The sequence below is a fragment of the Miscanthus floridulus genome, chromosome 17 (assembly GCF_019320115.1).
Source record: "Miscanthus floridulus cultivar M001 chromosome 17, ASM1932011v1, whole genome shotgun sequence".
In the NCBI taxonomy this organism is placed as follows: domain Eukaryota; kingdom Viridiplantae; phylum Streptophyta; class Magnoliopsida; order Poales; family Poaceae; genus Miscanthus; species Miscanthus floridulus.
The window spans coordinates 110,883,670-110,953,196 of record NC_089596.1 but is presented as its reverse complement, the minus strand read 5'-3'; the positions used below and the strand labels follow the sequence as shown (position 1 = coordinate 110,953,196).

At 45.0% G+C, this 69,527-nt stretch overlaps 6 protein-coding genes across 10 annotated transcripts; 4 read left to right on the top strand and 2 right to left on the bottom strand.

Annotated features, from left to right (window-relative positions):
• The first annotated feature begins 9,664 nt into the window (after positions 1-9,664).
• Positions 9,665-12,281, top strand: LOC136517537 (protein DETOXIFICATION 16-like). Of its 2 annotated transcripts, XM_066511128.1 has the most exons (8): positions 9,665-9,971; positions 10,068-10,612; positions 10,708-10,794; positions 10,931-10,987; positions 11,091-11,329; positions 11,475-11,593; positions 11,691-11,777; positions 11,896-12,281. In XM_066511128.1, the coding sequence occupies exons 1-8, from the start codon at positions 9,723-9,725 to the stop codon at positions 11,944-11,946; spliced, it is 1,434 nt and encodes a 477-aa protein (XP_066367225.1). In that variant the 5' UTR covers positions 9,665-9,722; the 3' UTR covers positions 11,947-12,281. The 2 variants fall into 2 exon arrangements, with proteins under 2 accessions (XP_066367225.1, XP_066367226.1); XM_066511129.1 differs by lacking the exon at positions 11,896-12,281 and having other exon boundaries at positions 11,475-11,525; positions 11,635-11,757.
• Positions 12,282-12,566: 285 nt separating this feature from the next.
• LOC136517622 (protein DETOXIFICATION 16-like) lies at positions 12,567-14,785 on the bottom strand. 2 transcript variants are annotated; one of them, XM_066511245.1, is made up of 7 exons: positions 14,007-14,785; positions 13,817-13,903; positions 13,685-13,741; positions 13,345-13,583; positions 13,112-13,230; positions 12,907-12,993; positions 12,569-12,788 (listed from the first exon to the last, which is right to left on the bottom strand). In XM_066511245.1, the coding sequence occupies exons 1-7, from the start codon at positions 14,783-14,785 to the stop codon at positions 12,738-12,740; spliced, it is 1,419 nt and encodes a 472-aa protein (XP_066367342.1). In that variant the 3' UTR covers positions 12,569-12,737. The 2 variants fall into 2 exon arrangements, with proteins under 2 accessions (XP_066367343.1, XP_066367342.1); XM_066511246.1 differs by lacking the exon at positions 13,685-13,741 and having other exon boundaries at positions 12,567-12,788.
• A 4,091-nt stretch (positions 14,786-18,876) lies between these two features.
• LOC136517881 (protein DETOXIFICATION 16-like) lies at positions 18,877-21,642 on the top strand. The gene is made up of 7 exons (XM_066511536.1): positions 18,877-19,713; positions 19,847-19,933; positions 20,025-20,081; positions 20,218-20,456; positions 21,112-21,230; positions 21,372-21,458; positions 21,552-21,642. The coding sequence occupies exons 1-7, from the start codon at positions 18,884-18,886 to the stop codon at positions 21,600-21,602; spliced, it is 1,470 nt and encodes a 489-aa protein (XP_066367633.1). The 5' UTR covers positions 18,877-18,883; the 3' UTR covers positions 21,603-21,642.
• Positions 21,643-28,756: 7,114 nt separating this feature from the next.
• On the top strand, positions 28,757-31,460 carry LOC136517369 (protein DETOXIFICATION 16-like). 2 transcript variants are annotated; one of them, XM_066510921.1, is made up of 8 exons: positions 28,757-29,050; positions 29,147-29,691; positions 29,787-29,873; positions 30,010-30,066; positions 30,170-30,408; positions 30,554-30,672; positions 30,770-30,856; positions 30,975-31,460. In XM_066510921.1, the coding sequence occupies exons 1-8, from the start codon at positions 28,802-28,804 to the stop codon at positions 31,023-31,025; spliced, it is 1,434 nt and encodes a 477-aa protein (XP_066367018.1). In that variant the 5' UTR covers positions 28,757-28,801; the 3' UTR covers positions 31,026-31,460. The 2 variants fall into 2 exon arrangements, with proteins under 2 accessions (XP_066367018.1, XP_066367019.1); XM_066510922.1 differs by lacking the exon at positions 30,975-31,460 and having other exon boundaries at positions 30,554-30,604; positions 30,714-30,836.
• Positions 31,461-31,569: 109 nt separating this feature from the next.
• Positions 31,570-33,912, bottom strand: LOC136517372 (protein DETOXIFICATION 16-like). 2 transcript variants are annotated; one of them, XM_066510923.1, is made up of 7 exons: positions 33,088-33,912; positions 32,895-32,981; positions 32,763-32,819; positions 32,423-32,661; positions 32,190-32,308; positions 31,985-32,071; positions 31,570-31,866 (listed from the first exon to the last, which is right to left on the bottom strand). In XM_066510923.1, exons 1-7 carry the CDS (start codon positions 33,864-33,866, stop codon positions 31,816-31,818), a joined length of 1,419 nt encoding a protein of 472 aa, XP_066367020.1. In that variant the 5' UTR covers positions 33,867-33,912; the 3' UTR covers positions 31,570-31,815. The 2 variants fall into 2 exon arrangements, with proteins under 2 accessions (XP_066367020.1, XP_066367021.1); XM_066510924.1 differs by lacking the exon at positions 32,763-32,819.
• Positions 33,913-38,939: 5,027 nt separating this feature from the next.
• LOC136517870 (protein DETOXIFICATION 16-like) lies at positions 38,940-41,783 on the top strand. The gene is made up of 7 exons (XM_066511527.1): positions 38,940-39,786; positions 39,920-40,006; positions 40,098-40,154; positions 40,289-40,527; positions 41,182-41,300; positions 41,442-41,528; positions 41,622-41,783. The coding sequence occupies exons 1-7, from the start codon at positions 38,957-38,959 to the stop codon at positions 41,670-41,672; spliced, it is 1,470 nt and encodes a 489-aa protein (XP_066367624.1). The 5' UTR covers positions 38,940-38,956; the 3' UTR covers positions 41,673-41,783.
• The last annotated feature ends 27,744 nt before the right edge of the window (positions 41,784-69,527 follow it).

Sequence of the window (69,527 nt, the reverse complement as noted above, 5' to 3'; positions counted from 1 at the left end):
TATAACTGGTTTGAGGCATGAACTGAACCCCAGTTTGACTCATAGCAGGGGCTTTCTGCTGCATCGGCAGTAAGCTCGCCGATGGACTTGAATTGAATGTTTGAACCATAGGCATCTGGAAACCTCCTGGAGTTGGTTGCACAGAAGTAGTTGCGGCATATTGAGGCACTTGAGCCATCGGCGAAACGGCCGATGGTATAGGCGCTCTTCCTACTGCATCAAACACTTGAGGTAATCTAGGATTGAAAGCAGATGACTCTGGAGGCATGCCATATCCCCACCAATTAGTAGGAATCTGGCTATTCTGAGACACAGGGCCTGACATAGCTGATGCCGATAGATCTGTATTAAGCTGAACTCGCCCTCCTGGTAGTACCTGATCTGATTGTATCGGTGTAGATTGAATATTAGGTGAGCCTGCCAATACTGGAGGGGAAGTAACTTCTGTACCCACAACGGCCGAAGGAGCCGATGGAGTTTTGACAGATGCCGGCTCTGGTTGATGATAGGCAGGCCCAACGTAATGTGGTGCCGCTTGTCCTTCTTTGAGAGTTCGAACCACAGCATTATGAACAGTATTGGACAGCACATTGGAATGATTAATCAAAGCATGATTTACTGCAGAATTAACCATCTCTTGAAGTTTACCAGGATTGGAGTCAAAGGTAACCTGCCGAGGCAACGGCAAATCTTGCTTCTGGATGACTTGTCCACTCTTGTTCAAGCTAAACGATCTCAGACAAAGCTGCTTGTATTCTTCTACAGCCTTTTCCATAGCCTGCCTCTGTTCTTCCTTGAGATCTTCTTCTGATACTGCGATAATGTTCCCTGAATCGATCTCGGGATTGAACATATTGATTGATTGGTCTCACCAGGCGTGCCAAAAGATGTGTTGATGCAAAAAGTGGATCTGCAAACACAAAGGGCTAATACCCGAATCGATATCCAAAGCGTGCCAGTCGATTTGACCTGCTAATCGACAAGGATGAAGATACGAACACTTTGGTCCTGACAACAGCGATACGCCCGGAAGTCACGGCCAAGAGGTGCTCACGCGGAACTCGAGAATCGCCGAAGATCGCACTGAAACGATGCAGCTCGCCGAATCAATGAGAACTCGTAAAAAAGGAAAAATATGCAAATTGACGAAGTCGCCGAAAAGTAAGTAGATGCAAATAGGAGTAAAAATTGGTTTTGATATTGATTGATATCTCTATTACATTGCCCCTTACTCCATATTTATACCCTGATCTAAAGAGACACAACCAAACACAACTAGGACACCAATCCCATATCTAAAGAAACACGTGACTCTTACATGAATCATACCCTAACAAATATAGAAAAGGAAATCAACTCCTATCTATTTCCCTGTCCGCCTCAATCACGATGGAAATCTCACCATCCTCCTTCCCATCGGCATACTCCCTATTTCATCGGCAGTAGTCTTCAAGTCTTCCTTCATCGGCATACTCCCTGTTTCATCGGCAGTAGTCTTCAAGCCTTCCTTCATCGGCATACTCCATGTTTCATCGGCAGTAGTTCTCAAGCCTCTCTTTATCGGCATCGACAATAACACCTCCAACCTCATCGGCAACGCCCGAGTCCAAATCAACCTTTCCATCGACCATCACCAGCTATCGGCAACCATCTTTACAAACTGGCTTTCATCGGCCATCAAAGTATTCAATAACTTTCCCCTTGCCGATTAGTCCACTCCGATTATTTTGACACGTGCAAAAAATGGTGTCAACAGGGTCACATGTTTCTTAGTTGATTGTAGTTCACATGTGCTTTATTTGAGTAATAGTTTTCGTATAACCTGTAGTTCACATGTGCTTTATTCAATAATGGCTTCCGTATAAGTTGTAGTTTAGGCGCCTAATTTGCATGCTCCTTCTTTGTTTTGTTGACATTTGGTACAAGGTTAACGCAATAAATGCCTTTGTAATCTACATGTTGACATCCAGAATATCTCCCTGAAGCAGGGGAGCGTGTTCAGGGATATGGTGATACAGATACAGATTTAGAAGAGCTAGTACCCCTTGCAATTGAGGTGCTTGTTCTATCTTGTCATGTTGGGATGGGAGAGGGGTTGGTTTAGGTAGCAGTGTAATTCAATTCTTTGCTATGTGGATAGCAATACATTTTTTACATGCTTGTCGCTTAAGTTTGTCTCTCCAATTTTAGGTTGTCGGTTGAACAAGCCATAGAGAAGTCCCTGTCAGCTGGGCAAAAGGAGCACCGATATGGATCCTGTGTGATGGCAATCCAAGAGAGTGAAGTCAACTAGTCCAACAGAGTTGCAGCATCTTGTACTTCCAACTAGGTCCAAAAGTCAGCATGCACAAGGCGAACAAAGCCCTGTGAAGGACTGGTCATGTGAAGATGACCTTAGCCATGCCAAAGAGGAGACTCCACCTCCCCACCAACAGAATGACCAAACTTGCGAAGGTTGGTACTACCTTAGACATGTCTATAAATCAAGTCACACTATTTGATATCCATGTTACTTTTCTAACAATCTGAATGTATGAAAACTATGTAATACTATTGTAGAGAAGAGTGAGGAAGTCGATGCAAGCAACTAAGGGGGTTGGGCTTCACAAAACCACCCAATCAATGGGAACAAGGATGCCCATCTCGGTTGTTAAGGGCAACAGAAGGTCACATGATCCATTGCAAGCTACCAAGTTTTTCTCAGAGGCAGGTGTAGTAGTCAGGTCTCAAGTACCAATTTTCCCGCACTAGAAACATTACAAGCAATGGATCGAACATCTCATTGGATTTGTGGCCAAGCTATCTATAAGTATGTATATCCTCTGTTGACATTCAACTCTGCCTTGAGCAACTTAGTAATGGATTTAATTTGCATTCACACTTCTGCAGTTGAGGCTGGCCATTGATGACAATGATGAAGCAACAAAAGAAGCTTGCACGAGTATATTCTAGTCTATTGTACAGTAGACACGATATAGGTTCAAGCGATCTTACTTCAATGGTGTCCCTACTAATGAAATCAGAAAGACCGATCATGTGTCTTGCATGAATGACGCACAGTGGTGTGCACTTGTCCACATGTGGTTAAGCTCCAAGAACAATGTGTGTGTGTGAACTCATTTATTTGTTGTCTAGTTTTTATGTGGTCTACTTGTGCTGTAGTCTAACACAATTGTGGTTATAGGCAGTCTCAGAGCAGAACAAACGAAACCGTGCAAAAGTGAAGTGCCACTAGGTTATAGGATCTCACTCCTATATTGCCCACCTGTAAGCATATGTAAGTGATGGTTGTGTTACTCTTTTTATATCAAATACACAATGCCTTAGCATCAAAAAACAATATGCAATGCCTTTTATATCAATAGAAAGGCATATCAATTTTAACAGAAGGACAAAAACAGGAAGGACGTAGGACACGATCAAGAAGTGCTCGTTGAAGAACATGATCGACCTTACAAAGATGTTGATGCAGTGGGAATCTTCAACAACTTCCATACCAGTAGCAACATGGGACCAAGCGATGCTGCAAGAGAAGCAGTGGTAAGTATATTCATTTGCTTTCCTTGAAATCTGCTGAAGCCATTGGCATAAAAGAAGAAAAAGTAGGAGAAGCCTAAAGTGGCACCATTATTTTAAAGTTGTAATATTACAACAGTTAATATGTTACATATGCATTATGCTTATGAATCTCTGTCGACAGTAGGCTGAGGAAGAGCTATGCATTACTTGTAATGAAATAATCTTTTTGTTCTACAATTTAAGTCATCTTCCTAATGTTTACTCCTTAGTTTTCACATGAAGCTATGGAAACTATACGAGCAAAACCAGTTGCTGATGTTGTTTCCAAGGTCCTCTCCTAGGCCAGGTGCAACACCTTTTCTTTGAATGTTGGTATCAGGACAAGCTGCTCTAGACTTCGAGAATGGCTTGCTGCTCATCAGGAAAGTTCAGCTGTCCTCACCGAACAAGTGGATCAACTGAAGAGGAAGACAGAAAACACTGATAGGGAGTTTGAGTTTAAGAAACAGCAATAGGAGGAGTACAATAAGCTCCGTGAGCATATCATGCTTTTAAGCGCTGGTAACTCTCAGTCTTATTGATACAGTAAACATGTGGTTTGTTTGCTGTTTTGATGTGAAATTTTGGCGGCTTGATATGTGAACTCTGTCAGTGGTTTGCTGCTGAGATAAACTGCTGTTATTTGATTCAGGTTTAATATAATTATGCATGTAGTCATTTTGTGCAGCAGTGTAGATCTGAAATCATTTTTTCTGATGTAATGATTGGTGTACACGTGGTAGATCTGGCACACACATGTTGTTAAATAAAAATATGACACGTGGATGAACTAGTGAATGATATGTAATAGCCACGACACGGCACGTGGGCCAATACAAACAAAATACGGGGTACAAATCTGTCCTACCACGTGGTTGAATCAGAAAAAAGACACGTGGGTAACTCAAGGCGCGACACGTGGCCCAATAAAATACTGACACTCAAACGTACAGCATCAAGACACATGGTCGAGTAAAAGAAAGACATGCGGGGTATTGTGGTCACGCCACGTGGATCAATAAAAATACGACACATGGTCCAATGAAGAAGTGACACATGACCCAATCACAACACAACATGTGTGCCAATAGAAAACTGACATGTGGAACAATAGGGTCCAGACACATGGTCTAGTAAAAACCTAAAACGTGTAAAAACCAGAGATAGCCATGTTGTGCAATAAGAAGGTGACACGTACCCGAACCATCTCCAATGCAACCAGCTATAGCATATACACGTAGAAAGCATCTCCAATGGAAGCACCCGCCAGCGTGGCTGCCCCTGCCACGCATGTCGAAGCAGTTCTATGACTGTCAGTTTTTGTTATAGATCTATCCACTTCTATGATGGTTTTCTAGAATCGTCATAAAATTGCAAAAATGACACGACTTCTATGACGAACCGTTTTTCATCATAAATTCGTCATAAAACTAAAATTATGATGAATTTGGCTCCTCCAATAATGAAAGTTGTTCATCATAGAAGTGGATATTCCTAGTAGTGCACGCTGCGAATCGCGCAAAAACCATCCGACTCCACCATAGGCATGGATCAGCTTAGTGCGCTGCCAGATGACATCCTCGCCAAGATCCTCTTTTCCGTCAGCACCACTGACTCCATCCGGAACTATGCTCCGTGTGGAAGCTCCCCCTGATCTGCACTTCCCCTTCTTCCATGAGCCGGCCGACGAGTTCAGCGACGCCCTCGGCAACCATCGGGTGCCTCTCCACCACCTCAAAGTCGAGGGCCACAGCCATGGCCAAGGTGGCCTACCCAACTCCCTTGCTACCTAGCTCCCCATCGCTATGCATCATGTCTCTAGCCCCAACTCCAAGTCCCCTTACCAATCGTAGCCCCCATCGATTCCCCTCCGTAGGTGACTCCCATGGTGGGGGTGCTCTCGCCGCCGCTAGAGCCACAGACCGCTAGTGAAATCGACAAAGCACACTAGCCTACATAGCTCAGGCTGAAGGAAAGAGATAGTGGTTATTTGAGCATTTAGCTAACAATTAGCTATTCTATTATCTATACATGTTTAGATTCAAAAAAAGATAATAATTAGCATATAGAACTACTATTTACAGGAGCTTAGAATACCAGTCTGTATCAAACACGTAATTATTCAGGACTGTAGTGACTTGTAACTGATGTGGCTCTAGCAACATACCAAAGCTAGCCCCTACCCAGCAAATCCAGGCCATGGGTCCAATCTGTCGTGGAGTCACGCCGAATTCAAACCTAGGAGGTGAAAACAAAAACAATGAGTCACGACCTCACTCTATACTTGGCCATATGGCTCGAGGCCCGTTGGCCCGTCCCAGGCACGGCACGGCCCGATGGTTGGTGGGCCCAAGCTGGCCCGGCCTGACCCTTGGGCCATGTCTGGGCCTCACTTTCGGCACGCCGTGCTGGCCCGACCCGATACAACGGTCGGCATGAGGGGCCCGGCCATGGCCCGTTTGGCAACCGGCCAATATAAATCGCCCGATTCACCCCTCTCCTAGTCTCGGTCTCCCCCCGGCTCTCTCCATCGGTCCATCCCAAACCCTAATCCTCATTTCACTCCGTCGGCCGCCGCCTCGCTCGCTCGCCTAGCGCCAGAGCAGAGAAAGGGAGCGCCGCTACCGCTAGCCTCCAACCATCATCGGGCGCCGGTGAGCTTCTCTCGGCTCGTTTGAGGTTGCTTCCTTGCCGGATCTACGACTGCGGCCATCGAAGGTGCATCAATGACTCCTCTTGCTTGTCTGCTCCGCGCATCCTTCCTGCTTCCTCCGTCTTCGTCTTCATCTCCGGTCATCGCTCACCGGATCCGGTCCCGTTTTGGCCATCTATAGCCTCTTCTCTCCCCTCTGACCGTCTCTTCCCTGTCTCGCTCCCTCCACTGTCCTTCTCTTCGTCAGATCTGTCCCCTAAAACCTAGTCTCTCCATCCTCTTCTCGTAGATCTGTGGATCTCGGTCTTCAATGGCAACTTTGGTGCTCCGGTTGAGCAGGTAAGCCACACTCCTAACCCTAACCCTAACTTTGTGTAGCATGTTCTAACTTCTATCATTTTGCAGGATGCAGGCTTCTTGCTAAGCTGCGGTAGCCGCCGTTGAGGGACCGGAGTGCCTATGATGGCCGATGGCGATGATCCCACCTCCACCAATTGTGAGTTGAGGATGATGGGGCTTCGAGGTGATGATGAAGACGACTTGGAGGATGGGCACGTAGAGCTATTCGGCACTGCAGCCACTCTGATCGAGGTTGGCATAGACGAGCTGCCGCAGTCTGAGCACGGCATTGCTCTTGGAGCTGCTCCTAAGCACGGTGCTGCTTCTGGCGCTGCACCGTCTGCCTCTAGCGCCAGCAATAAACGCACCAGGTCTGAGGTATGGGAGGATTTTGAGGAGTTGTTTGAGCTCCGCAATGGATCTCAAGTTAGAGTCAATGCTAAGTGCAATTACTGCAAAAAAAAACTTTGACTGCTCGTTCTAGTACTGGTACTAGTCATTTGATTAGGCATATCAAATCATGGAAACCGAGAAAGCTTGGCAGTAATGACATGTCTCAGTCCCTACTTAGGTTTAATCCTGATGGTTCTGTCCATCACTGGGAATACAGCCCTGAGGTTGCTAGAACACAGTTATGCAGGTTGATTGCTAGAGAGGATCTTCCAGTTTGTTTTGGTGAATCTACTGCTTTTGAGGAGTACATTAAACTTGCTCATAACCCTAGGTTTGTTCCTGTCTCTTGGCAAACCACCACCAGAGACTTTGTTAAGTACTTTAATGAACGTCGTAGCAAACTCCTTGAATCTTTGAAGTCTCTTAGTTCTGTTGCTTTGACATCTGATATATGGTCTGGTAATGCTAAAGAAGACTACTTAAGTATTGTTGCTCACTATGTTAACTCTGACTGGCAATTAGAGAAGAGGATTTTGGGTCTAAGGTTGATTGATGTGTCACACAATCATGAGAACATTGTTGAACGTGTGCTTACTTGTATTGATGAATATGGCTTAACTGATAAGGTTTTCTCCATTACATTAGACAATGCTTCTGCAAACACTAAAGCAATGGAGATTCTTGCTCCTACATTGTCTGGTTATGTTGGTGAACTATTTTTGCATCAGCGTTGTGCTTGTCATATCATTAACTTAATTGTTAAAGCTAGGCTAGAAGTCTTCAAGGCCATGCTGCATGCTTTTAGAACTGCAATTTCATTCATGAATTCCTCTAATCTGCGCATTGCATCATACAAAAATTTCTGCACTGCTAAAGGTGTTCGCCCTCATAAGTTTGGCTTAGACATGGACGTTAGATGGAATGCAACATATCTGATGCTAAAGCATCTGATAGGACACAGGGCCCCTTTTTCAATGTGGATCACTACAAACCATCCTTTGGTTGATGGCCAGCCATTGTTAAAAGAGAATGACTGGAAAGCTGCTGAAAACTTCTCCTATTCCTTGAACAGTTTTATGATTCTACTATTGTGATGTCTAGTGTTTATTATCCAACATCTCCACTAATTATGCATCATGTTCTTGAGATTGTTGGACATTTAAATACTACTTATGAAAGAGACAGGGACCTGAGAAATGTTGTTGCCCCCATGAAAGAGAAGTTTGAGGACTACTGGTCTACAATTCCAATGCTTTATTCCTTTGCTTTTATCTTGGATCCTAGAGCCAAGATAAGAGGATTCACTAATGTTCTCCAAATTATGTCTAACCTAGTTGATGAGAACTATTCTGAATATTTAACCACTGTTAGGGCTAACCTATCTGATACTTTTGCTAAGTATGACAGTAAGTTTGGTGCTGTGAGATTGCAAAGGGCCACAGTTCCAGGCCCTGCTTCAGGGAAAAGAAAGACTGCTTGGGGGAAAATTTTTTGTGGCACTCCAGGTGGTGGACTTGGTGCGCCTAGCTGGTGGACTTGGTATTGGTGCTAGTCTAGCTGCTGCTGGACTTGGTGCTGGTGCTAGTCTACCTCCTAGACTTGGTACGGGTGCCAGTCTAGCTAGTGCTGGACTTGGTGCTGGTGCTAGTCTACCTCCTAGACTTGGTGGTGGTGCATCTTCATCCACTAGGAGGCCATCAGCATGTGCTTTGCTGCAGGCAGCACACTCTGGTGCTAACCTGAATGCTTCTGAGTTGGCTACATACTTTGACAGTGACACTGTCAACCAATATGACGATGACTTCAATATCCTCAACTGGTGGCATGAGCACAAACTGTCATATCCTGTTCTTTCCATCTTAGTCAGAGATGTTTTGACTGTGTCTGTTTCTACTATATTTTCAGAATCTGCATTTAGTCTAACTGGCAGGATCATCGAGGAACGACGACGGCGTCTAACTTCAGACATGGTGGAGATGTTGTCGTTGGTGAAGGACTGGGAGCAAGCAGATACAAAGACTCAACATACCATGGAGAATGTGAAGCTAGTGGAGGCATTTGAGAACTTGTATCTTGAGGATGAGAATGTGTAATGCTGTGGCCTATGGGCTTATACGCTTTTCCTTTCCTTTCTGGATGACTGTAAGACTTAATGAACTTATAAACACTTATTAAAGCTGTGGGCTGTACTCTTTTTCTTTCTGGGGTTTTCTCACGAGGTGTGAGTTTTTACCCAGAAAGATTTTTAATGGGGCAGCCATTGCAGTAAACAGCTAATATATCAGTTATGTTTACATTCATGTTACTTGTGATCTATAAAAGATGTTTACTTGTTGAAAAATAACCGAGAATTTGTTGAAAGATGTAACTGAGAACTTATTGAAACCTGTTTTACTTGTAATCTGTGAAAAAATTCTGAGTTGAACATGTTTTTCTGAGTCTGGGGGTGTCAGGCCGTGGACTGGCACAGGCACACTGGGCCAGTCGGGCCATCGGGCCGGCACGGCACGGCACGAGAACTTTAGGGCCGTGCTTGGGCCGTCAGTGCTGCCCGTGGGCCGGCACGGCACGGCCCGATGCACTTGGCGGGCCATGCCGGCCCAATGACCTCCGGGCCGTGCCAGCACAGGCCCATGCCGGACCGGGTCGGGCAGCCCGAATGGCCATCTATACCTCACTCCTCCGGTCCTCCCCATAAAACGCGATCCTTTTTATCGGGGCGGTCGGGCGGGGCGTCTTGGCACAGCTCCTCGCGCGGCGCGGGTCGGGGGTCGAATCGATGGACCACAAGCCAGGCGCGGCCGTCCATGAGCCGTTGCTCCCGTCGCCACCACAGCCGCAGGGCAAGGCGGCGTCGGCGGAGGCGAAGCGGCTGATGCGTCTGGCGGGGCCGATCGTCGCCAGCTGCGTGCTGCAGAACGTCGTCAACATGGCGTCCGTCATGTTCGTTGGCCACCTCGGCGAGCTCCCCCTCGCCGGCGCTTCCCTAGCCACCTCCCTAGCCAATGTCACGGGCTACAGCCTTCTCGTACGCCCTCCGATCGATCCCATATATATATTTCCCTCCTCTCCCCCGTCCCCATCTACTAGTGCATCGTCCTGATCGACATGGCGGCCACCGCAGACCGGCATGGCGACCGCGCTGGACACGCTGTGCGGCCAGGCGTTTGGCGCGCGGCAGCTCCACCTCCTCGGCGTCTACAAGCAGCGCGCGATGGTAGTGCTCGGGCTCGCCTGCGTCCCCATCGCGCTCGTCTGGGCGTACGCCGGCCGGATCCTGCTCTTCCTCGGCCAGGACCTGCAGATCGCCGCGGAGGCCGGCGCGTACGCGCGGTGGCTCATCCCGTCGCTCGCCGCCTACGTGCCGCTGCAGTGCCACGTCCGCTTCCTGCAGACGCAGAGCGTCGTCCTGCCCGTCACGGCGAGCTCCGGCGCCACGGCGCTCTGCCACCTGATCGTCTGCTGGGCGCTGGTGTACAAGGCCGGCATGGGCAGCAAGGGAGCCGCGCTCAGCAACGCCGTCTCCTACGCCATCAACCTCATCATACTGGCACTGTATGTCAGGCTGTCGGCCGCGTGCAAGGAGACATGGCATGGCTTCTCATGGGAGGCGTTTAAGGACCTGTGGAGGTTCACCGAGCTTGCCTGGCCGTCTGCCATGATGATCTGGTGTGAAAAACTTGTACTTTAATTAAGTTTAATACTTTACTGATTCCAGTTATACCATTTCACAGACAGAAACATGCTATTCTTCCTTGCTGCAGCTTGGAGTGGTGGTCGTTTGAAGTTCTTGTGCTGCTATCCGGTCTTCTGCCAAATCCTCAGCTGGAAACTTCAGTCCTGTCAATTTGGTATGCACGGTGCTCTAATCATGTGTGTAGCTTGGCAAAGGACAAGCTCTGCAGTTTGCACTTCATATACTGCACACCTTTTGTTACTTGCTGTTTCTATTCTCTAATTATTTTTTTTAATTGCCCTATTTTACAGCCTAAACACTGGCGCTCTGCTCTACATGATACCATTGGGGCTTACTTATTCCATAAGGTGCCCTTCCTCACATAGCACTTCGCAATACGTTTTTTCTTTGTTTTGTCCTCGTGCATTGCTGTCGACATAATTGACAGATTGTAATGCTTCTTTTCCACAGTACACGTGTTTCCAACGAGCTTGGTGCCAGGCATCCTCAGGCCGCGAAAATGGCAACAAAGGTAGTCGTGTACATGGCTTTATCTGAAGGAGTCGTTATATCCTTGACCATGACCATGCTACGCAATATTTGGGGATATATGTACAGCAATGAGAAGGAAATTGTGACATACATCTCTAAAATGTTGCCCATCCTCGGGATATCTTTCTTCATAGATGGCCTTCATAGCTCTCTTTCAGGTCGATTTCACTGATCAACTCATTGTGAATCTAAATTCTGCACAAGCACAATGTGTAATTCTGAACTTGTGTTCTGAAACTGGAACACAAGTTCCAGAACTTGTGTTCTGAGTGCTAATATGAATTACTGCTCTTGATTTGCCAGGGGTGCTCACAGGCTGCGGAAAGCAAAAGATTGGCGCAGCCGTTAATCTCGGTGCGTTCTACTTGTTAGGCATCCCAATGGCTGTACTGCTTGCATTCATCTTCCATCTGAATGGAATGGTACTACAATAACACCTCTGCTAACTTGCACATAACTTCAGTGAAAACCTCCACGTGACATCTCGGAACTCTGAAACTACTGCTGTTCTCTCACTAGGGCCTCTGGCTTGGCATCGTCTGCGGTAGCGTCACCAAGCTGGTTTTTCTTTTGTTTGTAACGTGTTCCATAGACTGGGACAAGGAGGTAAGTAGAAGGCCAAACGCTACCAGGATGATTGTTCAGTTTTTTTTCAGTTTATTCGAGAAGAGTATGGGCTAGTCAATGTGATATGTATATCCTTTTTGGTCCTTTCATATTTCAGGCAATCAAGGCGAAGCACGGAGTGTTAAGCTCATCTCTCCCATTAGCATGAAAAATGTTAGTGTTACATGGAAATTTAAAAGCAGTTGACCAGAACTCAGCAAAGAAAGTGTGGGTCGGATCTGTCCGGAAAACTTTCTGTAGTTGGGAAAACTGACCGACATCTCAAAGTCACAAAACTATGGGAAGACAAGAAGAACCAGATCCAGTAATTTTGGATTCATCTTTCTTGGCAACAAGTGATAGGACAGAGCTCTCTCTATCTAGGGAGTGTTAAGTTTTGTAAAACTGTAATGGTTTTCAGGAAATATAATTAGCTTGATTGAGCCAAATGACAATGATGCATGATAGTTTTTCACGTTCTGACAAAAAATATGGGATAGCTAAGAATTGTCCAATTCGAGTTTTGTGTGTGTATATATTAAATGTACATCATTGATCTTATGGTGTCAGATATGACGTCAGAGTTTATGGCACTAGTAGATAGAAATATTTTTGACATGTAAAAAATCCAATTCAGAAGCTGAAAATTATTTTAATATCTTGAGAAATGCTAAGTGTTCAAAAAAAATGAGGAAAATATTGGAAAATTTGAAATGGATAAAGATATTAAATTATAATAATGATTTTGAGAGGTTACAGTGTTTAAGCAGTGGAACCCCTATGATGAATAGAGGCACAATCATATCATATCCCTGATGATAAGGACATTTAATAACAGAATCTATTTACTAGCTAACATGTTAGAGAACACATAGAACCCTAATGTCTCTCGATTGGGAAGGTAGTGTAGCAGCAGTAGATCCATTGTGGTGTTGTTATGTCCAGTTGCACATAACTCTATCAAGCTATGGGAAGAGATGAACTGAATACCGTTTCTTTTGCCTTGATTGCCTGAAAAAAAATGTTGAAAAACAAGAATAAGCATCACCTTTGACTGTCCAAATAAAATGTGACAGATCAGCAGTAAATAGTAATGTTTATATTGTGATACTTTCATAGTATATTTTACCTCTTTCTCCCAGTTTATCCGCAGTGTGATCCACAGGAGCAGCACAAGCTTGGTGAGGCTGCCACAAACGATGCCAAGCCACAAACCCTAGCAAATAAAAGGAACAACACCTTTTTCAGTCTTAGGGAGGTATATATATATTTGCTCACATGCTGATTTCGCTGCGATTTTGTCAAAATTGATTGGGAGGTTCCCAAGAATGTACCATTCCATTCAGATGGAGGACAAATGCAAGCAACACGGCCATGGGAATGCCGGCCAAGTAGTACGCACTGAGATTAACACGTGCACCAATCTTCTGCTCACCACATCCAGTCACCACTCCTGAATAATTTTACAGAATCATCAATCATGCAACACCGTTCCACTTCATTTAGTTTTATGAACTGCTTATATGAATTGAAGAGTGAATTATTCAGTTGTAAAAATGAGGCTCACCTGATAGAGAGCTATGTAGCCCATCTGTGAAAAACGATATCGCAAGAACTGGTATCATTCTAGCAATGTATGTGACAACTTCAGGTTCATTGCTGTACATGTAACCCCAGAAATTGCGTAGCAGAATCATGGTACAGCCGAGCAGCAAGCCTGTAGACAAAGCGATACACATGACCACTCGAGTTGCCAGCTTTGCTGCTTGGGGCTCACCGGCACCAAGTTCATTTGAAACACGTGTGCTGCAGAGGGGAATAAAAGGGAAATATGAATACACCAATAATATACAAGAATGAAGCACATATATATAGGAAAACATATCTCTGTTCATATAACCTCGTACCTTATGGCTGTACAAAGACCAAATGGTACCATGAACAGCAAAGCACCAGTGTTTAGACTGCAGAATTCGACAAGCTAATCAGAGACGTGAAGAAGGTAAAGAAAGTTTCTTGGAGAATTGACATTTAATTACCATATTGACAGTACTGAGGTTTCAAGCTTAGGATTGGGCAGCAGACCAGAGAGAAGCACAAGCAGTTCAAAGGACCACCACTCCAAGCTGCATGCGCAAAGGGAACAGGTCAATCAATATACATAGGCAACAAACATGGAATGGAAGACTGAATTTCTGAAGAAAACAAAGATGTAGGAGCTAGTCTCACCAGACCATCATCGCCGACGGGATGGCGAGCTCGGTGAACCGGAGAAGGTCTCTGAAAGCCTCCGTGGAGAATCCAGTCCATGTCCTCTTGCACGCGCTCGAGAACCTCACGTAGAGAGCTAGCATGGACAGGTTGAAGGAGTAGGAAATGGCACTGCTCAGCGCAGCGCCTTTGCTGCCCATGCCGGCCTTGAACACCAACGCCCAGCACACCAAGACGTGGCCCAGCGCAGCGACACCGGAGCTGACCATGACCGGCACCACGATGCTCTGCGTCTGCAGGAACCGGATGTGGCACGCGAGCGGGACGTAGGGGACGAGGCCCAGTATGAGCCACCGGGAGTAGGCGCCGGCCTCCGCGGCGATGTCGCGATCCTGGCCGATGAACACGAGGATCTGGCCGGCGTTGGCCCAGACCACGGCGATCGGGACGCAGGCGAGCGCGAGCACCAGCATGGCGCGCTGCGTGTAGACACCCAGGAGGGCGTACTGCCTGGCCCCGAAGGCCTGCCCGCACAGCGTGTCCAGCGCGCTCGCCATGCCGGCGAGCAGGCTGAAGCCGGTGACGTTGGCGAGCGAGCTGGCCAGGGAGGCGCCGGCGAGGGGCAGCTCACCGAGATGGCCTACGAACATGACGGACACGAGCTGGACCACGTTCTGCAGGATGCAGCTGGCCACCAGCGGCCCCGCCAGGCTCAGCAGCCGCTTAGCCTCGGCCGCGGCCGTGTGCTCGGGCCGCGGCACGAGCAGGGGCTCCTCTGTAGCTGCCTTGTTCTCCATGATGATCAAGTTTCACAAGCGTGTGATCCGAACTCCGAGGGGATATGAGGAGCAGAGTCAGAGAAGCAAGGATGACCGGAGGGAAGGATTTTATACATGAAGCTGAGCAGCAGATTCAAGATATTCGGAAATCGGAAGCTACCACGTAACCAATAGCCACAGCTTGGACAGTTGGACACTTGGATTCAACTACTTCCTCGGTTCCAGGAGACTGCTAATTTTAAAGTTTAAAATTGTCAAAGAGTACAACTACTTTTTGAGATACATCATTTTATGTTTAATCAAATTTATATAATAAGTATTGAAATTTTATATAATATTAGTAAATTCGTCGTGGAACATGTAAGAGTGTGTGTGTGTCTATATATATATATATATATATATATATATATATATATATATATATATATATATATATATATATATATATATATATATATATATATACACACACACACACACACACACACACGGGGTTTGGATCCCTGTTGTGTTTCATAAAAACAAAAGTTACCGCCTACGTGTGCATACAGTGGGACAAACTAATAAAGAGCAAGTTAGACCTTTATTATTAAATTATGCATGGAGGGAGTGTTTAGGGCAGTCCCAATGGTGTATTGATGATGGTTTCTATCCTCATTAAATGACTTACCACGTAAGCAAAACGCTGACATGGCAACGTAATTAATGAAGAAAGAGAACAAAAATCCTAGAAATGGTTTCCTCATGAAGAAATCAGGTCTTCTCGTGACCCAATGCACCAAGAAACCATGAAATCGTCATTGGGGAGAAACCACCAGTTTCTAGGGGGCTCGTGCCGCACTCCCATTGGAGGAAGAAGATAGAGTTGGGAGAGAGAAAGAGAAAATAATTATTACTCATAATAACCATGGGTTGAAAAACAGTACTTTTTTGGTGCGGTATCCTATGTTATAGAAACTACTATTTTTTTTATTAGGATTGCCCTTAGTTATGCAGGTGCCGTGGCTGCCAAGAAACGGTCAAAGTACAGCTTATGTAATAGGCACATGCTGATGACAGGTAATAAATAAACAAATTAAAACCCCAAACAAACACATGGCTGTTGAATAAGCTCTCACATGAAGCTCAGTGCAATATGGTACTCCATCATTTTTGGTATGTTATAAGGGTATATGCGGAACGCATACTATGTGGATAAGAGTTTGTTGGGTGCACTTTGGTCCTCTCCTTCCTTCAATATAATTTTTTTCACACATGAGAAGACACTGTATGAAGTTCTTTATCAAGAGATAGTGTCATAGTGTGTGATGTTTCTGATGCTATGTATTGGAAATGAATCCGTATTAACCTTGTGCGCACAACATATTAATGCACTACATAGAAAAAGTTTACCTTTTTTGACAATCTGCATTTTTTGTGACAACTGACAAGTGAGAACCTCAATCGTGTTAATTAATAGAGAGGTTCTGTATAAGGGAAAAAAAAACTTGAATTAAACAGGGGTAAACTGTGCCACTTGTACTCCTTGGCAGCCAGTAGCCACCGTAGGCCGGCATATAAATAGACAATACAAAAAGACTGCATCAACGGGATAATTAAACGCAAGGATACAAAACCAGTATGGCCCTGTTGGCTTTGAGGAATTTGGAGGAATCTTGATGAATTTGGATGAATCTGGAGGAATTTGTGAGAGAAAAACAATATTCCAAATGAAAAAAGAAGCAGGTTAAGCCGGATTTAAGGGCACACGAACGGGGCCTATGCTGCGACTGCGAGGCCCCTTTCCTGTCGTCTTCCCGAACCCATCGACGTCACGATCCTCCACTCAGAACCATGGATCTGGTACAATTTTTATATGGATACTAGATAGATGCGGCTACATAGCCGTTGTCCCATTAGGAATTTGGGTTCCGGGCTTACAGTCCAAGGAACAAAGATACTGTTTTAGATTCATTCGTTCAAAATTGCAGACCGGCTATTGACCAAATTAGACCTTAGGTTCATATTAGGCCTTGTTTAGATACAGGACGTAAAGTTTTAGTGTGTCACATCGAATATTACATGGGGTGTTGCATGAGGTGTTCGGATACTAATAAAAAAATAAATTACAGAATCCGTCGGTAAACCGCGAGACGAATTTATTAAGCCTAAGTAATCCGTCATTAACACATGTGTTACTGTAGCACTTTATTGTCAAATCATGGACTAATTAGGCTTAAAATATTCGTCTCGCAAAGTAGTCGCAATTTGTGCAATTAGTTATTTTTTAATCTATATTTCATACTACATATATGTATCCAAACATTCGATGGAATAGGATGTAAAGTTTTAACGGAGGATCTAAACAAGACCTTAAGTAATTCTGCGATAGGAGTACAAAATAATACTAGCTAACAAACTTGGCAGCCACGTTTTGGCCGGCATAAACAAAACACTGAATGTTGCGTTCCTGCGTCACATTCACATGCAGTGAATCCTTGCAAACGCATGATGCATTCCATCACTCCTAAATCCTAACATAAGTAGCTAGGCAATACGCACCCCGATGCATCCATCACCTTGCAAGACATCCAAAAGACTCGTGGCATGGAAGAGCCAATAAGCGTGGAGGCGGCGGAGCCAAAAGGGGTAGGTTCTTGCGGTGCCCGACGTGCGGGCTTAGCGGGTGATGCTAATTAGCCGTCGAACCACCAAGTGAGCGGTCGACACAACGGGGACTAGCGTGTTGACAAACACGTGAACCTCGGGAGAAAAATCATCGTGTCAACCTTGTTCTTCCCGTTGGTTTGTATCCCCATTACACAAGCTTACAATTACTTTTATACATATTAAGCTTGTGTAGTTGCTTTTGTAATTAGATAGCTTGTGTAGCTTGCTAATTACCTTCTTGCTTGTGTAGCATAGAAGTAGCTCCCTTGCGTGGCTAATTTGATTTTAGTAACCTTGTTAGTCACATTACTTAGTTTGTGTAACTAAGTATTTGCGCTCTCTAATTAGGCATTGGTTGCCTTGTTATTGAGCATTGCTAGTGAGCTTAGTTATCTTTGTGCTTTTGTTTACTAGCATGTGTAGGAGCTCCCTTGTTGCTTAAAGTACTAGTGGCATAGGTTTGTGTAACCTTGCTCCTAAAATTGTTTAGGAGAGCTCTAGCTAGCCCGGCATCTTTGTTGCATAATTGTTATCTTTGCAAGGTGCTAGTGAACATATATAGTGGGGTATAGTCTTGGCTAGACCGATAGTTTTAATTCCGCATTTGTATCGGTTAGCCGACACGATTAAGTTTTAGAAAAAACTATTCACCCCCCTCTAGTCGCTATCTCGACCCTTCAGTATCTTCTTTTTGCATAGTGCCAAAATTAAGAATTTAGTGGAACTAAACAAGGGCATGGATACTAGATAGATGCGGCTACATAGCCGTTGTCCCATTGGGAATTTGGGTTCTGGACTTACAGTGCAAGGAACAAAGACACTGTTTTAGATTCATTCGTTCAAAATTGCTGACTGGCTTATGACCAAATTAGACCTTGAGGTTCATACCAGGCCTTGTTTAGATACTAAGACGTAAAGTTTTAGTGTGTCACATCGAATGTTATATGAGGTGTTGCATGAGGTGTTCGGATACTAATAAAAAAACAAATTACAGAATCCGTCGGTAAACCGCGAAACGAATTTATTAAGCCTAATTAATCCGTCATTAGCACATATATTACTGTAGCACTTTATTGTCAAATCATGAATTAATTAGGCTTAAAAGATTCATCTCGTAAAGTAGTCGCAATTTGTACAATTAGTTATTTTTAATCTATATTTTATACTCCATGTATATGTCCAAACATTCGATGGGACATGGTGTAAAGTTTTAGCGGAGGATCTAAACAAGACCTTAAGTAATTCTGCGATAGGAGTACAAAATAATACAGCAGCCACGTTTTGGCCGGCATAAACAAAACAAAGAAACGAAACACTGAATGTTGCGTTCCTGCGTCACATTCACATGCAGTGAATCCTTGCAAACGCATGATGCATTCCATGGCTCCTAAATCCTAACATAAGTAGCTAGGCAATACGCACCCCGATGCATCCATCACCTTGCAAGAAATCCAAAAGACTCGTGGCATGGAAGAGCCAATAAGCGTGGAGGCGGCGGAGCCACTTCTCGTGCCACTGCCACGCGGCCCCACCGATACCGACAGTGGCTCGGCCTCGGCGGCGGCAACGGCGGCAACCGAGTCGAAGCGACTGCTGCGTCTGGCGGGGCCGCTGGTGGCTAGCTTCATCCTGCGGAACTCCGTCCAGATGGTGTCCGTCATGTTCGTGGGCCACCTCGGGGAGCTCCCCCTCGCCGGCGCCTCCCTGGCCGCGTCGCTCGCCAACGTCACCGGCTTCAGCCTTCTCGTCGGCATGGCGGGCGCCCTGGACACGCTGTGCGGGCAGGCGTTCGGGGTGAGGCAGTACGGCCTCCTGGGTGTCTACAAGCAGCGCGCCATGCTGGTGCTCGCGCTCGCCTGCGTCCCCATCGCCGTGGTCTGGGCCAACGCCGGCCAGATCCTCCTCGCCGTCGGCCAGGACCCGGACGTCGCCGCGGAGGCCGGCGCGTACGCGCGGTGGCTGATCCCGTCGCTCGCCGCGTTCGCGCCGCTCACCTGCCACACCAGGTTCCTGCAGGCGCAGAGCGTCGTCGTGCCCATCATGGCCAGCTCCGCCGTCACGGCGCTCGCCCATGTCCCGGTGTGCTACGCGCTCGTGTACAGGGTGGGCATGGGGAGCAAGGGCGCCGCGCTCAGCGCCGCCGTCTCCTACGGCGTCAACTTGACCCTGCTTGCTGTCTACGTCAGGCTGTCCAGCGCTTGCAAGGCGACGTGGACAGGGTTCTCCACCGAGGCCTTGTCTCTCTCTGGCCTCCGGGAATTCGCAAAGCTCGCTGTCCCGTCGGCGATGATGGTTTGGTAGCCAACTCTTCTTTAATTTATTTGTCATTTGTCAGAGGAAGATTAGAATGCCTATTGTTAACTACTGACGGCTGCTTGCTTAGTAGTCTGACGACTGGTGAGTGATGCGTGCCTTCATTCTTTTCTTCAGCTTGGAGTGGTGGTCGTTTGAACTGCTCGTTCTGCTCTCTGGGGTTTTGCCAAATCCTAAACTTGAGACTTCCGTCTTGTCAATTTGGTAATGACAATAATTGGACAGAGATAGTATCTGTTACTCTACTTTTCAAGATATATATTGCTTAACTGAGTGGACATTGCTGATTTCGTAGCATCAACACGGCTAGTCTGATGTACATGGTACCGCTTGGCCTTGGCACTTCTACAAGGTCTTCTGTTTGCATCCTCTCTCTCTCTAGTCTCTAATAAAACGTTCGCATTTGCTGTACTGTAGTTTATCATCTTTTCATTTGCTAACTGATTTGCTATATATACTTGTTTTCTCCTCTCTCTCTCTCTATCTAGCACACGCGTCTCCAATGAACTGGGTGCAGGGCGGCCTGGAGCAGCGAGGCTAGCAGCGCGAGTTGTGGTGTGTATGACCTTGTCTCAAGGGGTGGTGCTGGCAACCATCATGATTCTCCTGCGCAACATTTGGGGATACGCGTACAGTAGCGAGGAGGAGGTGGTTACATACATTGCGAGAATGCTTCCCATCCTTGCTCTTTCCTTCTTGGTCGATGGCCTTAACGGTTCTCTTTCAGGTAATGCTCTTGTCTGAAATCGAATTCAATGCTTGATATCTTTGGAGACGCGGTGAAAAGAAAACAAAAATTATCATTTAGGACACAATTTGGTGAAATCCTAAAAACCACACATATCAAAAATTACTACATCATTCAGTTTAAACTAGTGTTTTCCTAAACTTTAAATGGCAGTTTAGCCATTGTTCAAGCTAAATGGTAATTTAGATATAGATGTAGAAGTTACTTTAGAGCATGTTTCATAATTACATCGGGTAGACTATTTAGATATAAATTTAGGGGTTACATTATGTTATACTTTTATAATGATATATGTGGATACTTTAGATGTAGATTTTAGGGGTTATATAGGTTGTCTTAAAAATGGGTTGGCAAGTTGTAGATGCATATTTTAGTGGTTATTTTATATTATTGTTATAATAAAAAATGTCGATAATTTTTAGAAAGCAAGATAGATTTAGTGACTCTTATTGATGATTAGAGCCTATAGAATTTGTGACGAGATGTTTTTTTTTTATTTTTGTAAGATTCTATGGTTTATTCTTTTTCTAGCATGTCTTGGAAGGATTAACAAGAAGGCTTAGTAACACTAAGATCATTTAATCTGAACTTTAGAGGCATATATAATTCTATGAGTTTTTTGGTAAATTTCCAGGGGTGATCACAGGATGTGGCAAACAGAAAATTGGTGCTCGCGTTAACCTCGGCGCGTTTTACCTAGTTGGCATTCCAACAGGGGTGTTGCTTGCGTTTGTGTTCCATCTAAATGGAATGGTACAATGTCTCTAGTGCCTTTCTCCTCCGCCCTACCAATTGTTGTAACGGCCGCTCTCACTTACTCATGTGAGAGATGGTTGTCTTACTCTAAAGCCTCCCCTAGCTAGTCCCGGTCTGAACTGTTGTTTTTCTTCACAGGGTCTTTGGCTTGGCATTATGTGTGGAAGCATCAGCAAGCTAGCGTTGCTCCTGTGGATTACACTGCACACAGATTGGGGGAGTGAAGTAAGTAAAAATTCAGCCACAAGGCTTTTACTATGTATTACCGTGCAGCTTAGTTGATGTGCTCTCATGACTCATGGTCCCAAATTTAATTAGGCTATGAAGGCCAACGACAGGGTCCTCAGTTCGTCAGTGCAAACAAAGTGATGAAACCTGCTACCTTCCTCACATGAATATATGTCATTTGATCTGTTTGGCATTGCTCAACTTCATCGATTTCAGCTATACTTCGAAGTTCAAACACGCCACCATGAAGGGGTTTTTTTTTATCGGAACACGCCACCATGAAGTTAGAGAAGGAAAAAGAGGCGTTCAGCTATGACGTACGTTAACTCCAGCTCTCTAATGGGAGGTTTTAGTGAGAATAATCTATTGGGCCCTTGTGATCTTTGTATGAATATATGTTAGTATCTCTCCCCTACACGTTCAGGATTAACAGCAGGTTCATTTCGGCTGAATTGGCTTATAAGCCATAGCTGAAAGTACTGCTGGCTTGTTTGGTGTGAGAGAAAAACACTGTTCAAGCCGTGGATTATAAGCTAGATACGAGCAAATAAACCGAAACGAACAGGCTGTAAGGCTAGCTGGTCTCGGATCTCTTGAGTTATTACTTAGTCATGAAGATCCTATCCGGTAGAGTAATTCTGCAGAGCAGCCACAATGTGCTCAAAAAGTAGTCCATAGAGATTAAAGTATTCACTGTAGACTGCCTATAACATTGTGGCTTCATTCATAGAGCAATCCATAACAAAAGTCGTCCATAGGCTTATGGACCGTCCATAGGCTTATGGACCGTCCATAAGAAATAAAATATTATTTCCTCTCCATCCCTCTCCCTGCTCCCTCCGCTGTCTGCGCCTAACTGTGAATCTGCCATGCACCCCACTAGCTGTCGCACCTCCGCCTCCGCCTCCTGCTCGGCCGCCCTTCGTGCTGCAGCGGGGTGGGCAGGCTACTCACGCCAGAATGGGATCAGGGAGGAGAGGAAGGTGGCGAGCGGGCTGGACGCATCGTCGGGCCGCGCGGGGGCGCCGACACAGTGACGGGCGTCGCCATGGTCGGGGTCGGGGTCGGTAGGCAGTGGCGGGGTTGAGCCAGAGCGCCGGCTTCGAGGGGGAGGAGCCCGGCGGCAGCGCAGAAGCCGAGCAGTTGCGAGATGAGGCATGGGGAAGAAGAGATTGGCATTTTTTATGTGCTAGTGGGCCCCATATTTTGGTCCATTTAGACTACTACATTGTGACAACAACAATAACTATAGCCCACTGACGCAAAAGTTACCCATATGGACTACCCAGTCTATATACATTGCGGATTCAAAAAGTAGATGGCAACGTATTAGTTGCAAACCAATTAACCTGTGTAAACTTGGAAACTACCAATCAGAATCACTAGATGTTGATCCAATGGATGGGGTGAGAGCTGAGATTTTTTTTTTCGCTTAAGCCCCCACCCGCTGGCCCTTTTTTGCGCTTAAGCCTCCTCACCCCATCCATTGGATCAACATCTAGTGGTACTGATTAGTAGTTTTCAAGTTTGCATAGGTTAATTGGTTTGCACATGATATGTTGCCAAAGTAGATATCTATAGAAATGCGAAACATTAATTTTGGTTTCATGTCAACTTGACACTGGAGTATGACCACTAAGACAAAAAATAATTTAGTTTGTGAGACACGTCGGATATACAAGAATTTTCAAATGGTATGTTCAGAAGTGGAGCAGCCAATGGGCCTGAATCAGCCGAAGCTAGTTACTATTTGGGTTAAAATCAGCCCAAATTAGCTGGAGTTAACTTGATAGCTGGCAGGCAGAAGCTCTCAAATCAGGGCTTCTACTTTTGATTTGAGGGTTTTGCCCATATTTTTAAGGGTCTCATTTTTTTGTATCTACTCCAGCAAAAGCCCTCAAATTCATCCCCACATACTATGACATATGGGATCCACCTGACATTCCCTATATGCTCTGTCAACTGAGCTACCCATCTGCATCTCGTCTCCCGGTCGGGTGCGTCGGGAGGAAGAGGGCGCCGACCGAGCCTCATCGGAGAACTGAGGCCACACATCGCTCGAAGAAGGGGCCGCACTCGCTCGGAGTCACAGGAGAAGCCACCACCTTCGACGAAGGAGCGGAGACGGACCTGACCATGAGCGTGACCCAGAAATCTACCTCGCCGCCGACCGCGACCTCACCCAACGGCCTCTACCTTGCCGCCTACCGCAACCTCGCCATGATCTGGCTGCTACCTCGCCACCGAGAGGAGAGAGCCGCGCCACCGGGGAGTTCCTCTACGCGTTCGAGCACCACTACAAGGCGGCAGACAGCTCCATGCGCTCCTGATTTAGGCCCGCACGCACAGGGGCCTCAAGAAGGTTGTAGAGCGGAGCTCGTCGAGTGAAAGGTTCTAAATGGCTAGAGGGGGTGAATAGCCTATAATTTTTTTACAACAAAACTAAGACAAATGGTTAGACAATTAAATGGTGAAGCTAATGTTGCGTTAGCACTATAAGGGTTACAAGCCACCTACCAACAATTCTAGTTATCTATGATTACTGAGCACCCAATGACTATGTATCTACTTGCTACTCTAGTTGAGCTAACTAGAAGCTAATTACAACTAGTTAAACTAAGTTACTCAACTAGTTAAGCTACACTAGCTACCTCTACACAAAGATATCTCTAGGAATGTAAATACAAGAGAGGTAGAGGGGATATATCGCCATGGCAAGACACAATCAATCAATATATCAGTGAAAACTTTAGAGACAAGATGACACAATGATTTTTCCTCTGAAGTTGACTTGCTTACCGGCAAGCTACGTCCCCGTTGTAGTGATCCACCCACTTGGAGGTTCACGCGCTAATAGGCATCACATGCCTAACCCGCAACTAGGTGCCGCACAACCAACACAAGATGGGGATCCACAAGCTACGAGCAATCCACTAGAGTTGACTTTTGTGATCTCCCACTGGAAGGCACAAGAACCCCTCACAATCACCATGATCGGAGCAGGGGGCAAGCACCACCCTCTGTTCAATGATCCTCGCTGCACCAAGCCGTCTAGGTGGCGGCAACCACCAAGAGTAACAAGCAAATCCCGTAGCGAAACACAATCATCAAGTGCCTTTAGATGCAATCACTTCAAGCAATGCACTTGGATGCTCTCCAATCTTACCAAATGATGAATCAAGCAAGCAAGATGAGTTAGAGAGGATTGGCTAGGCTCACTAGGGTGTATTCTCAATAGAAATGGTCAAGAGAGTGAACCATGGTCGGCCAACACGTTGATATAGAGCCTCCAAAAGAATAGAGTCGTTGGCCCCCTTAATGGGCTCTCTACGCATCGACCGGACCCTGACAGGGTCCAGACCGGACTCTGCCCACCAAGGTCCGGTCGCCCCGATGCGCGCCACGTGTCCCCTACTTCAAACGCTACGTGTCGATCTCCAATGGTCAAAAGTTTGCGCATGTGCCTCCACTAAGTAGCATCCGGACCGGACTCGGACCCTAGGGTTTGGTGCCTCTCCAATGCACGAGTCTGACGGGAAACAGAGAAGTTCCCGAGCGCTAAATAACGACTGGACCCAGTTCGACTGGAGTGACCGGACTTGTAGACACTAGGGTCTGGTTCTGCCATTTTTTATGCAGAGAGCTCCCGAGAGCGCCAAATGCGACCGAACTCAGTCTGACACTCACGATCGGAACCTGACCCAGGGTCCGGTCCTTCCTGAGCTGCCACGTTGCCACCTATGTGCCTCAACGCCATAACCGGACCCTCAGCGTCGGGTCCGGTCGCTCCCGCGACTAGGGTCCGAAGCTCACCGCGCGCCCTCGGCCTGTGAGGGAGTCTCGACCGGACTCACCTCACTAGGGTCCGGTCCTACCAACAGCAGGGTCCGGTCCCTGTTTTCGCCTCCGTTTCTTCTCCAACTTCACCACCCTTGCTCCCAAGTGCTAACCACCAAGTGTATCACCATTGCGCATGTGTGTTAGCATTTTCTCAAAAGCATTTTCAAAGGTGTTAGCACTCACTAGAATCTAAATGCACATGCAATGAGTTAGAACATATAGTGGCACTTTGATAACCACATTTCACGATGAGTTTCACCCCTCTTAATAGTATGTCTATCTATCCTAAACCCACTCACACCCACTTGGTGTCTTGAGTGGCAAAACAAAATGTTTCTATCAAATATACATTTATCTTGAGCCATTTTATTTTTCTCTTTCTTCTTTTCCAAGTTCAGAGCTTGATCACCATTATCACATGTCCACCAACATCATCACGGACTTCATCTTTGCTCCAACACATGATGTGTACCAACCTATCTCATATTCACTTAGAGTCAAAGGTACCTAGGTTTTCATCAATTATCCAAAACCAAACTAGAGCTTTCACTAGGGAGGCCTCCGGAGAGGTGCTCGTCGGGCAGGGGTGCAGGCGGGCGGCACGCGCTGCTTCCGCGCCAGTGCAGGGAGAGAAACGGAAGCAATTGTGGCCCAAAGCCCACAGGAATGAGAACCGGAGGGTGGATTTGAGCGTTGCCTCAAATTTGAGGGCTAGAATAGGGGCTCTACTGAGGTGAGTTTTTTCCCTCGGACCTCAAAAATAGGATGAGGGCTTAAATAGGGGCCCTGCTGGAGATGCTCTAACAACTAGCTAGGCTTGGCCTTGTGCGGGATAGATTGAGTGGGGAGAGAGAGAGAAATAAGAGGGTACTCTAGTCCATTTGCATAAACATACGGAAATATTAGTTAATATAAGGTTCCAAATAGGTAGACTAACAACTAACTCACTATTTCTTTGCAACAACTAATAACTAGTCTAAATCTATCCAAACAAACCCTTACTCTAAACCTTTTCCATCGCACTAAAAGCAAATACATTGGTGTTGTCATGCAATGCCATATGATCATGATACGATTGAACAACTAATGTATACAATGGATTATCTTTTAAGTTGTCTTATAGTAATTTAATTATTTTTGGTTTATGCAATAAATAAAGAAAAGTTTGTGAGTTGGCAACATTAAATCATACTCCATCCGTCTATAAAAAGATGCAACTATATAATTTGTGCAAATCAAATTACCTTAACTTTAACCAAATTTATAGTGAATAGTATTAACATTTATGTCTCCAACTAAGTTTACTAAGAAAATATATTTCTTAATTTAATGATACTTATTTTGTATCATAATATTAACACCTTTTTATATAACATTGGTCAAGCTGCAAATCATTTGGTTCCTCAAAAAGTGAGAATTATATCCTTTCATGGACAGAGGAAGTACAATGGTCAATTTGTTGCTCGTCAGGAAAGTTTAGCCGTCCTCGCCGAACAAGTGGATCAACTGAAGAGGAAGACAGAAAACACTGATAGGGAGTTTGAGTTCAAGAAATAGCAACAGGAGGAGTACAATAAGCTCTGTGAGCATATCATGCTCTTAAGCGCTGGTAACTCTCAGTCTTGTTGATGCAGTAAACATGTGGTTTGTTTGTTGTTTTGATGTGAAATTTTGGCGGCTTGATATGTGAACTCTGTCAGTGGTTTGCTGCTGAGCTGAACTGATGTTATTTGATTCAGGTTCAATATAATTATGCATGTAGTTATTTTGTGCAGCAGTGTGGATCTGAAATCATTTTCTCTGATGTAATGATTGGTGTGCACGTGGTAGATCCAGTACAGGCACGTTGTTAAATAAGAATCTGACACGTGTACGAACCAGTGAATAATACGTAACAGCCACGACAGGGCACATGGGCCAATACAAACAAAATACATGGTACCAATCCGTCCTACCACGTGGTTGAATCAGAAAAAGACACATGGATAACTTAGGGCACGACACGTGGCCCAATAAAATACTGACACTCGAACGTACAACATCGAGACACATGGTCGAGTAAAAGAAAGACACGCGGGGTATTGTGGTCATACCACGTGGATCAATAAAAATATGACACATGGTCCAATGAAGAAGTGACATGTGACCCAACCACAACACGACATGTGTGCCAATAGAAAACTGACATGTGGAACAACAGGGTCCCGACACGTGGTGCAGTAAAAACCTGAAATGTGTAAGAACCAGAGATGACCATGTTGTGCAAGAAGAAGGTGACACGTATCCGAACCATCTCCAATGCAACCGGCTATAGCATGTACACGTAGAAAGCATCTCCAACAGAAGCACCCGCCAGCGTGGCTGCCCCTGCCACGCAAGCCAAAGTAGTTCTATGACGGTCAGTTTTCGTTATAGATCTATCCACTTCCATGACGATTTTCTAGAATCATCATAAAATTGCAAGAATGACGCGACTTCCATGACGAACTATTTTTCATCATAAATTCGTCACAAAACTGAAATTATGACGAATTTGGCTCCTTCAATGACGAAAGTTGTTCGTCATAGAAGTGGATATTACTAGCAGTGCACGCTGCGAATCGCGCAAAAAACCATCCGACTCCACCACAGGCGTGGATCGCCTCAGCGCGCTGCCAGATGACATCCTCGCCAAGATCCTCTTTTACGTTAGCACCACTGACTCCATCCGGAACTGCACTCCGTGTGGAAGCTCCCCTTGATCTGCACTTCCCCTTCTTCCATGAGCCAGCCGACGAGTTCAGCGACGCCCTCGACAACCATCGGGTGCCTCTCCACCACCTCAAAGTCGAGGGCCACGGCCACGGCCAAGGCGGCCTACCCAACTCCCTCGCGACCTAGCTCCCCGCCGCTACGCACCGCGTCTCCAGCCCCAACTCCAAGTTCCCTTACCAATCGCAGCCCCCGTCGATTCCCCTCCGCAGGCAACTCCTGTGGTGGGGGTGCTCTCGCCGCCGCTGGATCCACAGACCACTAGTGAAATCGACGAAGCACGCTGGCCTACACGGCTCAGGCTGAAGGAAAGAGATAGTCGTTATTTGAGGATTTAGCTAACAATTAGCTTTTCTATTATCTATACATGTTTAGATTCAAAAAAGATAATAATTAGCATGTAGAACTACTATTTACGGGAGCTTAGAATACCAGTCTGTATCAAACACGTAATTAATCAGGACTGTAGTGACTTGTAACTGATGTGGCTCCAGCAACGTACCAAAGCCAGCCCCTACCCAGCAAATCCAGGCCATGGGTCCAATCTGTCGCGGAGTCGCGCCGAATTCAAACCCAGGAGGCGAAAACAAAAACAATGACGAAATCTATCGCGCCGGATGTGTCGAGTCATCGGAGTCACGACCTCACTCCTCCGGTCCTCCCCATAAAACGCGATCCTTTTTATCGGGGCGGTCGGGCGGGGCGTCTTGGCACAGCTCCTCGCGCGGCGCGGGTCGGGGGTCGAATCGATGGACCACAAGCCAGGCGCGGCCGTCCATGAGCCATTGCTCCCGTCGCCACCGCAGCCGCAGGGCAAGGCGGCGTCGGCGGAGGCGAAGCGGCTGATGCGTCTGGCGGGGCCGATCGTCGCCAGCTGCGTGCTGCAGAACGTCGTCAACATGGCGTCCGTCATGTTCGTTGGCCACCTCGGCGAGCTCCCCCTCGCCGGCGCTTCCCTAGCCACCTCCCTAGCCAATGTCACGGGCTACAGCCTTCTCGTACGCCCTCCGATCGATCCCATATATATATTTCCCTCCTCTCCCCTGTCCCCATCTACTAGTGCATCGTCCTGATCGACATGGCGGCGACCGCAGACCGGCATGGCGACCGCGCTGGACACGCTGTGCGGCCAGGCGTTTGGCGCGCGGCAGCTCCACCTCCTCGGCGTCTACAAGCAGCGCGCGATGGTAGTGCTCGGGCTCGCCTGCGTCCCCATCGCGCTCGTCTGGGCGTACGCCGGCCGGATCCTGCTCTTCCTCGGCCAGGACCCGCAGATCGCCGCGCAGGCCGGCGCGTACGCGCGGTGGCTCATCCCGTCGCTCGCCGCCTACGTGCCGCTGCAGTGCCACGTCCGCTTCCTGCAGACGCAGAGCGTCGTCCTGCCCGTCACGGCGAGCTCCGGCGCCACGGCGCTCTGCCACCTGATCGTCTGCTGGGCGCTGGTGTACAAGGCCGGCATGGGCAGCAAGGGCGCCGCGCTCAGCAACGCCGTCTCCTACGCCATCAACCTCATCATACTGGCACTGTATGTCAGGCTGTCGGCCGCGTGCAAGGAGACATGGCATGGCTTCTCATGGGAGGCGTTTAAGGACCTGTGGAGGTTCACCGAGCTTGCCTGGCCGTCTGCCATGATGATCTGGTGTGAAAAACTTGTACTTTAATTAAGTTTAATACTTTACTGATTCCAGTTATACCATTTCACAGACAGAAACATGCTATTCTTCCTTGCTGCAGCTTGGAGTGGTGGTCGTTTGAAGTTCTTGTGCTGCTATCCGGTCTTCTGCCAAATCCTCAGCTGGAAACTTCAGTCCTGTCAATTTGGTATGCACGGTGCTCTAATCATGTGTGTAGCTTGGCAAAGGACAAGCTCTGCAGTTTGCACTTCATATACTGCACACCTTTTGTTACTTGCTGTTTCTATTCTCTAATTATTTTTTTTAATTGCCCTATTTTACAGCCTAAACACTGGCGCTCTGCTCTACATGATACCATTGGGGCTTACTTATTCCATAAGGTGCCCTTCCTCACATAGCACTTCGCAATACGTTTTTTCTTTGTTTTGTCCTCGTGCATTGCTGTCGACATAATTGACAGATTGTAATGCTTCTTTTCCACAGTACACGTGTTTCCAACGAGCTTGGTGCCAGGCATCCTCAGGCCGCGAAAATGGCAACAAAGGTAGTCGTGTACATGGCTTTATCTGAAGGAGTCGTTATATCCTTGACCATGACCATGCTACGCAATATTTGGGGATATATGTACAGCAATGAGAAGGAAATTGTGACATACATCTCTAAAATGTTGCCCATCCTCGGGATATCTTTCTTCATAGATGGCCTTCATAGCTCTCTTTCAGGTCGATTTCACTGATCAACTCATTGTGAATCTAAATTCTGCACAAGCACAATGTGTAATTCTGAACTTGTGTTCTGAAACTGGAACACAAGTTCCAGAACTTGTGTTCTGAGTGCTAATATGAATTACTGCTCTTGATTTGCCAGGGGTGCTCACAGGCTGCGGAAAGCAAAAGATTGGCGCAGCCGTTAATCTCGGTGCGTTCTACTTGTTAGGCATCCCAATGGCTGTACTGCTTGCATTCATCTTCCATCTGAATGGAATGGTACTACAATAACACCTCTGCTAACTTGCACATAACTTCAGTGAAAACCTCCACGTGACATCTCGGAACTCTGAAACTACTGCTGTTCTCTCACTAGGGCCTCTGGCTTGGCATCGTCTGCGGTAGCGTCACCAAGCTGGTTTTTCTTTTGTTTGTAACGTGTTCCATAGACTGGGACAAGGAGGTAAGTAGAAGGCCAAACGCTACCAGGATGATTGTTCAGTTTTTTTTCAGTTTATTCGAGAAGAGTATGGGCTAGTCAATGTGATATGTATATCCTTTTTGGTCCTTTCATATTTCAGGCAATCAAGGCGAAGCACGGAGTGTTAAGCTCATCTCTCCCATTAGCATGAAAAATGTTAGTGTTACATGGAAATTTAAAAGCAGTTGACCAGAACTCAGCAAAGAAAGTGTGGGTCGGATCTGTCCGGAAAACTTTCTGTAGTTGGGAAAACTGACCGACATCTCAAAGTCACAAAACTATGGGAAGACAAGAAGAACCAGATCCAGTAATTTTGGATTCATCTTTCTTGGCAACAAGTGATAGGACAGAGCTCTCTCTATCTAGGGAGTGTTAAGTTTTGTAAAACTGTAATGGTTTTCAGGAAATATAATTAGCTTGATTGAGCCAAATGACAATGATGCATGATAGTTTTTCACGTTCTGACAAAAAATATGGGATAGCTAAGAATTGTCCAATTCGAGTTTTGTGTGTGTATATATTAAATGTACATCATTGATCTTATGGTGTCAGATATGACGTCAGAGTTTATGGCACTAGTAGATAGAAATATTTTTGACATGTAAAAAATCCAATTCAGAAGCTGAAAATTATTTTAATATCTTGAGAAATGCTAAGTGTTCAAAAAAATGAGGAAAATATTGGAAAATTTGAAATGGATAAAGATATTAAATTATAATAATGATTTTGAGAGGTTACAGTGTTTAAGCAGTGGAACCCCTATGATGAATAGAGGCACAATCATATCATATCCCTGATGATAAGGACATTTAATAACAGAATCTATTTACTAGCTAACATGTTAGAGAACATATAGAACCCTAATGTCTCTCGATTGGGAAGGTAGTGTAGCAGCAGTAGATCCATTGTGGTGTTGTTATGTCCAGTTGCACATAACTCTATCAAGCTATGGGAAGAGATGAACTGAATACCGTTTCTTTTGCCTTGATTGCCTGAAAAAAAGTGTTGAAAAACAAGAATAAGCATCACCTTTGACTGTCCAAATAAAATGTGACAGATCAGCAGTAAATAGTAATGTTTATATTGTGATACTTTCATAGTATATTTTACCTCTTTCTCCCAGTTTATCCGCAGTGTGATCCACAGGAGCAGCACAAGCTTGGTGAGGCTGCCACAAACGATGCCAAGCCACAAACCCTAGCAAATAAAAGGAACAACACCTTTTTCAGTCTTAGGGAGGTATATATATATTTGCTCACATGCTGATTTTGCTGCGATTTTGTCAAAATTGATTGGGAGGTTCCCAAGAACGTACCATTCCATTCAGATGGAGGACAAATGCAAGCAACACGGCCATGGGAATGCCGGCCAAGTAGTACGCACTGAGATTAACACGTGCACCAATCTTCTGCTCACCACATCCAGTCACCACTCCTGAATAATTTTACAGAATCATCAATCATGCAACACCGTTCCACTTCATTTAGTTTTTTGAACTGCTTATATGAATTGAAGAGTGAATTATTCAGTTGTAAAAATGAGGCTAACCTGATAGAGAGCTATGTAGCCCATCTGTGAAAAACGATATCGCAAGAACTGGTATCATTCTAGCAATGTATGTGACAACTTCAGGTTCATTGCTGTACATGTAACCCCAGAAATTGCGTAGCAGAATCATGGTACAGCCGAGCAGCAAGCCTGTAGACAAAGCGATACACATGACCACTCGAGTTGCCAGCTTTGCTGCTTGGGGCTCACCGGCACCAAGTTCATTTGAAACACGTGTGCTGCAGAGGGGAATAAAAGGGAAATATGAATACACCAATAATATACAAGAATGAAGCGCATATATATAGGAAAATATATCTCTGTTCATATAACCTCGTACCTTATGGCTGTACAAAGACCAAATGGTACCATGAACAGCAAAGCACCAGTGTTTAGACTGCAGAATTCGACAAGCTAATCAGAGACGTGAAGAAGGTAAAGAAAGTTTCTTGGAGAATTGACATTTAATTACCATATTGACAGTACTGAGGTTTCAAGCTTAGGATTGGGCAGCAGACCAGAGAGAAGCACAAGCAGTTCAAAGGACCACCACTCCAAGCTGCATGCGCAAAGGGAACAGGTCAATCAATATACATAGGCAACAAACATGGAATGGAAGACTGAATTTCTGAAGAAAACAAAGATGTAGGAGCTAGTTGTCTCACCAGACCATCATCGCCGACGGGATGGCGAGCTCGGTGAACCGGAGAAGGTCTCTGAAAGCCTCCGTGGAGAATCCAGTCCATGTCCTCTTGCACGCGCTCGAGAACCTCACGTAGAGAGCTAGCATGGCCAGGTTGAAGGAGTAGGAAATGGCACTGCTCAGCGCAGCGCCTTTGCTGCCCATGCCGGCCTTGAACACCAACGCCCAGCACACCAAGACGTGGCCCAGCGCAGCAACACCGGAGCTGACCATGACCGGCACAACGATGCTCTGCGTCTGCAGGAACCGGATGTGGCACGCGAGCGGGACGTAGGGGACGAGGCCCAGTATGAGCCACCGGGAGTAGGCGCCGGCCTCCGCGGCGATGTCGCGATCCTGGCCGATGAACACGAGGATCTGACCGGCGTTGGCCCAGACCACGGCGATCGGGACGCAGGCGAGCGCGAGCACCAGCATGGCGCGCTGCTTGTAGACACCCAGGAGGGCGTACTGCCTGGCCCCGAAGGCCTGCCCGCACAGCGTGTCCAGCGCGCTCGCCATGCCGGCGAGCAGGCTGAAGCCGGTGACGTTGGCGAGCGAGCTGGCCAGGGAGGCGCCGGCGAGGGGCAGCTCACCGAGATGGCCCACGAACATGACGGACACGAGCTGGACCACGTTCTGCAGGATGCAGCTGGCCACCAGCGGCCCCGCCAGGCTCAGCAGCCGCTTAGCCTCGGCCGCGGCCGTGTGCTCGGGCCGCGGCACGAGCAGGGGCTCCTCTGTAGCTGCCTTGTTCTCCATGATGATCAGGTTTCACAAGCGTGTGATCCGAACTCCGAGGGGATATGAGGAGCAGAGTCAGAGAAGCAAGGATGACCGGAGGGAAGGATTTTATACATGAAGCTGAGCAGCAGATTCAAGATATTCGGAAATCGGAAGCTACCACGTAGCCAATAGCCACAGCTTGGACAGTTGGACACGATTCAACTACTTCCTCGGTTCCAGGAGACTGCTAATTTTAAAGTTTAAAATTGTCAAAGAATACAACTACTTTTTGAGCTACATCATTTTATGTTTAATCAAATTTATATAATATTAGTAAATTCGTCGTGGAACATGTGTGTGTGTGTCTATATATACTATAACACATAATTTACCATAATTTTATATACTAATTTACCATAATTTTATATACTAATTTACCATAATGTCAATACATATTTACGATAGTTGGGTTACTATAACACATGGGAATATTTACCATAACGTTATAGTAAACCACTTAGTAAGGAGTTACTGTGAATCTCGTAAATTAACATAGTAATTATCATAACTCAAAGTGGCTACAGAATAAGTTATTCTGTAGCCAGCTACAGGATAGTAGTTCTATATATATATATATATATATATATATATATAGGGAGAGGCTATTCAGTAGCCGGCTACAAAATAAGTTATTCTGTAGCCACCTCTATTTACCATAATTTTATACACTAATTTACGATAATATTAATACATATTTACGATAGTTGGGTTACTATAACACATGGAGATATTTACCGTAACGTTATAATAAACCACTTAGTAAATTAACATAGTAATTATCGTAACTCAAAGTGGCTACATAACAAGTTATTTTGTAGCCAGCTACAGGATAGTAGTTCTATATATATATATATATATATATATATATATATATATATATATATATATATATATATATATATATATATATACACACACACACACACGGGGTTTGGATCCCTGTTGTGTTTCATAAAAACAAAAGATACCGCCTACGTGTGCATACAGTGGGACAAACAAATAAAGAGCAAGTTAGACCTTTTTATTATTAAATTATGCATGGAGGGAGTGTTTAGTTATGCAGGTGCCGTGGCTGCCAAGAAGCGGTCAAAGTCCAGCTTATGTAATAAATAAACAAACACAAGGGCTGTTGAATAAGCTCTCACATGAAGCTCAGTGCAATATGGTACTCCATCATTTTTGGTACGTTATAAGGGTATATGCGGAACGCATACTATGTGGATAAGAGTTTGTTGGGTGCACTTTGGTCCTCTCCTTCCTTCAATATAAATTTTTTCACACATGAGAAGACACTGTATGAAGTTCTTTATCAAGAGATAGTGTCATAGTGTGTGATGTTTCTGATGCTATGTATTGGAAATGAATCCGTATTAACCTTGTGCGCACAACATATTGATGCACTACATAGAAAAAGTTTACCTTTTTTTGACAATCTGCATTTTTTGTGACAACTGACAAGTGAGAACCTCAATCGTGTTAATTAATACAGAGGCTCTGTATAAGGAAAAAACTTGAATTAAACTGGGGTAAACTGTGCCACTTGTACTCCTTGGCAGCCAGTAGCCACCGTAGGCCGGCATATAAATTGACAAAACAAAAAGACTGCGAGGCCCCTTTCCTGTCGTCTTCCCGAACCCATCGACGTCAAGATCCTCCACTCAGAACCATGGATCTGGTACAATTTTTATATGGATACTAGATAGATGCGGCTACATAGCCGTTGTCCAATCTGCTACATAGCCGTTGTCCCATGGCCCCGTTTAGTTCGCTGGCAGATTTGGCGCCGTCGGAATTTGTAACACTGTAGTGCGCTGTAGCGTTTCGTTTTTATTTGGTAATAATTGTTCAATCGTTGACTAATTAGACTCAAAACGTTCGTCTCGTAAAGTACAACCAAACTGCGCAATTAGTTTTTGATTTCGTCAACATTTAGTACTCCATGCATGTACCGTAAGTTTGATGTGACGGGGTATCTGAAAGGTCCTTGTTTGGTTTTGGTAATTGAGTGACAACTTAGGTGGACTAATTGTGTTTATGTGAGATACACAGGTGATTAGTCCACAGGTACATGTGTATGAGCAACATATGCCATGAAGGTGAAAATGTCTTGGAGATGTTGCAAAGCTCACACATGTGATGATGAAGGAGCTTAAATGCACATGAGACATGACATTGAGTCATGTGATCAAGGTGGAGAAGATCAAGACAAGACTTGGCTTGATGGACCGGTTGCAAGCGTGAAGGGCAAGTCGAAAGCTTTGGAGTGATGGACCGCGTGGCGGTGAAGCTTGAGCAAAACTTGGCGCCAATGGACGATGGCAACGGTGAAGAGCAAGTAGAGTCAAGATCGATGAACCAATATGATCATGTGATGATATGAAGTGGATCATATCATTGTTGATCGTGTTGGTGTATGTGTTGCATCGACATTGAAGGAGATGGAATGGAATGCGCAAGGCAAAGGTATAACCTAGGGCATTTCATTTCACCGGTCATAGGTGTGTAGAGAAGTTTATGACCGGGTTTAGGATAGATGGCCATACTATCAAGAGGGGCAAACTTGTTTGCATATCGGTCATCTAGTGCCACTCGAGTGATCTAACTTTGCATTGTCGCTAGGATCGAGTGGCGTGGCAAGTTGAGTGGCTAACATCCTTTGGGAAATGATTGTAAAAAGCTAACACACATACACATGGTGGCGTACACTTGGTGGTGTTGGCACATTTACAAAGGAGGTGGTGTTTGTAGGGATTCGGCGCTTTCAGGAAAATGGAATGCCTATTTTCTATTGCGCTGGATATAAATTCTTTGTGGTTGGCACATTGGAGCAAGGGTGAAGAAGTTAGAAGTGAAAACGAGTTGGTCGCGAAGATGCTGGCATCGGTCAACTGACCGGACGCTGGATCTGCATGCACCAGACGCTGGCAGGCTGCGTCCGGTCAAGCTGACGTACGGTGACGCAGAAGCTGGAGTGTGACCGGACGCGTTCGGTCATGCTCGGGAGCTTACTGGAAATGACCGGACGCTGAGGGTCCAGCGTCCGGTCAGTTGAAGCTGCTGCGTCCGGTCAGGTCAAGTGACCGTTGGAACTGGGACACGTGGCCGTCTGCGGGCGACCGAACGCTGAGGTCCAGCGTCCGGTCAGCCCGACCGTTGCCCGGTGAAGGGGTAACGGCTAGTTTAGCCCTTGGGGCTATAAATAGAAGTGGCCTTCGGCCATGGCTGGTGTAGAGCACCTCAAGGGACTTAGTGTCCATGCTTGTGAGTGCTTAGGAGCCCTGCATCACACATATACTTGATAGTGATCATTCGATTGTGTGAGTGAGCGATTCTAGTGTGATTGCATCGTGAGGTTGCATCGAGTGGCACTAGGTGATCGAGTTGCAAGCTGGTGGTGCTTGTTACTCTTGGAGGTTGCCACCTCCTAGATGGCTTGGTGGTGGTCTCCGTCGAAGCCCGCAAGAAGCTTGTGCGGCGCTCCGAAGAAGTGCTTGTGAGGGGTACTTGTGCTCACCCCGCGGGAGTCGCGAAGAGCAACTTTAGTAAAGCGTGTCATTGAGCTACCCTCACTCAAGGGGTAGGTTCTTGCGGTGCCCGACGTGCGGGCTTAGCGGGTGATGCTAATTAGCCGCCGAACCACCAAGTGAGCGGTCGACACAACGGGGACTAGCGTGTTGACAAACACGTGAACCTCGGGAGAAAAATCATCGTGTCAACCTTGTTCTTCCCGTTGGTTTGTATCCCCATTACACAAGCTTACAATTACTTTTATACATATTAAGCTTGTGTAGTTGCTTTTGTAATTAGATAGCTTGTGTAGCTTGCTAATTACCTTCTTGCTTGTGTAGCATAGAAGTAGCTCCCTTGCGTGGCTAATTTGATTTTAGTAACCTTGTTAGTCACATTACTTAGTTTGTGTAACTAAGTATTTGCGCTCTCTAATTAGGCATTGGTTGCCTTGTTATTGAGCATTGCTAGTGAGCTTAGTTATCTTTGTGCTTTTGTTTACTAGCATATGTAGGAGCTCCCTTGTTGCTTAAAGTACTAGTGGCATAGGTTTGTGTAACCTTGCTCCTAGAATTGTTTAGGAGAGCTCTAGCTAGCCCGGCATCTTTGTTGCATAATTGTTATCTTTGCAAGGTGCTAGTGAACATATATAGTGGGGTATAGTCTTGGCTAGACCGATAGTTTTAATTCCGCATTTGTATCGGTTAGCCGACACGATTAAGTTTTAGAAAAGACTATTCACCCCCCCTCTAGTCGCCATCTCGACCCTTCAGTATCTTCTTTTTGCATAATGCCAAAATTAAGAATTTAGTGGAACTAAACAAGGGCATGGATACTAGATAGATGCGGCTACATAGCCGTTGTCCCATTGGGAATTTGGGTTCTGGACTTATAGTGCAAGGAACAAAGACACTGTTTTAGATTCATTCGTTCAAAATTGCTGACTGGCTTATGACCAAATTAGACCTTGAGGTTCATACCAAGCCTTGTTTAGATACTAAGACGTAAAGTTTTAGTGTGTCACATCGAATGTTATATGAGGTGTTGCATGAGGTGTTCGGATACTAATAAAAAAACAAATTACAGAATCCGTCGGTAAACCGCGAAACGAATTTATTAAGCCTAATTAATCCGTCATTAGCACATATGTTACTGTAGCACTTTATTGTCAAATCATGAATTAATTAGGCTTAAAAGATTCGTCTCGTAAAGTAGTCGCAATTTGTACAATTAGTTATTTTTAATCTATATTTTATACTCTATGTATATGTCCAAACATTCGATGGGACATGGTGTAAAGTTTTAGCGGAGGATCTAAACAAGACCTTAAGTAATTCTGCGATAGGAGTACAAAATAATACAGCAGCCATGTTTTGGCCGGCATAAACAAAACAAAGAAACGAAACACTGAATGTTGCGTTCCTGCATCACATTCACATGCAGTGAATCCTTGCAAACGCATGATGCATTCCATGGCTCCTAAATCCTAACATAAGTAGCTAGGCAATACGCACCCCGATGCATCCATCACCTTGCAAGAAATCCAAAAGACTCGTGGCATGGAAGAGCCAATAAGCGTGGAGGCGGCGGAGCCACTTCTCGTGCCACTGCCACGCGGCCCCACCGATACCGACAGTGGCTCGGCCTCGGCGGCGGCAACGGCGGCAACCGAGTCGAAGCGACTGCTGCGTCTGGCGGGGCCGCTGGTGGCCAGCTTCATCCTGCGGAACTCCGTCCAGATGGTGTCCGTCATGTTCGTGGGCCACCTCGGGGAGCTCCCCCTCGCCGGCGCCTCCCTGGCCGCGTCGCTCGCCAACGTCACCGGCTTCAGCCTTCTCGTCGGCATGGCGGGCGCCCTGGACACGCTGTGCGGGCAGGCGTTCGGGGTGAGGCAGTACGGCCTCCTGGGTGTCTACAAGCAGCGCGCCATGCTGGTGCTCGCGCTCGCCTGCGTCCCCATTGCCGTGGTCTGGGCCAACGCCGGCCAGATCCTCCTCGCCGTCGGCCAGGACCCGGACGTCGCCGCGGAGGCCGGCGCGTACGCGCGGTGGCTGATCCCGTCGCTCGCCGCGTTCGCGCCGCTCACCTGCCACACCAGGTTCCTGCAGGCGCAGAGCGTCGTCGTGCCCGTCATGGCCAGCTCCGCCGTCACGGCGCTCGCCCATGTCCCGGTGTGCTACGCGCTCGTGTACAGGGTGGGCATGGGGAGCAAGGGCGCCGCGCTCAGCGCCGCCGTCTCCTATGGCGTCAACTTGACCCTGCTTGCTGTCTACGTCAGGCTGTCCAGCGCTTGCAAGGCGACGTGGACAGGGTTCTCCACCGAGGCCTTGTCTCTCTCTGGCCTCCGGGAATTCGCAAAGCTCGCTGTCCCGTCGGCGATGATGGTTTGGTAGCCAACTCTTCTTTAATTTATTTGTCATTTGTCAGAGGAAGATTAGAATGCCTATTGTTAACTACTGACGGCTGCTTGCTTAGTAGTCTGACGACTGGTGAGTGATGCGTGCCTTCATTCTTTTCTTCAGCTTGGAGTGGTGGTCGTTTGAACTGCTCGTTCTGCTCTCTGGGGTTTTGCCAAATCCTAAACTTGAGACTTCCGTCTTGTCAATTTGGTAATGACAATAATTGGACAGAGATAGTATCTGTTACTCTACTTTTCAAGATATATATTGCTTAACTGAGTGGACATTGCTGATTTCGTAGCATCAACACGGCTAGTCTGATGTACATGGTACCGCTTGGCCTTGGCACTTCTACAAGGTCTTCTGTTTGCATCCTCTCTCTCTCTCTAGTCTCTAATAAAACGTTCGCATTTGCTGTACTGTAGTTTATCATCTTTTCATTTGCTAACTGATTTGCTATATATACTTGTTTTCTCCTCTCTCTCTATCTAGCACACGCGTCTCCAATGAACTGGGTGCAGGGCGGCCTGGAGCAGCGAGGCTAGCAGCGCGAGTTGTGGTGTGTATGACCTTGTCTCAAGGGGTGGTGCTGGCAACCATCATGATTCTCCTGCGCAACATTTGGGGATACGCGTACAGTAGCGAGGAGGAGGTGGTTACATACATTGCGAGAATGCTTCCCATCCTTGCTCTTTCCTTCTTGGTCGATGGCCTTAACGGTTCTCTTTCAGGTAATGCTCTTGTCTGAAATCGAATTCAATGCTTGATATCTTTGGAGACGTGGTGAAAAGAAAACAAAAATTATCATTTAGGACACAATTTGGTGAAATCCTAAAAACCACACATATCAAAAATTACTACATCATTCAGTTTAAACTAGTGTTTTCCTAAACTTTAAATGGCAGTTTAGCCATTGTTCAAGCTAAATGGTAATTTAGATATAGATGTAGAAGTTACTTTAGAGCATGTTTCATAATTACATCGGGTAGACTATTTAGATATAAATTTAGGGGTTACATTATGTTATACTTTTATAATGATATATGTGGATACTTTAGATGTAGATTTTAGGGGTTATATAGGTTGTCTTAAAAATGGGTTGGCAAGTTGTAGATGCATATTTTAGTGGTTATTTTATATTATTGTTATAATAAAAAATGTCGATAATTTTTAGAAAGCAAGATAGATTTAGTGACTCTTATTGATGATTAGAGCCTATAGAATTTGTGACGAGATGTTTTTTTTTATTTTTGTAAGATTCTATGGTTTATTCTTTTTCTAGCATGTCTTGGAAGGATTAACAAGAAGGCTTAGTAACACTAAGATCATTTAATCTGAACTTTAAAGGCATATATAATTCTATGAGTTTTTTGGTAAATTTCCAGGGGTGATCACAGGATGTGGCAAACAGAAAATTGGTGCTCGCGTTAACCTCGGCGCGTTTTACCTAGTTGGCATTCCAACAGGGGTGTTGCTTGCGTTTGTGTTCCATCTAAATGGAATGGTACAATGTCTCTAGTGCCTTTCTCCTCTGCCCTACCAATTGTTGTAACGGCCGCTCTCACTTACTCATGTGAGAGATGGTTGTCTTACTCTAAAGCCTCCCCTAGCTAGTCCCGGTCTGAACTGCTGTGTTTCTTCACAGGGTCTTTGGCTTGGCATTGTGTGTGGAAGCATCAGCAAGCTAGCGTTGCTCCTGTGGATTACACTGCACACAGATTGGGAGAGTGAAGTAAGTAAAAATTCAGCCACAAGGCTTTTACTATGTATTACCGTGCAGCTTAGTTGATGTGCTCTCATGACTCATGGTCCCAAATTTAATTAGGCTATGAAGGCCAACGACAGGGTCCTCAGTTCGTCAATGCAAACAAAGTGATGAAATCTGCTACCTTCCTCGCATGAATATATGTCATTTGTCACGGCTGTTTAAGTGTTAGGATCTGTTTGGCATTGCTCAACTTCACCAATTTCAACTATACTTCGAAGTTCAAACACGCCACCTTGAAGGGGTTTTTTTTTTGATCGGAACATGCCACCATGAAGTTAGAGAAGGAAAAAGAGGCGTTCAGCTATGACGTACTTAACTCCAGCTCTCTAATGATAGGTTTTAGTGAGAATAATCTATTGGGCCCTTGTGATTTTTGTATGAATATATGTTAGTATCTCTCCCCTACATGTTCAGGATTAACGGCCTGTTCGTTTCGACTGAATTGGCTTATAAGTCATGGTTGAAAGTACTACTGGCTGGTTTGGTATGAGAGAAAAACATTGTTTAAGCCGTGGATTATAAGACAGATACGAGCAAATAATCCAAAACGAATAGGCTGTAAGGCTAGCTGGTCTCGGATCTCTTGAGTTATTACTTGGTCATGAAGATCCTATCCGGTAGAGTAATTCTGCAGAGCAGCCACAATGTGCTCAAAAAGTAGTCCATAGAGATTAAAGTATTCACTGTAGACTGCATGTAACATTGTGGCTTCATTCATAGAGCAATCCATAACAAAAGTCGTCCATAGACTTATGGACCGTCCATAAGAAATAAAATATTATTTCCTCTCCATCTCTCTCCCTGCTCCCTCTGCTGTCTGCGCCTAACTGTGAATCCGCCACGCACCCCACTAGCTGTCGCGCCTCCACCTCCGCCTCCTGCTCGGCCGCCCTTTGTGCTGCAGCGGGGTGGGCAGGCTACTCGCGCCAGAAGGGGATCAGGGAGGAGAGGAAGGCGGTGAGCGGGTTGGACGTGCCGTCGGGCCGCGCGGGGGCGCCGACGCAGTGACGGGCGTCGCCATGGTCGGGGTCGGGGTCGGTAGGCAGTGGCGGGGTTGAGCCAGAGCACCGGCTTCGAGGGGGAGGAGCCCGGCGGCGGCGCAGAAGCCGAGCAGTCGCGAGATGGGGCATGGGGAAGAAGAGATTGGCATTTTTTATGTGCTAGTGGGCCCCATATTTTGGTCCATTTAGACAACTACATTGTGACAACAACAATAATTATAGCCCACTGACACAAAAGTTACCCATATGGACTACCCAGTCTATATACATTGTGGATTCAAAAAGTAGATGGCAACGTATCAGTTGCAAACCAACCAACCTATGTAAACTTGGAAACTATCAATCAGAATCACTAGATGCTGATCCAATGGATGGGGTGAGAGGTGAGATTTTTTTTGTGCTTAAGCCCCCCACCCGCTGGCCCTTTTTTGCGCTTAAGCCTCCTCACCCCATCCATTGAATCAACATCTAGTGGTACTGATTAGTAGTTTTCAAGTTTGCACAGATTGATTGGTTTGCATATGATATGTTGCCAAAGTAGATACCTATAGAAATGCGAAACATTAATTTTGGTTTCATGTCAACTTGACACTGGAGTATGACCACTAAGACAAAAAACAATTTAGTTTGTGAGACACGTCGGATATACAAGAATTTTCAAATGGAATGTTCAGAAGTGGAGCAGCCAATGGGCCTGAATCAGCTAAAGCTAGTTACTATTTGGGTTAAAATCAGCCCAAATTAGCTGGAGTTAACTTGATAGCAGGCAGGCAGAAGCTCTCAAATCAGGGCTTTTACTTTTGATTTGAGGGTTTTGCCCATATTTTTAAGGGTCTCATTTTTTTGTATCTACTCCAGCAGAAGCCCTCAAATTCATCCCCACATACTATGACATATGGGATCCACCTGACATTCCCTATATGCTCTGTCAACTGAGCTACCCATCTGCATCTCGTCTCCCGGTCGGGTGCGTCGGGAGGAAGAGGGTGCCGACCGAGCCTCATCGGAGAACTGAGGCCGCACATCGCTCGAAGAAGTGGTCGCACTCGCTCGGAGTCACAGGAGAAGCCACCACCTTCGACGAAGGAGCAGAGACGGACCCGACCACGAGCGTGACCCAGAAATCTACCTCACCGCCGACCGTGACCTTGCCCAACGGCATCTACCTTGCCGCCTACCGTGACCTCAGAAATCTACCTCGCCGCCGACCGCGACCTCGCCCAACGGCATCTACCTTGCCGCCTACCATGACCTCGTCGTGATCTGGCTGCTACCTCACCACCGAGAGGAGAGAGCCACGCCACCGGGGAGTTCCTCTGTGCGTTCGAGCACCACTGCAAGGCGGCAGACAGCTCCATGTGCTCCCGATTTAGGCCCGCGCACATAGGGTCCTCAAAAAGGTTGTAGAGCAGAGCTCGTTGAGTGAAAGGTTCTAAATGGCTAGAGGGGGTGAATAGCCTATAAATTTTTTTACAACAAAACTAAGACAAATGGTTAGACAATTAAATGGTGAAGCTAATGTTGCGCTAGCACTACAAGGGTTATAAGCCACCTACCAACAATTCTAGTTATCTATGATTACTGAGCACCCAATGACTATGTATCTACTTGCTACTCTAGTTGAGCTAACTAGAAGCTAAGTATAACTAGTTAAACTAAGTTACTCAACTAGTTAAGTTACACTAGCTACCTCTACACAAAGATATCTCTAGGAATGTAAATACAAGAGAGGTAGAGGGGATATATCGCCATGGCAAGAGACAATCAATCAATATATCAGTGAAAACCTTAGAGACAAGATGACACAATCATTTTTCCTCTGAGGTTCACTTGCTTGCCGGCAAGCTACGTCCCCGTTGTCGTGATCCACCCACTTGGAGGTTCACGCGCTAATAGGCATCACATGCCTAACCCGCAACCGGGTGCCGCACAACCAACACAAGATGGGGATCCACAAGCTACGAGCAATCCACTAGAGTTGACTTTCATGATCTCCCACGGGAAGGCACAAGAACCCCTCACAATCACCATGATCGGAGCAGGGGACAAGCACCACCCTCCGCTCAATGATCCTCGCTGCACCAAGCCGTCTAGGTGGCGACAACCACCAAGAGTAACAAGTGAATCTCGCAGCGAAACACAATCATCAAGTGCCTCTAGATGCAATCACTTAAAGCAATGCACTTTAACAGGGTGACAACGACTTCATTGTGTTCGCCAGCTCCTACTTGAGCTTTGCCACCGAAGCAGCTGCATGCTAGGCATGCGTGAGGCGGCAAAAATGAGCGACGGGCAGCCACCGCCGGTGAAGCTGCTGCATGGCAGTCCCCTGTTGGGCACTGTAGTAGTAGCCTCCTTGTTCTTCTTCCAAATTTCTCCCAAATTCAATTAGCAACATGGAAAACTCCAAAAACAAAAGTTGCTCAGCTCAACGAGATCTTCAACTTTGCTTTAAGGTCCCACCTCTGATTTGAACTGGTTGAAGAGATTTTGAATTGGGGAGAAAGGATTTGAAATCTGTTCTTAGGGTTTTACAAAACTGTTAGTTAGCAACATTGGGTAATTAATTAGTGAACAATTGTCTATCAAACATCACAACCAACTACACAGTATCATAGCTCAAGTATAGGACCAATCAGTGAAACACAAGTTGTACACATTTTATTTATGAAAATTCATTTAATAAAATCCCAAACATTGAACTTTATAACTAATAACAGACAGGCAAAAATGACTAAGCATGAGAATTAGTTATAGGATTCAATCTTTGAGCTCAGATTCAAACATGTTTGATTTAGAAACATCATCAATTTTTGATCCAATATTATAAAGCACACTTTGAACCATAAAGTTTACTTTAACCAAATTTTAATTGTTTAAACAATTTCACTTATATAAAATTCACAAAGTTCCCTAATCAGCATTATTGATAACATTTCACGCAACATATAAAACTTAACATATGCAACATATGAAAGCTATTATTGCAACATGAAATGCATTTATGGCATGACACTTGATGCTTATGCTTGATGATGCTCATGATCAGAATTTTAGTTGGTTTTTAACATCTAGGATGTTACAGAAATGGTTGAAGGAGACGTGGACTCCCACCAGGTTCCTACAGTAAGAACAACGGGTACAGTTCTTGCACAACCTATCGCTAGAGTTCCCTCGCGCTAGGGAATTCTTGCATGATGTAGTGTTGCCCAGACTGTCCGGCGCTACCGATAGGTATGATGCTTCCAAGGAGATTGTTCCAGTTAATGTATTTCTGTAGCCATGGATGTCAACCATCGACCGAGACTTGCTACAGCCGATGCTCGCCAAGGTGCTGACCATGGTCCAAAAGTTCCTGTTGAAGTGTATTGGTGAAAATGCGCACAAAAAATACAACATTGTGCTGCCTTGGAAGCAAGCGGCTTGGCCTGACGTTTGGAATGGGTTTGTCGATGGTGTCATCATTCCTTACCTGAAGCGCGGACTTAGAAATATCCGCAACAAGCCGCCATCAGGAGGAATGGTAGCTACGGATGCGTAGGTTGACCACCTAATGAGGTGGGCGTCCGAGATTTTACCCTAGAAAATGCTTGACCCCCTATAGGGTGAGTTCCCTAGAAAAGATTGGTAGGGTACTCTATGCAGGTGGTTCTTCACGGTAGATTGCGACGATAAGATGGTGCTGCAGTATGAGCTCGCTTTTGGTGGGACTGATGGTGGACATCGTTCATCCACAAGCTTGTTGTACCACGCTTGGCGTCCTGGTTCATTGCCATTAGTGTCGTCCCAGGTGAAAGCCGGTCATGTCGTTGGAGTCAATGATGAAGAAGGTCCTAAAGCGCTACATGGAGAAAAGAACTAATGGGCTGTGCCGCTGATTGTTCGATGCGCAACCCACAAAGGAGGAGGCCATGGCCTGGTGCTAGGAGTGGATGCAGCTCCTAACACCAGATTTGCTTCCCATCAACAGTGAAATGCACAATGGCCTCCAACTAATCTATGAAACATATGAAATACCATAGGTAACTTAGTAACTTATTAGTGTATTTCTATTCTGAATGATTGCACCTGCGTCAGGCATTGTAAATGTTAATCATTGGCACAATGTGTATTACTCTTTTCTGAATGTACATGCAAGAAAGTCTAAAACTATGTGATTGTAACACATCAAACAATGACTGAATGCTTTCACTTGTGTTAGGCATTGTATAAATGTTAATCGTTGGCACAATGTGTACTACTCTTTTCTAAATGCACACGCGAGAAAGTCCGATACTATGTGATTGTAACGTGCCGAACAATGACTGAATGCTTTCACATGCGTCAGGTATTGTATAAATGTTAATCATTGGCACAATGTGTACTACTCTATTCTGAATGCACATGCGAGAAAGTTCAATACTATGTGATTGTAACGTGCCGAACAATATCTATTACTCTTTTTCTGACTACACTTGATGTAACCTGTTGCTTGGAAATCCATAGCAATTAAATTTGTATTAAATTTGCACAAAACCCAGAGAGCCCAGTGTGCCTAGTTTAGCCATAAATCTGAGAGAGGTAAGAGCGAGGCAACCACTCTCAGTCTTCCTATGGTACTCCTTTGCCTTCTCTCCAGCCTCCAATAAGTCGCGTCTTCGGCCAGAGTGATGGACCATGGGAAGCACCCAGCGGAGAACCCCCCCCCCCCAAAGGGGACCAGGCCTCCATCATGTCTCCACTCCCATTTACGGTGCCTTAGGTAAGACGGTCTTGTTCATAGTTGCCGGAGTCATTCCGTTCTGATCTCCTTAATATTTTTAGGGCCATTTCTCACACTACGATGCTAGAGGTCAGGAGGTTATCCGATGTCACCCACTCTCCGGATGCGCACCTTGTAGAACAAGAGGGGTCTTCTCCCCCTAGCCACCGGGAAGTCCACAAGCCCCTCCATAATCAGTATATGGCTCATGACCCGCGCTCTGACCCTAGGGGCGAGGTTAGTTGGCTCACGCTCTGCATCGATGCCGTCTAGACTACCCTTGCCACCTCAGAGCATGAGACTGCTGATGCTCGGGCGGCAGCTACCGATGCTCAAGAATCATTTTGACATTGTGTCATAAGCAAGACTTCAATTATTACATCAAGAATCATTTTGAATCTAGATTTTGATGCCTATGTGGCAACATAGTGATAAAAATGGTTCAACATGTACAACTTATTACAGAACCATAAAATTGACATTGTGTCATAAGCAAGACTTCAATTATTACATCAAGAATCATTCTAAATCCAAATTTCGATGCCTCTATTCCCTCACCTTCTACCGCATCCCTCCCTTCGACTGTTGAACTATCACCAATCTCTTGTACATCCCTTCCTCAGCATGAAATCAAGGTCGCTATGCATCCGAAGGATGTGGTGATGACGACAAAGCAGGCATCAAAGTCATGACGGTGCTACTCACGCCAGAAGGGGATCAGGGAGGAGAGGAAGGCGACGAGCGGGTTGGACGCGCTGTCGGGCCATGCGGGGGCACCGACGCAGTGATGGGCGTCACCATGGTCGGGGTCGGGGTCGGTAGGCAGTGGCGGGGTTGAGCCAGAGCGCTGGCTTTGAGGGGGAGGAGCCCGGAGGCGGTGCAAAAGCCGAGCAGTCGCAAGATGGGGCATGGGGAAGAAGAGATTGACATTTTTATGTGCTAGTGGGCCCCATATTTTGGTCCATTTAGACTACTACATTGTGACAATAACAATAACTATAGCCCACTGACACAAAAGTTACCTATATGGACTACCCAGTCTATATGCATTACGGATTCAAAAAGTAGATGGTAACGTATCAGTTGCAAACCAACTAACCAGTGCAAACTTGGAAACTACCAATCAGGACCACTAGATGTTGATCCAATAGATGGGGTGAGAGGTGAGATTTTTTTTGCGCTTAAGCCCCCCACCCGCTGGCCCTTTTTTGTGCTTAAGCCTCCTCACCCTATCCATTGGATCAACATCTAGTGGTACTGATTGGTAGTTTTCAAGTTTGCACAGGTTGATTGGTTTGCACATGATATGTTGCCAAAGTAGATATCTATAGAAATGCGAAACATTAATTTTGGTTTCATGTCAACTTGACACTGGAGTATGACCGCTAAGATAAAAAACAATTTAGTTTGTGAGACACGTCGGATATACAAGAATTTTCAAATGGAATGTTCAGAAGTGGAGCAGCCAATGGGCCTGAATCAGCTGAAGCTAGTTACTATTTGAGTTAAAATCAGCCCAAATTTGCTAGAGTTAACTTGATAGCAGGTAGGCAGAAGCTCTTAAATCAGGGCTTCTACTTTTGATTTAAGGATTTTGCCCATATTTTTAAGGGTCTCATTTTTTGTATCTACTCTAGCAGAAGCCCTCAAATTCATCCCCACATACTATGACATATGGGATCCACCTAACATTCCCTATATGCTCTATCAACTGAGCTACCCATCTGCATCTCGTCTCCCGGTTGGGTGCATTGGGAGGAAGAGGGCGCCAACCGAGCCTCATCAGAGAATTGAGGCCGCACATCGCTCGAAGAAGGGGCCACACTCGCTTGGAGTCATAGGAGAAGACACCACCTTCGACGAAGGAGCAGAGACGGACCCGACCACGAGCGTGACCTAGAAATCTACCTCGTCGCCGACCGCGACCTCGCCCAACGGCTGCTACCTTGCCACCTACCATGACCTCACCATGATCTGGCTGCTACCTCACCATTGAGAGGAGAGAGCCGTGCCACCAAGGAGTTCCTCCACGCATTCGAGTACCACTACAAGGTGGCGGACAGCTCCACGTGCTCCCGATATAGGCCCACGCGCATAGGGGCCTCAAGAAGGTTGTAGAGCGGAGCTCATTGAGTGAAAGGTTCTAAATGGCTAGAGGGGGTGAATAGCCTATAAAAATTTTTTACAACAAAACTAAGACAAATGGTTAGACAATTAAATGGCGAAGCTAATGTTGCGCTAGCACTACAAGGGGTGCAAGCCACCTACCAACAATTCTAGTTATCTATGATTACTGAGCACCCAATGACTATGTATCTACTTGCTACTCTAGTTGAGCTAACTAGAAGCTAATTACAACTAGTTAAACCAAGTTACTCAACTAGTTAAGCTGCACTAGCTACCTCTACACAAAGATATCTCTAGGAATGTAAATACAAGAGAGGTAGAGGGGATATATCGCCATGGCAAGAGACAATCAATCAATATATCAGTGAAAACCTTAGAGACAAGATGACACAATGATTTTTCCTCTGAGGTTCACTTGCTTGCCGGCAAGCTACGTCCCCATTGTAGTGATCCACCCACTTGGAGGTTCACGCGCTAATAGGCATCACATGCCTAACCCGCAACCGGGTGCCGCACAACCAACACAAGATGGGAATCCACAAGCTACAAGCAATCCATTAGAGTTGACTTTCGTGATCTCCCACAGGAAGGCATAAGAACCCCTCACAATCACCATGATTGGAGCAGGGGCAAGTACCACCCTTCGTTCAACGATCCTCGCTGCACCAAGCCATCTAGGTGGCGGCAACCACCAAGAGTAACAAGTGAATCCCGCAGCAAAACACAATCACCAAGTGCCTCTAGATGCAATCACTTAAAGCAATGCACTTGGATGCTCTCCAATCTTACCAAATGATGAATCAAGCAAGCAAGATGAGTTAGAGAGGATTGGCTGGGCTCACTAGGGTGTATTCTTAGTAGAAATGGCCAAGAGAGTGAGCCATCGCCGGCCAACATGTTTATATAGAGCCTCCAAAAGAATAGTGCCGTTGGCCCCCTTAATGGGCTCTCTGCGCATCGACCGGACCTTGATAGGGTCTGGACTGGACTCTACCCACCAGGGTCTGGTCACCCCAATGCGCGCCACATGTCCTCTGCTTCAAACGCTATGTGTCGATCTCCAATGGTCAAAAGTCTGCGCATGTGCCTCCACTGAGTAGCATCTGAACCGGACTCAGACCCTAGGGTTTGGTCCATCTCTAGTGCGCGAGTCCGATGGGAAACAGAGAAGTTCCCGAATGCTAAATAACGACTGGACCCAGTTCGACTGGAGTGACTAGACTTGTAGACACTAGGGTCTGGTTCTGCCATTTTTTTTGTAGAGAGCTCCTGAGAGCGCCAAATGCGACCAGACTCAGTCTAACACTCACGATCAAAACCTGACCCAGGGTCCGGTCCTTCTTGAGCTGCCACGTTGCCACCTGCATGCCTCAAAGCCATAACCGGACCCTCAGCGTCGGGTTTGGTTGCTCCCGTGACTAGGGTCTGGAGCTCACCGCGCTCCCTCGGCCTGTGAGGGAGTCCCGATCGGACTCACCTCACTAGGGTCCGATCCTACCGACAGCAGGGTCCAGTCCCTATTTTTTGCCTCCGTTTCTTCTCCAACTTCTCCACCCTTGCTCCCAAGTGCTAACCACCAAGTGTATCACCATTGCGCACGTGTGTTAGCATTTTCTCAAAAGCATTTTTAAAGGTGTTAGCACACATTAGAATCTAAATGCACATGCAGTGAGTTAGAACATCTAGAAACTTTGATAACCACATTTCATGATGAGTTTCACCCCTCTTAATAGTATGTCTATCTATCCTAAACCCACTCACACCCACTTGGTGTCTTAAGTGGCAAAACAAAATGTTCCTATCAAATATACCTTTGCCTTGAGCCATTTTATTTTTCTCTTTCTTCTTTTCCATGTTCAGAGCTTGATCACCATTATTATCACATGTCCACCAACATCATCACGGACTTCATCTTTGCTCCAACATATGATGTGTACCAACCTATCTCATATTCACTTAGAGCCATAGGTTAGTACCTAGGGTTTCATCAATTATCCAAAACCAAACTAGAGCTTTCACTAGGGAGGCCTCCGGAGAGGTGCTCGCCGGGCGGGTGAAAGGTCCTAATATGGCTAGAGGGGGGTGAATAGCCTATTTAAAAATCTATAAATCAACTAGAGCAATTTGATTAGTATGACAAATAGCGAAATGCAAACTTGCTCTAGCTCTACAAGGGTTGCAAGCCACCTATCCAACAATTCTAGTTGCAATGATTACTAGGCACACAACTTGCAATGTTAATACTCACTAAGAGCTCTCAACCTTGCTACTCTAAAGAGCTCCACTAGATGAACTTAAAATAACAAAGCAAGCTCTCAATTCTAATTACACTAAAGAGTTTGCCACAACTAGTTTGCAAGAATATAAATGAGTGAGTAGAGTGATTATACCGCCATGTAGAGGAGTGAACCAATCACAAGATAAATACTAAATCAATCACTAGGAGAATACCAAAGGGCAAGAGACAACTAATTTTTCTCCCAAAGTTCATGTGCTTGCTAGCACGCTAGTCCTCGTTGTGTCGACCAACACTTGGTGATTCGGCGGCTAAGAGGTGTTTCACGAACCTTGTCCACACAATTGGACACCGCAAGAACCTACCCACAAGTGAGGTAACTCAATGACACGAGCAATCCACTAGAGTTACCTTTTAGCTCTCCGTCGGGGAAGGCACAAGACCCCTCACAATCACTACGATCAGAGCCAGAGATAATCACCAACCTTCGCTCAATGATCCTCACTGCTCCAAGCCATCTAGGTGGCGGCAACCACCAAGAGTAACAAGTGAATCCCACAGCGAAATACGAATGCCAAGCGCCACTAGATGCAATCACTCAAGCAATGCGTTTGGATTCTCTCCCAATCTCACAATGATGATGAAACAATGATGGAGATGAGTGGGAGGGCTTTGGCTAAGCTCACAAGGTTGCTATGTCAATGCAAAATGGCCAAGAGAGTGAGCTTGAGCCGGCCATGGGACTTAAATAGAAGCTCCCACAAAATAGAGCCGTTGGGCTCCTCACTGCATTGAACATGGACTGACCGGATGCTTTGGTCAGATTGACCGGATGCTGGACCTCAGTGTCCGGTCGCACGATGCACACCACGTGTCCCCTTTCTTCAAATACTGAGCGCCTGATCCCAATGGTTAAGTGATGATCGAACGCGTCAGTTAGAAAGTGACTGAACGCAGGACCCCAGCGTCCGGTCATTTCCAGTAAGGTTCCAAACATGAAATTTCACGACTGGACGAGTCCGGTCTTGCTCGACCAGATTCACCCGATGTCTGGTCACTCAACGTTTCCTCTGGCGCCTCACATCAGCATACGTCATCACTGACCGGACGCACCATGCCAGCGTCCGGTCACTATTTGCACCAGCGTCCGGTCACAAGACCAAGACGCGTGCTCACTGCTACTACTAACTAGACATAGGACCCTAGCGTCCGGTCATTGCGCCACCAGCGTTCGGTCACTCTATGAACTCCTATCTTTTCTATATAGGGCGCCGGTGGCACCGTCGGACTATCCACACTCTATGGGCGGACACTCCACCGGTGAAGTTTCTAACCCTTGCTCAAATGTGCCAACCACCAAGTGTATCACCTTGTGCGCATGTGTTAGCATATTTTCACAAATACTTTCAAGGGTGTTAGCACTCCACTAGATCCTAAATGTATATGCAATGAGTTAGAGCATCAGTGGCACTTTGATAACCGCATTTCAATACGAGTTTCACCCCTCTTAATAGTACGGCTATCTAACCTAAATGTGATCACACTCGCTAAGTGTCTTGATCACTAAAACAAAATGGCTCCTACTATTTATACCTTTGCCTTGAGCCTTTTGTTTTTCTCTTTCTTCTTTTTCAAGTTCAAGCATTTGATCATCACCATGCCATCACCATTGTCATGATCTTCGCCATTGCTTCATCATTTGGAGTAGTGCTAACTATCTCATATTCACTTTGATAAACTATGTTAGCACTTAGGGTTTCATCAATTAACCAAAACCAAACTAGAGCATTCAATCTCCCCCTTTTGGTAATTGATGACAACCCTTTCACAAAGATATGAGTTAAAATTTAATTGAATCCATGTTGCTTGCCCAAGCATATTTACCATGTGTAAAGGATATGGACAAGTTTCACGAATCCCAAATGGTAGCAATTGCTCCCCCTACATATATGCTAAGAGTTTGGATTGTAGCTTGCACATATGCTTAGATAGGAAATATAGGAGACAATTTCTACCGTATGATGCTAAGGTATAAGAGATAGACCTTTGAAGCGTGATACCAATCGGAGTGCACCAATATACCATCCTTAGCACCATTAGTAACTATATATACACAAAAACTAGAATACCCCATGAGATTAATATTACAAGCAAGGGTCTAGTTTCCATAAAATGAACATAAGTCTAGTTACTTTAGCCTATGCATGCTAGTATTTCATTTCACCATTCAAGCATATAACTAGCACATACCACACAAGCATGAATATTGAAATTTAGAACTTGTGCTATGCAAGCAAATATATGAAATGCACATCAAAATGCAACATACAAGTTTATGAGCTTGCTCCCCCTACTTGTGTGTATTTTTTATTTTTCCCCTTACAATGTCATTTTATTTGTTTGCTTCTCCTATCTTACTATCTTTGTGAATTTCTCTCCCCCTTTGTCAATAATTATCACAAAAGGTGAGCTCAAATTATAGATAGGGTGGGGTGAAACCATGTGAAATGAGGATAATTTTCCCAATTTGGTTCAATCTAGATTACTTGTAAAAGATATTTAACTCGATTTGATCCAAGGACAAGCTTCTTCACACCTCCAAATAAGGGTTATCTTGTACCATATTGAGTTAAACACTTATAGCTTATTTTCTAGATCAAACACTAGGATTACAAGTCCACAAACATGTCATATGCTACCACTAGATCATTTCAAGCATACAAGCAATAGTGGTACCATACAAGCATCAAATTCATTTAATTTTCATGAATGAGCCTATTCAAATGTGAAATATGTCTAGATGCACTAAACATGTCCTTAGCAGGGATGTATGCCATGTCAATCAACTTTTATCTTAGATTGCTCGAAGGAGAGGCATGCCATATAAATGGGGGGTGCATCAACACATATTTGAGAAGTCAAGTATGTTCAATTCATTTCTTAACTTGCAAAACCTCTTTTCATCAAGTGGCTTGGTGAAGATATCGGCAAGTTGATCTTCGGTGCCCACACTCTCAATGCAAATGTCCCCTTTTTGTTGGTGATCTCTTATGAAATGATGGCGGTCATCAATATGCTTTGTTCTTGAATGTTGAACCGGGTTGTTGGTGAGTTTTACGGCACTTTCATTGTCATATAGCAATGGCACTTGATTGAACTTGATTCCAAAATCACTCAAAGTAGCCTTCATCCAAAGTAATTGAGCACAACAACTACCGGCCGAAATGTACTCCGCTTCGGCGGTTGAAAGTGCTACACTGTTTTGCTTCTTTGATGACCAAGACACAAGTGATCTTCCCAATAGTTGACATGTGCCCGATGTGCTCTTTCTCTCAACTTTGCATCACGCATAATCGGAGTCCGAATTTCCAATCAACTCAAATCTTGCTCCTTTAGGATACCACAATCCAATATTTTGTGTATGCTTCAAGTACCTCAATATTCTCTTTGTTGCCTTCAAATGACTTTTTCTTGGTGAGGCTTGAAATATAGCACACATACATACACTAAACATCACATCCGGCCTTGATGCGGTCACATAGAGTAGGCTTCCAATCATAGACCAATACATCTTTTGATCCACCATGTTGCCACTAGCATCACTATCCAAGCTTCCACTTGTTCCCACTGGTGTACTAATAGCTTTAGCATCATCCATTCCAAACTTCTTGGGCATGTCCTTGATATACTTGCCTTGACTCATAAATGTGCCATACTTCATTTGCTTGATTTGAAGACCAAGAAAGTAACTAAGCTCTCCAATCATGGACATCTCAAACTCACTTGCCATCATCTTGCTAAACTCCTCACAAAAATCTTGATTTGTTGACCCAAATATGATATCATCAACATAGATTTGCATTACAAACAAGTCATTTCCAAGCTTCTTGGTGAAGAGAGTGGTGTTAACCTTTCCCATCTTGAATCCCTTAGAGAGTAGGAAATCCCTCAATCTCTCATACCATGCTCTAGGTGCTTGTTTTAATCCATATAAAGCCTTTCTCAACTTGTAAACATGGTTGGATTTCTTTTCATCTTTAAAACTGGGAGGTTGCTTAACATACACAAGCTCATTGATGTACCCATTGAGAAATGCACTCTTCATATCCATTTGGTACAACTTGATGTTGTGGACACAAGCATAGGCTAACAAGATTCTAATTGCTTCCAATCTCTCAACTAGGGCATATGTTTCTCCAAAGTCAAGACCTTCAACTTGAGTGTAACCTTGAGCCACTAATCTTGCTTTGTTCCTTATTACTATCCCATCTTGATCTTGCTTGTTCTGAAAGACCCACTTGGTTCCAATCATATTATGATCCTTAGGCCTCTCAACTAACTCACATACTTGGTTTCTTGTGAAGTTGTTTAGCTCTTCATGCATAGCATTGACCCAATCAGTATCCTTCAAAGCTTCATCTATCTTCTTAGGTTCAATGGATGACATAAATGAGAAGTGCTCATAAAATGAAGCCAATCTTGATCTAGTTTGCACACCTCTTGAAATATCACCAATGATAGTGTCTAAGGGATGATCTCTTGCAACATTGGTTGGTTGAAGCACTTGCACTTGATTGCTTGTATTTGATAGATCACTTGGTTGAGATGATGAACTAGTCACTTGTTGTTGATCTTGCACTTTGTCATCACTAGTTCTTGCTTGAACTTGATCATGAGAACCACTAGCTTGCACATTTGAGTTAGAGAGCACTTGATTCTTGTCATATTCAACATCAATCACCTTTGTAGGCATTATATCACCAATGTCCATGTTCTTCATTGCATTGACCAATTGAGTGCCTCTTACATCATCTAGATTCTCATCTTTCTCTTGGGAACCATTTGTTTCATCAAACTCCACATCATGAACCTCCTCAAGAGTACCACTAGCCAAATTCCAAACTCTATAAGCCTTGCTAGTAGTGGAGTAACCAAGCAAGAAACCTTCATCATATTTCTTTTCAAACTTGCTCAATCTAGTGCCTTTCTTCAATATGTAGCATTTATAACCAAAAACCCAAAAGTATGCTATGTTGGGCTTTCTTCCATTCAAAAGCTCATAAGGTGTCTTCTCCATCATGGGGTGACAATAGAGTCGGTTGCTATAATAGCAAGCCATATTGATTGCTTCGGCCCAAAATGAATGACTCACATTGTACTCACTCAACATTGATCTTGCCATGTCAATCAAAGTTCTATTCTTTCTTTCAACTAGACCATTTGATTGTGGAGTGTACTTGGCCGAGAATTGATGTCTAATTCCAAATTCATCACATAACTCATCAATTCTAGTGTTCTTGAATTCACTACCATTGTCACTTCTAACTTTCTTGATAGTTGTTTTAAACTCATTGTGAATGCTCTTGACAAATGATTTAAATGTTGCAAATACATCACTCTTGTCAATAAGAAAGAATACCCATATGTATCTAGTGAAATCATCCACAATCACAAATCCATATTTGTTTCCACCAATGCTTATGTATGTGGTTGGTCCAAACAAGTCCATGTGCATCAACTCAAATGCCTTAGATGTTCTCATCATGCTCTTCTTAGGATGTGTGTTACCAACTTGTTTTCCGGCTTGACATGCACTACATAGCTTATCTTTCTCAAATGTGACATCTTTCAAGCCTCTAACTAAGTCATGCTTAATCAACTTGTTTAATTATTTCATTCCAACATGACCAAGCCTTCTATGCCATACCTAACCCATGCTAGATTTAATGATCAAATATGTTGTCAATTGAGCTTCTCTAGCATTGAAATCAACAAAGTATAGATTTTCATATCTAAATCCTTTGAATATCAAGTTAGAGCTATCTACACTTATAATCTCTACATCATCCACACCAAATATGCACTTGAAACCAAGATCACACAATTGAGCTACTGATAAAAGGTTGAAGTTCAAGCTCTCTACTAGTAGCACATTGGAAATGCTCAAGTCATTGAATATTGCAATCTTACCAAGCCCTTTGACCTTGCCTTTGCCATTGTCACCAAATGTGATACTATCCATCCCATTGCTCTTGTTTTTATTGATTGAATTGAACATTCCTGGATCACCGGTCATGTGTTGTGTGCACCCACTATCAAGCACCCAATGCCTTCCTCCAGATTTATAATTGACCTACAAAAGAAGATCAATTCTTTTTATCTACCCAAACTTGCTTGGGTCCTTGAAGGTTAGTTACCAAGGTCTTTGGTACCCAAATGGCCTTCTTCTTTGGGCCCACAATTGGTGTACCAATGAACTTAGCCTTCACACCATTAGCACCCTTAAAAAGCATGTAACAAAAATCAAATTTAATTGAGGATACATTAGGTAGTTTGTTCTTATTAATCTTGCAATATTGCTCTATATGCCCAACTTGCTTGCATCTATTGCAAAACCAACCATTGACCTTCACAAAGCTAACTTTGGGAGTGACAAAGGCCGCTTTGCCTTTCTTGGGGGTATAGCCTAATCCCTCTTTATTGAGAGAAAACCTTTGGCTACCCAAGCACTTTAGCAAGCGGGCATCTCTACCATAGGCATTGCCTAAGGCACGAGTGAGCTCATTCACCTCCTTCTTGAGGGTCTCATTTTCCACCATTAATGAGGCATCACAAGTGAGACCATCACTCAAAGGTGAAGTAGAAGTAGTAGTGCTACAAGAAGTGTTAGTGGGAGCAACTACAATGGGCTTATAAAAAGTTTCATCAATAAGATCACATGTTAGTCCCACATCACAAGACATGATCACTTGCTCCTTCTTGGCCTCCTCCTTCTTGACTTGCTCAACGAGAGAGGAGTGAGCTTTTTTAAGCTTAGAGTGAGCTTTGCCAAGCTTCTCATAGACTTCCATTAGCCTCTCATGAGTGGCATTGAGCTCATCAAGAGATTGCTCAAGAAATTTGACTTTCTTATTCAATTCCTTGCACTCCTTTCTCTTCATCTCAAAGCAAGTATGTACTTGCTCACACATATCCATGAGCTCCTCCTTGGAGTACTCCTCATCATCATCATCACACCTACAAGCATCACTTTCACAACCATCATCATCACTCACATCATATTTTACCTTGGTAGGCTTTGCCATGAGGCATGTCGATGGAGTGTCGAAGATGGAGAGCTTGTCGTTGATGGCGATGCTTGCTAGTGCTCTCTTGATAGATTTCTTGTCATGATCACTAGAGCTATCACTATCCGAAGAGCCATCACTATCCCATGTGACCACATAGCCTCCACCTTTCTTCTTCTTTTGGAAGGTCATTCTCTTCTCCTTTTCTTTCTTATCCTTTTTAGCTTCTTTTTCTCATCCTCATCATTATCACTATTGTAGGGATAATTTGCTACAATGTGATCGGGGCTCTTGCAATTGTAGCATCTTCTCACATATTCTTTGCTTTTGGTGTGATCTCTTCTCTTTCTTGCACCATAGCCCTTCTTCTTCATGAATTTTCCCATCTTGCGGACAAAGAGGGCTATAGCTTCATCATCAGTATCACTAAGATCATCATCATCGCTTGATTCTTTCTTGGACTTACCCTTGTTCTTGGATGATGATGAGCAAGCCATGAATGCTATACTCTTCTTCTTGTCTTCTTCTTCCTTCTTGTCATCCTTGTCATCCCCCTCCCTTTCCACATGGTATGTCCCTTGGGTCATGACATCACCTAGTACTTGGTTGGGGGTAATCTCCTTCAATCCTCCTCTTATGATGAGCAATCTCAACATCTCAAATCTTAGAGGTAGGCACATCAAGAACCGATGAGAGACATCATCATCCTTGATCTTCTCTCCCAATGCCTTTAAATCACTTGCAATCGATGGAACATCTCCAGAATACTCTCATCTTCCTTCATCTTGAAGCTTGTCAATTTATCCTTGAGGATATACAACTTGGCACTCTTCACCGCCGGTGTGCCCTCATAAGTTTCTTCCAATCTTTTCCACACTTCATTTGCTCTTTCACAATCCTTGATTTTCTCAAACACCTTGGAATCAATGGCATTGTATATGGTGTTGAGAGCCATTGTATTGCATTGCTTGTTGATCTTATCTTGGTTGGTGGGATCATCGGGATCGATGATAGCATAGTCATTCTCGGTCACTTCCCACACTTGATCATTGATTGAACCAAGATACATCCTTATCTTTCTCTTCCAATAATCATACAATGTGCCATCAAAGAACGTTGGTTTGCCCCCCACATGGTTGAACACAACTTGAGCCATAATTTGACACCAAGGTTGTTAAGCCTTCAATCAAACGGTGACCACAGCTCCGATACCACTTGAAAGGTCCTAATATGACTAGAGGGGGGTGAATAGCCTATTTAAAAATCTACAAATCAAGTAGAGCAATTTGATTAGTATGACAAATAGCAAAATGCAAACTTGCCCTAGCTCTATAAGGGTTGCAAGCCATCTATCCAATAATTCTAGTTACAATGATTACTAGGCACACAACTTGCAATGTTACTACTCACTAAGAGCTCTCAATCTTGCTACTCTAAAGAGCTCCACTAGATGAACTTAAAATAACAAAGCAAGCTCTTAATTCTAATTACACTAAAGAGCTTGCTACAACTAGTTTGCAAGAATATAAATAAGTGAGTAGGGTGATTATACCGCTATGTAGAGGAGTGAACCAATTACAAGATGAATACTAAATCAATCACTGGGAGAATACCAAAGGGCAAGAGACAACTAATTTTTCTCCCGACGTTCATGTGCTTGTCAGCACGCTAGTCCCCATTGTGTCAACCAACACTTGGTGGTTCGGTGGCTAAGAGGTATTGCATGAACCTCGTCCACAAAATTGGACACCGCAAGAACCTACCCACAAGTGAGGTAACCCAATGACACGAGCAATCCACTAGAGTTACCTTTCAGCGCTCCACCGAGGAAGGCATAAGACCCCTCACAATCACCATGATCAGAGCCAGAGACAATCACCAACCTCCGCTCAATGATCCTCACTGCTCCAAGCCATCTAGGTGGCGGCAACCACCAAGAGAAACAAGCAAAATCCATAGTAATACACGAATACCAAGTGCCTCTAGATGCAATCACTCAAGCAATGCACTTGGATTCTCTCCTAATCTCATAATGATGATGAATCAATGATGGAGATGAGTGGGAGGGCTTTGGCTAAGCTCATAAGGTTGCTATGTCAATGAAAATGTGCAAGAAGGTGAGCATGAGCTGGCCATGGGGCTTAAATAGAAGCCCCACGAAATAGAGCCGTTGGGCTCCTCTCTGCACTGAACATGGGCTGACCAGATGCTTCAGTCAGATTGACCGGACGCTAGACCACAGCATCCGGTCATGCGATACACACCACATGTCCTCTCTCTTCAAATACTAAGCACTCAATCCCAATGGTTAAGCGATGACCGGACGCGCTTGTCGATGTTTGACGACCGATAGCCTGCCATGGGGGTCCCAGGGGCAGTATGTTCGGGCTTCAGCATATGTAGAACTCAACTGTTAACACAAGAGATAGTCGATTTATCCTGGTTCAGGCCCTTGATCTTTGATCGAGTAATAGCCCTACGTCCAGTCGGCGTTTGCCTTTGCGTTGGATTGATTGTAAAGTGTTGTGTTGTATAATTGTTGTCTGAACTTCCGATTCAAGGAGCCCTGCCCTCCTTTATATAGTCAGGAGGCCAGAGTCCTAGTCGATTTACAATGATAGTTCCTAGTAGGATTACAGAATAATACTACTACTAAGATTATAGGGGAAGAATCCTAGTTAGGCTAGTTCTCCTCCCTTCCTTGCGGGGTATCCCGTGGGTCCCGCACCGATAAGCCCCCGAGCACTTCATGGTTGAGTTCTGGAAGCCTCATCTTGTTCCTTCAAGTCTTGTCATGATGAGGACATCACTACTTCATCGCATACAAGCCAAGTAGAGGAGGAGGTCCAGCATGGGCGTCCAATTTATCTTTTTCGTGGTGGAAGCCGAGTCCAACTCAAGTTCGAGTCCGGTTCGAGCTCCAGGACCAGTCTGCCTTAAACTGGTCACCCAGGACGCATCCGGACTCCGTTTTCGACGATCCACATATGGATGGAAAGCTAATTGGATAAGGAAACCAACCCAATTAGTTTCACGTCAAAAGGCCTTCGGAATCAATGGGAATAGTCGAAACAAGTCAGCATCTAGAATCTGTCAGGGTGCTGCGACACCGTCTTTTGGTCCGTTGGACCGTGTATCGTGTTTGGGCCCATTAGGGGCCGCGTTCAGGGGGGTGATGCCCAAGACTCTATAAATACCAGCCGTCTCTCTCCTTAGGGTTTGGTTTTTGTTTAGTTCTTGATTTTCTCGTGAAACAGACATCGTTTTGCTGCAACTGTCGCCGCCAAGGCCGCTTGCTGTGAACTAGGGCCCCAGTTCTTGATCTTGTTCGCCTGTGGCGATTAGTCCTTTCGAATAAAGACTTGAACTCCATCTTATTTTTATAAGCCTCATATTTATTTGCAATTTCAGATTACGTTCATCCCGTTCTTGCTTGTGTTCTCGATTTGCTTGCAGGAAAGCCTTCTTGGCGAGGTCAATCGCGTTCGCGTGGTTGATAACCAACGGAGCAGTGGTGTAACGGTTGTGGGGATCCGAATCAGTCTTGGTTCGAAGCCTAGATCGTGAACATAGAGTCTCCACCAATCGACACTATCATACCTTTTGGAAGATCGGGCCTTGTCTACATCAAGTGGTATCAGAGACCTTGTTGCCCGTTAGGTATAACTTTGTTTTCCCCTTTAGATTATTACTGTTTTTGCATTACCTACAGTCCACAAAAAGCCAAAAAAAGTATACATCATCACATATTCCCTGTCCTATAGCCTCATTGTGACGTGCAAGTTCGTCTCTGATTTGCGTTGTTGAGTTTGTGCCCTAGGTCAAGTTCTTGTTGCTGGTTTTAGATCGTTTTTTAAGTCCAGTTTGTGTTTTTTCCCTTTGTTTTTCATCATAATCCGTGAACACCTTCAAGTATTGCTGTGATTCCTTTGTATTCATCAAACCCTAGTCCACGCCATCTTACTTGTTACACTTGTCTTCACTGTTTTTCATCAAATTCTTGCTGTCGTGACCAATTTTGCGCACATTGTTCCCGTTTTGTCCTCTAATTCGGAGTCCGTTCTTAAAACTGGCCTAGTTTTCGCATACGAACTCTGTTTTCGACGTTCCATATATGCAAATCGATTAGAAAAATTTTTTGGATCCGTCCATCCCCTGCCTTGTTAGGGTTCGAAAATTTTAGATTGGCCAAAAAGTGGTCACAAGATCCTCTTTTCGTGGTCACAAGGTCTTTATCGATTTCGAGCACGTCTTCTGGAAATTCCACAGGCCACGTCTTTCACTTGTTTAAGCTCAAATTTTCTGTGGTTACTTCTTTTATGCTCCTAAGTGAATAAAAATATCAAAAAAATATAAAGAAAAAGTTAAAGAATCCCAAAAAACAACGACAGCCCAAAAATAGAGAAAAAAGAGAGGGGCAAAAGTGGAACAATATCTAGAGGAGCACATAGAGAGCGCCATTTGAGCTGTATTTGCGTGTGCTGATTTCTACCTTGTTCCTAATCATATTCTTGCTGTCCATATCACTTGATACATCTAGTACTTGGAATGTGAGTAGGCCAGCAACTAAGATAAGTACTTGGGATACTTATTCAGCTTTGCTATTTAGTTATGAATTTTGTTATTCCTTGCTACTATATTGTGACTGTCCAAGCTCCACTTTCTTCTAACCAAGTACAGGTTCGCCTTGCAACTGTTACACTCAAGCTACAATGGTATCACAGTCACCGACCGATTGCACCACCTGTTGCTTTGGTAAGAACACTTGTAAGACCGTGGTAAGATGCTTGAGAGTTGAGTGCCTTATTTTTCCTTGTCCACAACCTAAGTAGTTGGTAGGGATAATACTATTTGTGTTGTCTTTCTCTTTCTACTAACCATGTCAGGAAAAGCCAGAGGCAGCAGCCAAGGAAACGAGGATGCACCTATGGATTTCAATGACTGTGTTTCTAAGAATGAGCTCCATGCCATTCTTGATGACAAGTTCAATGAGATCCTTCAACAAATCACCAATTTAGCCAAGAGGATTGAAGATGTTGAATAACGACATCCGAAACCACGTCCTGAAGATGATGATGATGATCTCTCTGAGGAGGACGATGGTGACGCAGAGGCTGAAGCTGAATCTCAACGACGTGCTGAGGATGTACATAACCGTAATCGGTTGAACTTTAACCAACGCGGTATGGGAGGTAACAACCAAGGTAATAATGATCTTTTCTCTAAAACCAAGTTTAAGATACCTCCTTTTTCTGGTTCTGCTGATCCTGAAGCATATTTAGATTGGGAGATGGTTGTAGATAAAAAATTTAGCTCCCATCAAGTACCTGAAGAATATAGAGTTAGACTTGCTACTAGTGAGTTTACTAGTTTTGCTCTTTTCTAGTGGAATGATATTTGCAATAATGCTAATGCTAATGCTAATGCTAATGCTAATGCTCAAATACCTCAAACCTAGACTATACTTAAACGACGAATGAAATCAAGATTTGTTCCTCCATACTATCAGCGTGATCTGTGATTAAAACTGCAACGTTTAAATCAAGGTAGTAAAATTGTTGAGGAATATTATCAGGAGCTTTTAATTGGTCTAGCACATAGTAACATACAAGAGGACGATATGGATAAGTGTTCTAGATTTTTTGGAGGTTTACGTCGTGAAATACAGGATGTTCTTGACTATAAAGAATGGACTAGATTTTTCCAATTATATCATTATGCTATTAAAACTGAAAGAGAAGTACAGGGACAACAACCTAGGCAATCCATGACTCCATCCATGACTCCATCCATTCCTTCACATCCAACCAAGGTGAGTAAATTTTCTAATGTGCAGACACCACCAGTGCCTGTAAAGAAGAATTCTCCTATCACACCTTCTTCTAGTGGATTCGCTACACATTCCTCTAGCAGCTCTTCTAAAGTTGTGTGCCACCGCTGCAAGGGCATGGGACATATTGCTAAAGAATGTCCTAGCAAACGCGCATATATTGCTACTGATGATGGTGGGTATGCTAGTGCTAGTGATGAAGAGAATGAATTTGCACTTGCAACTGATCTTTATGCAGATAAATTTGCGGATAGTGTTGAAGATCCTGATGAGGTAATTGATAGTGTGGCATGCACTAAAGACTACAAATCAATCCTTGTTCAGCGTGTTTTGAGTACACAAGTTGAGCCAGTAGACAAGCTACAATGCCATAATTTGTTTCAAATGTTCCTCATTGTCAATAATTTCCGTGTTCGTGCTATAATTGATGGAGGGAGCAGCAATAATTTAGTAAGTTCTGAGCTTGTCAAGACTCTTGGTTTATCTACACATGCTCTTCCACATTCATACCATGTTCAGTGATTCAACAATAGTGGTAAGGCAAAGGTAACACAATCTGCTCGTGTGCAATTTTCTATCGGGTCATACCATGATTATGCTGATTTTGATGTCGTGCATATGCAAGCTTGTTCACTTTTGTTAGGCCGCCCTTGGCAATATGATAATAATGTTGTACATCATGGTAGGCAAAATAGATATACTTTTATGTTTAAAGGAAAGACCATTGCTTTACTTCCTTTATCACCTACTGAAATTATGCAATATGAAAAGGAACTTGCTGAAAAGAAAAAGAAAGGCCATGATAAAGACTTTAGCAAACCAACAAATGAACCATCAAGTCACATGAAAGAAATTTTATTTGCTCTTAAATCTGTTCTTGTTGATCATGATGAACCATGTTATGCTCTAACTTGTACATCACCGATATGTCCACTTGGTCCTACTCCTAGTGCTATGCCTCTTATTGGTACTAACCTTTTATAGGAGAAGGAGGACGAATTCCCAACAGGGAAGCCACCATGGCAGCCGCCTTTGCGAAGGATGGGGTGCCAAGATGAACGTCTTCTTCTGGAACCATCGTTGCTGTCATCCAATGGAGGAGACGATCTACTTCAGTCGAGGATGACTTCAATTCAAGAAAGGGAGGATGATGAGAACATCACTACTTCATCACATACAAGCCAAGTAGAGGAGGAGGTCCAGCATGGGCGTCCAATTCATCTTTTTCATGGTGGAAGCCGAGTCCAACTCAAGTTCGAGTCCGGTTTGGGCTCCAGGACCAGTCTGTCTTAAACTGGTCATCCAGGACGCATCCGGACTTCGTTTTCGACGATCCACATATGGATGGAAACCTAATTGGATAAGGAAACCAACCCAATTGGTTTCACGTCAAAAGGCATTCAGAATCAACAGGAATCATCGAAACAAGTCAGCATCTAGAATCTGTTAGGGTGCTGCGACACCGTCTTTTGGTCCGTTGGACCATGTATCGTGTTTGGGCCCATTAGGGGCCGCGTCTAGGGGGCTGACGCCCAAGACTCTATAAATACCAGCTGTCGCTCTCCTTAGGGTTTGGGTTTTGTTTAGTTCTTGATTTCCTCGTGAAACAGACATCGTTTTGCTGCAACTGTCGCCGCCAAGGCCGCTTGCTATGAACCAGGGCCCCAGTTCTTGATCTTGTTCGCCTATGGCGATTAGTCCTTTCGAATAAAGACTTGAACTCCATCTTATTTTCATAAGCCTCATATTTATTTGCAATTTCAGATTGCGTTCATCCCGTTCTTGCTTGTGTTCTCGATTCGCTTGCAGGAAAGCCTTCTTGGCGAGGTCAATCACGTTCGCGTGGTTGATAACCAATGGAGCAGTGGTGTAATGGTTGCGGGGGTCCGAATTAGTCTTGGTTCAAAGCCTAGATCATGAACGTCGAGTCTCCACCAATCGCTGCTATCATACCATTCGAAAGATTGGGCCTTGTCTACATCATGTCGAGCAGGAACAAGCGTCGTCCGAGTGCTTTCTTGAGTGAAACCGTGCAGTGCTTCGTGAGATCTTCACGTGGTGTGTACCTTTTTGAAGAAAAAAGTACCCCCATTTGGATGTATCCCCCGAGCCTCTTGCTATTTGGCACAAGGAGCTTGAGGGTCTTTTCTTGAAATCTCCCTGATTCTTCATTGAAAGGCTTCCGTGCATATACCCGGTTTCTTTGTTGAAGAGAGCTCTGATTTAGCTATGTCTGGGTTCTTTTTGTCGAGAAGAGCTCAAATATAGCTATGTCCGGGTTCTTTTTATCTTGTGGCCTTGAAGTCGTCTGTCTTGAAGAAGTGTTCTGAGTGACGTGCGCTTTTTTGAAGGAAAAAGTGCACTCACTGAGTATAGCCCCCGAGCCTCTTGCTATTTGGAACAAAAAGTTAGAGGGTCTTGAATCTGAGTTATTTAAAAGAACTATATACCTTTCCTTTTGCAGCCCTCGTGCATATGTCCAGGTTGTTTTGTTTAGGAAGAACTCGGATGTAGGGTCTTGGCATATTCTCTGGTAGTCTGCTGTTGTCAGATGTAGTTGTATGGTGGTAGTTGAGTGTAAATGCCTTTTGTTCATGGGTTGTACTGTGTTGGTATATTCTTCCGAATATACTCGTCTTCGAGTATTGTTCCTTCTCGCCTGAGTCTTTCGTTATTGAGTCCCGTCTTTTCACCGTGTCCTTTGTTAGGCTTGTTTCATTGGTACTCCTAGTCCATGTGCACCGCTCCTTCGATCTATAAATACCCTCCTGGAGTGCTTGTTTTCATCCATTGAACATTTTGTTGAAACCTTCATAGTCATGAATATGGTAGTTTGTGAAGTAGAGCAGCCCCTGGGCATGTTTTGTAGTTCCTGTGTGTCTTGTTGTAGCTGGAGGAAGTCTTCTAATATTGATTAGAGGTAGGCTAATCCCACAGCAGCAATATACTAGGATGTACGTGGCGGTAGTTGGAGGAAGTCTTGTGATGTGGGTTTCGTTCCTTCATCTGGTAGTTCTAGGTTGATCCTCGTTGCCTGTCCTGAGAATGTCCGGTGCAGATCAACACCATATCCAGCATCACATTGGTCTTGGGTAGACAGATGTCTGTCGGCCTTCTCTGCTCCATGTTGTCCCGTCGTGCTGCTGATTTCCGCCTTGGATACACTACGTCCATCCTTTGAAGAAAATAGTGTAGCCAAGGGCGGTTTGTCCTTTCGAGTAGCAATTTGGGACACGTAGTCGTTCTAGAGCCTAGCTGTGTCTGGGTTCCTCTTTGCTACTTTGCTTTTCGTGGTACCGAGTTCGTTGGGTCTTGTAAAATTTGTAATCTTCTATTTTTGAAGTCGCTTGCAATGGAAAGAATCTTGTCTTCTGAGTTGTCATTTATTTTTCTATTGTAGTCCTGGTTGTTCATGGGGTTCCTGAGTTCTTTTTGTAAGAACTGAGTTCTTATGTTCCTTGTGAAGTAGCCCTTCTTTTCTTCATGGTTGATGGGTTGTTTTTTGTAGTAATCTAATAACTCCGCCGTAGTGCTGGATGGATAAGTCTGAAATCTACCCATTGAATTGTAATGTTGTGTGGATTTGTGCCCTCCATCATTTCAGCTATGTCAGTAAATGGACCGTTGCGTTCTCACATGGTGCTTTAACGGGCCTGGTGGGCCATTTTTATCGCTGTAAAATCTATTTAAAGACCCTTCATCTTCTTTTTCTTTACTGCCCTTCTCGTGCCTTGAAACCCTAGCTTCCAAAAATCTGTCGTTGCCATTACCGCCGCCATCTTAGCGCCGCCATCCAAGCCTTCTTTTCCCCTAGTTCCTTCTTACCTCTGTTAGTACATGGGTAGGAAGAAGGCTATGACCAAATCTTAGGCAACCTTCATGGACGAGGAGTCGTATCTTTTCGTGATCGAGAACCAGGAGTTTGTGGCCATGAGGGCTGCCTAGAAAGCTTGGCCAGCTCCAACAACAATTGAAGACCAGCTTCGCGAGCTTGCCGGCGATGGTCTGATCTAGAGCAAGGGCATTACTGAATGGAGAGTTCTAGGTGAGCATCGGGTCCCTGCTCCAGGTCCTGGTGAGACTATCCTTTTCGTCTCCTTTATCCATGCCGGTCTTTGCCTTCCTGCTTCCGCCTTCCTTCATCAATTTCTTGGCTATTTTGGGGTTAGTTTAAACCATCTAACTCCCAATGTCGTCCTCCATCTTTCTGTTTTCGTACATCTCTGTGAAGCTTTCCTTGGAATTCCTCCTTCCCTTTCTCTTTTCCGTCACTTCTTTCGTTTGAAGCCTCAACCCCACCGTGAAGATACCAACATTCTTGGTGGCTGTGGGGTTTAGTTTCGCCAAGGTCTTAAAAGCAAGTTCTTTGACTATGACCTGGTTGATTTTGTGAGGGATTGGCATGCTGATTGGTTCTATGCTGCCAATTTGATTCCTTCTCTAGTCGTACATTCTGGACCTGGTCCCTCAGTTAACGACCGGTGGGAAAAGAACTCTCTGACGCCGGCTGAGGTTTAGGCAATCTAGCCATTTCTTGATAGGATAAGTACTCTGAAACAGCAGGGTGTGACTGGCTTTGGTATTGTCTTAAGCTTTCTTCATCACCGTGTTCAGCCTCTGAAGGAGCGAGAGAACCTTGGCTTCGAGTACTCTAGGGCTGAGGATCCTTCACGCATGGTCCCTGCCCTTGAGTTGACTGACGAGGAGGTTCTCAAGCATCTCCAGAAGATGCTAAAAGGAGCAAGCATTGTCCTGCTTACTGTCTTCGAGTTCTCTACCAACAACCCGCCTCCAGCTGTAAGTCATTTTCTCTTCATGCGGGTACTTTCTGTATTTCTTTTGCTGTATCCATTTTTGCTTAATTTTCCTTATCTTGTTGTTTTATTCTTTTCGTAGGAATTGGGGCGCAACTTTGTTGACCCAATCCCTCTTGATGCCCTCCCTGCCATGGTGAATACTAG

Coding starts and splice junctions, on each gene's coding strand:
- LOC136517870 (XM_066511527.1), top strand. CDS start 38,957: ATGGAAGAGCCAATAAGCGTGGAGGCGGCGGAGCCACTTCTCGTGCCA. Junction 40,155..40,288: donor GGCCTTGGCACTTCTACAAG/GTCTTCTGTTTG, acceptor CTCTCTATCTAG/CACACGCGTCTCCAATGAAC. Junction 41,529..41,621: donor ACACAGATTGGGAGAGTGAA/GTAAGTAAAAAT, acceptor AAATTTAATTAG/GCTATGAAGGCCAACGACAG.
- LOC136517881 (XM_066511536.1), top strand. CDS start 18,884: ATGGAAGAGCCAATAAGCGTGGAGGCGGCGGAGCCACTTCTCGTGCCA. Junction 19,934..20,024: donor ACTTCCGTCTTGTCAATTTG/GTAATGACAATA, acceptor CTGATTTCGTAG/CATCAACACGGCTAGTCTGA. Junction 21,459..21,551: donor ACACAGATTGGGGGAGTGAA/GTAAGTAAAAAT, acceptor AAATTTAATTAG/GCTATGAAGGCCAACGACAG.
- LOC136517369 (XM_066510921.1), top strand. CDS start 28,802: ATGGACCACAAGCCAGGCGCGGCCGTCCATGAGCCATTGCTCCCGTCG. Junction 29,692..29,786: donor CCGTCTGCCATGATGATCTG/GTGTGAAAAACT, acceptor TCCTTGCTGCAG/CTTGGAGTGGTGGTCGTTTG. Junction 30,857..30,974: donor CCATAGACTGGGACAAGGAG/GTAAGTAGAAGG, acceptor TTCATATTTCAG/GCAATCAAGGCGAAGCACGG.
- LOC136517372 (XM_066510923.1), bottom strand. CDS start 33,866: ATGGAGAACAAGGCAGCTACAGAGGAGCCCCTGCTCGTGCCGCGGCCC. Junction 32,662..32,762: donor GGTCTTTGTACAGCCATAAG/GTACGAGGTTAT, acceptor TCCCCTCTGCAG/CACACGTGTTTCAAATGAAC. Junction 31,867..31,984: donor GGATAAACTGGGAGAAAGAG/GTAAAATATACT, acceptor ACTTTTTTTCAG/GCAATCAAGGCAAAAGAAAC.
- LOC136517537 (XM_066511128.1), top strand. CDS start 9,723: ATGGACCACAAGCCAGGCGCGGCCGTCCATGAGCCGTTGCTCCCGTCG. Junction 10,613..10,707: donor CCGTCTGCCATGATGATCTG/GTGTGAAAAACT, acceptor TCCTTGCTGCAG/CTTGGAGTGGTGGTCGTTTG. Junction 10,988..11,090: donor GGGCTTACTTATTCCATAAG/GTGCCCTTCCTC, acceptor TCTTTTCCACAG/TACACGTGTTTCCAACGAGC.
- LOC136517622 (XM_066511245.1), bottom strand. CDS start 14,785: ATGGAGAACAAGGCAGCTACAGAGGAGCCCCTGCTCGTGCCGCGGCCC. Junction 13,742..13,816: donor ACCTCAGTACTGTCAATATG/GTAATTAAATGT, acceptor CGAATTCTGCAG/TCTAAACACTGGTGCTTTGC. Junction 12,789..12,906: donor GGATAAACTGGGAGAAAGAG/GTAAAATATACT, acceptor ATTTTTTTTCAG/GCAATCAAGGCAAAAGAAAC.